Raw genomic sequence first — 72,089 nt, forward strand, 5'->3', positions numbered from 1 at the left:
AGTTGAGGGGAAATATTCCTTTTATGCTCCTCTATCTTTTCCCCCAAGAATCGGACTTTATCCTGAAGAAATCAACACGGAATCGAGCTTGATTCGTGTTTATCTCTCCACCAAACCCTAGGTTTTCCTGGCGCGATTCCTTGCGTTCCAAGCCCGATCTCTCTCTCCCATGGCTATAAATAGAGTCCCCTCCCTCTCCTCTTTCGGCCGCCACCTCTCCCTCTCTCCGCCGTCGCTTGTAGCGCCGTCGCCGTGTTCGTCTTCTCTCTCCGCCGTCCGCAGCTGCTCCAGCCGCCGTTTGCCGCTGCCTCGGCCGTCGCCCTCCTGTGCCGCCACCTCTCTCGGCTCCACAAGGTCAAGAGCAAGCCCGGCAGCCGGTTCCCTTGCGCCGAAGACCCCGGGAAGCCCATCGTCGCCATCAACCCGATGCTCGCCGTCGTGTTTTGATCTCCGGTGAGGCTCTGCTGCTCCTCCCGTCATCGCCAAGCTTCGCCGCCGCCTCCATTGGATTCGCAGCTGCGAAGTGAAGCCCGGCCACCCCTCCATTGTCGCCGAAGGTCGCCGAAACACCGTCGCCGCCGTGGACAGTACCTCGCTGCCATCTCGATCTCGTCGCCGGCCATCTTCCGTCGCTGTCTGTCATCACGTAAGTGTTGGTAAGAATCACCGTCGCCTTCTCTACCTCTCGGTGCCCTCCGTTTGCATTGTTGTGTCGTGGTTCGCCGGCAACCGCCGCTCCTATGTCGTTCACCGGTGTAGTTTATCCCTAGGGTCTTAATTCAATATAATCTAATCCGTGATTGGTCTAGCGTTGTCATCTCCGTGTGTTGCTGTCGGAACGTTGTCATCATCCCTTCCTCTCCGATCGCTTTGGTTCGGTGAGACTTCTAACCGTTCTCTCTTTTCAATGGCATATTATTTCTTTTTAATATATGTCATCTACCAAATATAATCTAATCTTTTTCGAAGGTTGTTTTAATCTTTTCTCTCAGTTATAAATCATTTGTAAATGGTTTAATTAATTTGGAATAGTCTTTTCTTTAATATGTTTAATTCGAATTAAATCTTGTAAAATTCATATCTAATTCATATGAAATCGGAATGAGGCCGTTCAAGTCTCTAAATTCATCTAAAATCATGATCTACATGTTTGTTTACATTTTATGTACTGTTTATTTGGTTTTTATTAGTCTTTTTCTCCGTTTTGCGTGTTAGCTTGTCGTTTCCGTTGTTGCGAAGGTTCGCGAGTGCGTTGGAAGTGGTTCTGAAGACTAATTGAAGACTGATTATTGCAAGGCAAGTCACACAGATCCCAAACACGATTCCTTTGAGCATGTTGATCCTATATTTAAATTCTCTATTTATTTCAACTGTGCATTTATTTTCGAATGTCACCGGGTGGTGTGAACCTATTCCTTTGTTATGGCCAATTTGCATTGAATGCCCTATTCCTTGATACCTTGGGTAATAAATGGATTAGCTTGAACATTATGTATTGGTTTGGTTCAGCTAAATGCTATATATATAATTGCTTAGCCATGCCTAGAAACATTAGTTCATTAATAGGATGAATCCTACTACATTATTATTTATGGTTATATTTAATGGTAGCTCATGATGGTTAATCATGTTATGATAATTAATTGATAATTAAAACTTGATAATGGTGGGTTGTGAGCACATGGTTTTGAAGGTCGTGCTCATGACAATTAAGGACCGGTTCGCGAGCTACTGTTGTGAGACATTAACCGTGCCAACCACAAGCCAGCGTGGGCAACGGCTTTACCTTTTGTATTGCATGGTTCATTGCGGGGCACCAGACTGTGAAGCGGCGAGAAGTCCGTGGGGGTCGCTGGGGAGTCCATGCCTTTGGTTATTGAGGGGGTGATTATGATCCAAGAACGGTGCGCTGTGGTGGATTGTGTTGTGCAAGGGGTACTGTCACAGTTCCTATCCGAGATATCGTGGTGGTATTGAAGCGCATGGTAACATGTCGTGGAGCTGTGTCTTGTGGGTACAGTGGTACATCTCTGGTCAGAGTAAAACTATTCGAATAGCCGTGCCCGTGGTTATGTGCGAGTTGAGCAATGTTTTTCGTGATTAGTCTCATACCTCTCACAATAATTATTGATGCTATAATTGGTAATAATTTGCTTAGCTCCTGGTTTGGAGTTAGATCTGTACAACCGGGTATGGTTGTTCAGAATGGTTGGGCCTGAGCAGTATGGGCGTGTTGTTCAGAGTTGATTAAAATTAATGATTAAATTACTCTACTGTTTCACTACTCTTAAATCTTTGCTAAATGCTGCTTTTGCAAATGAGCCTATATTATGCCATCCTTTGGTATCCTTGTGCACTTGCATATTTGCTGTATGGCTTGTTGAGTATGTCATATGCTCATTCCTGCAATAATCAATCAACCTCAGTTGAAGAAAAAGGATCCAGAAGGAGAAGACGCTTATACCCCAGTTGAGTTGTCTGTGTGGGTGGAGCCGGAGCTTCGCTAGATTTTATTTTTCTGCTGCAGTTTTCTTTGTTGTGAGGACTAAGTGCCTCTTCAGTAAGTATTAATTGCTTTAGTTATTTTGATGGATTTGTATATTAAATTATCAGTTTGTGTACCTCGGCTGATTCCTGGACGGGGATTTTATGCACAAATAAATTCGGAAATTTCCTGTGAATTTCCGGGCGTGACAGCATGTATGCAACACGTTGCTTCATCCATGTGACTTTGAGAAACGCGGCATAACTAGTGTTTCCTAGCTTTGCCATTTCTTGGTTGCATGTGATCGAGCTGTAATCTAAATTCGTAATCTTTTGAGCGCCGCACTATAATCAGGATGATGATGTTGCCCTCGATCAGGTCACTGGGCCCACCATCTTGCTCAGACCGCTAGCGGCGCACACAGTCTTTGCCTTGAGATGATAACCCCTCAGGCGGAGATCTCTGTGAAGAGCATGAGGCAACCAATACCAGCGGGCTTCTCGTTAGAATTATCAGATGTTTTGCTTTTACCCTGGGATAGCGTCAATCCCCCGGGCTGTGTTCTACCCCGGGGCATGTACTGTGCCTGGGCCCATTGGACGGACCCGAGCCCCAGGCACAGTCCCGTGCTTTGTAATAGAAGTCTTCATTATGTTGGACGAATTTGTAGAAGATGTCGATGATGAAGGAGTTCATGATGGACACAACTCTACAAGTTTATTCCAATACACAATCGTATCTATGCCTTGAAGATGCAAATCTTGATGGAAGCCAGGGCTTAAGGGAAGCAAGGGACCCAGTTCTTTCTGTGCCAGATGTCAGTCCCCACATATGCATGCCAGATGTCAGTCCCCACATATGCAGGTTGTCACCTGGCAAATGAATTCTAAATATGACAGAAAGTAATAATGTGACCCATGGTACTTTAGGATCCCGGAGAAAGGGGGACCCCGGTTCCCATTTCTCCAACACATAGGATTCTTCAAAATAATAAATTTCAAAAATAAAAACTCATGTGTTGCAATAGTTCCCTTTGTTCCACCGGTCATATGTCATAAATCATACTGGATAAATTGTCTACTTTGCAAAACAAATAACTTACTCTTATTTCATCATTATTATCTAGCTATTATTATCTAGTTGCTTGTTGTATACCTGGTTTGAGCATAGAATTTGATATTCCTCTTGACTCCCAGATTTGGCACCTAGCTAGAGTAAGAATAGGAAAACATGGCCAGATTTAAAAAGAACCCAGAACTTGCTATGCGAGGCCAGTCTAACCGCCACTATAGGGTAAACTTGAATGCGTAATATTATTACTAAAAGTTTTTTGGTGAGCTGAGGTAGATAGTGCAATGAAGGCGTGCGGTTTTATGGTAGTGAGTACAACATATCACTTATTTAGATGTGGCAAGACTTAAGTATATCACAATGAGTACAAGTTTACTTGCGATTATACGTTTCAATAGCCAAGGCTTTGAGTGGTGTCTCTTTGTGAAGCACCATCCCATACTTCTCTCTCATATCCACACCATCTTTCTCGGCTCCTTCTGGAAGCTTCCAGTCGAAGTGAAACAACAGTGACGCAAGAACCATATGAACCATCCTGTACGCCAGTGGCAAACCAAGGCAGATCCGCCGTCCGCCACCAAACGGGATGAACTCGGGATGCTTGCCGAAGAAATTGGTGTCCGTCTCCATGAATCTCTCCGGCATAAACCTATCAGGATCAGCCCACACGTCAGGCTTGCGATGGATCGCCCAAATACAGTATGATGTTGGTGCCTTTGGGAATAATATAGCCTTGCACTTCCACTGTAGCCTCTGCTTTGTAGTACGTCAATGGGACACTTGGGTGGAGCCGGAGCGTTTCTTTTAGTACAGCTTGGAGGTAAGGAAGCTGGCTAATGTCAGACTCCTCTATCTCTGTTCTAGTACCCAAAACTCTCCTAAACTCGTCCTTCACCTTCTGCATTGATTGTGGATTTTGCAGTAATTCAACAATTGCCCACTCTATTGCAGTTGAGCCCGAGTCAGTTCCAGCGACAAATAAATCCTGGGATGTGTGTTGATCAAAGCCAACTCATCAATATTATGCAGATTGTGATGAACGATTGAAATGATAACTAATTACTACCGTCTTCTGTCAAACGAAAATGAAACACTAATTGGATGTCATTATCATACATTCTCGTCTCGTCTCGCTTTCCATTGAATTGAGAAATAATTTAAGATTCAAGAATTAATCATACCGCGATGAGTCCCTTGATGTTATTACGGTCAATCACAGGATTGTTGTTCTTCCATTCGTCTTCGTTATCGAGCGCCACGTCCAGCATGTCATCCTTCCGCGGCTCGCCGGCTTCACGGCCACCCTTCCGCCGAGCAAGAAGCTCGTCGATGATCCCATAGGCACGCGCTACTAGCTTCCCCATCCTGCGCCGCAAGCCCTGCAGGCAATGTTTTAAATAACGGGGTTAAGGCATTTATCGGTTAGCTTCTCAAACAGTTATAGCTTCCGCTACAGTGGACTAAATGGAGTTAAAACGACTAAATTGTACATGAGAGCAAATAGCTAGAACCCTTCTCAAACAGCTATAGCGGGAGATTTAAAACCCTGCCTGCAGGTCGGCGGCCGTCATCGCCAGGAAGAAGTCGGAGGCGTTGGGCGTCGCGGCTAGCTTGGTGGCCTCCTGGACGGCGTCCCTCAGGTCGGGGTCGACGAGGTCGGCGGAGAACGCGGTGCACGACAGGATGCCCAGGAATGCCTCGAACGCCTCGAGCCCGACCTCGACGGGCTCGCCGCGCGCCGCTCGCCCGGCGACGCAGCGCACCAGCTCCCGCACCTTCTCCCGCCGCGTCGGCGCCAGCGCGTCGAGCCTCCTGGGCGACATGACCTCCTCCGTAGCGAGCCTCCGCTGCGCGCGCCACACGCCGTGCAGCGGGAGGACGATGACGGAGTTGCGGTGGTGCTCCGCGCCCCGCCACACGTCGAACAGCGGGCGGGACGCAAGGTGAGCGTTGTGGCTGTGGTGGTGGATATCGCCCGCGACGGCCGGCGACGAGGCAACGACGTAGTCGACGACGCCGAGCCGGACGCGCATGAGCGGGCAGTAGCGCTCGGCGAGGCGCGCGAGCGAGCGGTGGGGGCCGCTCCGCGATACGGACAGGAGGTTGCCGACGAGCGGAAGAGGCGTTGGTCCCAGAGGAAGGCCACGGCGGCGCGCGGCGGCTACTCGGTGGTGCATGGCGAGGTAGAGAGAGGCGAGGACGATAGCAACAAGCAACCAAGCCAGGGATGCCGCCATGGCTAGCGTACGTTCAAGGGGTATGTACGTGCTGATCGACCTTGATATGATGCAGTAGCTTGCACCATATGCCTCAATTTATAGTGAATGCTCTGGCCATTAGAATGCTATTACTCCTTCCATGTCATATTACTACGTGAATACCCCGCCGCATTGCTGCGGGAAATTAAGTTATATCATATGTATAAATAACATACAATACAATTATTAAAACTAAAACAAATTGATACTTATGAATTTTAAGCCTAAAATAATTGAGATTGCATAGTGTTACGAGAGAAGAAAGAAGAGACAATTTGAACCACAGCTCTATCATCCAAATGCTAGAAATAATTGAGGTCATGTGGCATAATGAGAGAAGAGAGAAATAGCATTAACTATGTAGGATCTGTTAACAACTAAATTTGGTAATTCAGGCATCGAAGGTAAAGATAAAATCGAAGCGGAATCCAAGATATGGATCTTCCGGAAACAGAGCAAGAATCGGCTGAAATCCGAATCGGCTGCGACCAGGATTGGCAGAGTTCGAGTCGGACAAGGTAGCCGATTGAGCCAATTCCGTCAAAGTGTCCCGATAAACGTCATCGGGTTGAGTTAATGTGCTTCACATGGATTGCCACACACGGATTGAGTTCTGAAAAGGCAATTGTATCTATTAATTAGGATATTTTATGTAAATAACTTAGAGATAAGCTTGGGCAAAAATCTGCCGCAAAGACTTATGGTATCTTAGAGTTTGTTAGTGATAAGAGTCGTGTTTGACAAGGACATATTTTGTATCTCGGGTATAAATATGACCTGAAGCCATGTAATCAAACAACACACGTTCAATAACAATCTCGGCACATCGCCACCCTTTTTACTTTCGTTTCATCTCGACGAGTTCTTGCTTTCGGGTTGAGCTGCATCAGTTTCGATCAACTAGAGGTAAACTTGTCATGGCAGCTTGCGTTCTCGGGATTAGTGCTTCCATCATTATAATACTCTAATCTTGTTCATGTAAGTTGTCAAGTTATCATATATTCTATATAATCTCTGGCAATATTGTTATTTAACCCTCAATCGGCTAACATCTGTTAATGGGAGGCGGCCAATTAGGTTAAATACCAACGTTGACTTAGATTATATAGGGTGTCTACCACTCTATGAAGTTTCCAAAAGCTTGATTGTTTAGATATTGTTATTGTTTTCATACTTATAGCTGCATCAGTTGAGTTTGACCTTATAAGTCGTGATTAGAATCTCATTCTTTAACCTGCTTTTGGTCGCCGATTAAAGTAGTGTCGGGGTTTCAGCCGATCTTACCTGATTTAGCTTTATATCTTATATGCTTGATTGACATGCTAGATCAGCCCTTTATGTTAAGATGCTGTGGCTTTCAGGTATATTAAGCTTTCTGTTTGGTATATTTTGCTTGCTTTAATATCTTTATATAGAGTTTTATTGGAGTATTAGCTGATACATGCTGGGTCTATTTGATCGGCTATGCTATCAACTCTTATAATCTTTTTGTCAATATATATTTCAATCTAAGTGATTTATACTGTCTCGGCATGGCGACCGATCTATCCCAATCATTTGGTTTAAATATATATCGACAAAGGGATTATATACTAATGATATCTACAGCCGATCGAGTAGATTTAGTTCTATTTTGCTTATTTACAACTGCCGATCGATTCAAATATGACATCGGCTCAAAGGTAAATGATATGTCATTGGCGGCTGGCCGATCGGCTATCATTTATGGGTTTAACTGCTATTTTCCTATTTTATTTCTTGTTGATTGCAGGTTCAAATCAACTGGCACGCTCACGAACCTAAAAGGCAAGATTTTTGGACCGGCACTAAAGTTAAGCAGATCTTCCAGGCCACTGTCTGTTTTCCGCATCAACACGCTTTTGGCACGCCTAGTGAGACCGAGTTTCAATAACTTTTCTCATGGCTGAGAAACCACCGCAGTCGCCAGCGACGGTGGGCAAGGCCAAGCCACCTCTCAGCAAGCCACCACCTGGGCAACCGTCTGAGGTCAATAAGGGAAACATCATCCCAATCACATTAGATAAGTTGTCAGCTGAGCAAAGGCAGGAGCTCGAGCAGATGATGAGCACCGTGAAGGACAAATTCATGAACTCATTCCAGGAGACCCACAAGGGAACGGTCGTCCAAAAATATAAGCTCAAAGTGGTCACTGCCGATGAAGCTAGGACAAGTTCATCTCAAGGTGTTAAGGGTACTGCAGATGGCTCAGGTGATAAAGGTGATGGGCTTCAAGATGGCTTGGTCGAGGATCTTGGTGAAGATGGTACCGAAGAGCAACAACCTCTAAAATTCAACAGTTTCCAAGATCAAGTCGATTATGTTGTGCAGCATGCGTTGATGAACCAATTAGGAGTTATTGTCAATACTTTATCGAATATGATCAAGTCAATGGTTGATGGCACGATAGCTGAGCATCAAAATACGGGACCAGTTTATCTTCTAGGAGGTGTCTTCCCAAATTACAGAGAGTTGGTAACTGGTAACCAACAACCTGCTATCAGTGCACCACCAGCCCAGCCGATGGCACCAGCTTCGGCTCCTGCGCCAGTTGCACCGTCATCGGCACAGAGGCAAATGACCAATCCCAGATTGCTGACCAGAGAACAACCATAGCATGCTGGGCAAAATATCAATCGGCTGACTCAGGAACAGGTTGCCACGATGTTTCTACCAACTCCACCAACTGCTGATCCAGTACAGTCAATGCCGGTTCAACAAACACCACCAAGGCAGCAAGTAGTACAGCCGATTCAACAACAGGTGGTTCAGCCGATTCAGCAGCAGATGGTGCGACAAGTGCCAACTGGGTTGAGGACACCTGACAATCGGCAAAGACAACAGAATGTAGCTCAAGTTATCCCTAAGCATCTGGTGCATAATGTACAACCAAATCAATCAACTGTGGCTCAAGTCGTTCCTAAACATTTGGTACACAATATACGGCCGAATTTCCAGAATTATCAAGGGGGTAATTTGAACTACCAGTATCAGCCTCCTTCACCTCATGTCCAGTATCAACAAGGTGGATCACCTCAATTGCAGACGTTGCCTCAGTTCAGCCAGTTTGATCCGATGCAGCAACAGATGCAAGGAGTACCTCAACAGAATCCTTGGGCAGATATGATTGCAAATGTGATGAGGGAGCAATTTGGCCTTAAGCCGAAGGACTCTGGAAATTTGTATCGGCACTTGTATCCTGAATGGTTTGAGAAGGTTTCTTGCCTAACTGATACAAAGTCCCAGATTTTTCAAAATTTTCAGGGCAAGACAATGTGTTGACTTATGAACATATCAGCCGATTCTTGGCTCAGTGTGGTGAGGCATCGGCTGTTGACGCTTTGAGGGTTAGATTGTTCCCATTGTCCTTGTACGGATCGGTGTTCACTTGGTTTTCTTCTTTGCCTTACAACTCTGTCAATAGTTAGGCCGATTTGGAGAAACAATTACACAGCTATTTTTACAGTGGAGTTCATGAGATGAAGCTATCTGCTTTAACAGCAGTTAGGCAGAGGCATGATGAAACTGTACAAGACTATATTCAGAGGTTCAGAGAGATGAGGAATATGTGCTACAGTCTGGCTTTGACTGATTCTCAGTTAGCCGATTTAGCTTTTCAAGATTTGATAGCTCGAATCAAGGAGAAATTAGTTGTTGACCATTGATTAGCCATTTTTTCAAGCCTATCCCTACATGTCAATCAATTGTTGTATCATAACTTTAATCTATATGTTGATGCTTCCGCGATGTTTTCTTGTCTGAGGTAGTTGTTGCCGAAATTTGCTTGTTTTGGCACTTATGTGTGGTTGTTTAGTGGCATCCCAGGCTTATGTGGTTTTCTGGGGTGTTACAGTTGGTATCAGAACCTAGGCTTTAGACCCTAGGGAAAAATGAAGATTAATTTGGCACACGCACATGTAGGAAGGGTTTTGGCTTGCATATCCTACATTCTGCTTGACATTGTTGTGTATGTGGTTATAATTATCTTGTTGTTGCTATGTTGGATGCATTATGTTGTATTTCTTATTGTATTGAAACCTTGATGTCATATGATATTGATGTAGTTGTGATGTAGTTGAAATTGCTATTCGTGTTATAGTTATTTTATGATATGCATGTTAATGTCATTGTGGTATATAATTGAAGCTCTATTTCTTCATGCTATATTCATGAATGCCTTGTTTGATGTTGTTATTATTGTTTAAATTTTTTCTATCCTAGTGGTTTGATTATTATTATTTTTCATTATACACAATTGGTCATATGTGGTGTTCTGCTGTATGGTTTGATGTTTGATGCACCATCATGTTCTTTTTATCTGTATTGGAGTGAAACTTGGAGTGGCGTTGTTTCAGATCTATTTTAGATCCTAATGTGGTCCTTAGGATGAAAAAAGTTAGGAGCCTCTAGAGTGAGCACCGACTAGTGATGCAGATGGGCTAAATGAAGGGCTGTCACAATTTTTTTTTCTTCATTGCTGAGTGACGCTGCCCAAGTGTTAGGTTGATGACTCAAGTGTTCTTATTTGAAGCAAATAGTGTGTGATGGATCAATTGGCCACAATGTTGTGCATCTCTCGATGCAAAGAAAGGGTGGATTATTGTGTGTTCCTCCAGATAGGTTGGAGCGTTAACTTTCACCATGACCCTAGAAAATCTTAGTATAGAACAGGATTTTTTTTTCCAAAAGGATTGGGCCAATATTATCGCCACTAGTGAGTTATGATGGCATAGAACCTATGTAGAATTTTGTGAGGTCCCCATGGCTGGATGCATCTTTGCTATTGGAGACATTTTTGGCATGTTGCTTTGGGACCTAGTGTCTAAGTTGGATAGTTGCTTTTTCCACATTGTTTTTGGTTGCTGAAAGCTTTCCTTGGATGTTGAGACACTCTGTTACTTTTGTGAACATGTGGAATGTTTGTGTGGCCCAAAGGCATGTTTTTATCTACAATGGTTATTTGTTATCTTGGTTAAGTGTTTGATACGCTCTTGAAGTTGTGTTAAATCGACGTAGTCGGTGGGTTCATAGTAGGGTTTCTTGTGATTGCTTGGCTAGTCGTCCTCTCTAGCATGCCATCAAGTATTGAAAATAGTATTTTCTCGATCTAGCTCTCCATTGTGTTTGTTGATTATGCAGACCTCAAGTTGTGGCCCATGGTGTCTTGTTTGTGTGTGTGTGATTGTTTGTGTATTGGTTGTCGAGCCTATTGGTTTAGTCCTTTGAGTGAATCCTATGGTAGAAAAAACATCACGGTTATTCTACCTAGGTGGCTAATGGTGTTTCTCATATGAATGTTCACCTTTGAGTAAAATGTTAGCTTGTGATGTTGCAATATGTTGTGTGTTTGAGCATGTTTTGCCTTAGGTTATGTTGCATCAGCCAAACGAAATATTTTCGTGTAGTTTCAGTGTCGCAATAGGTGTTTATTCCAGCAGTACATGCATGCATGAGTGTACAAAGGGATAATGCCCCATGTTTGGCTATGTCTTATTTTAGAAGAGCCATATTGTTTTCTCTGGTCTTTGCCTCTTTTGGGAAGTGGGAAGGAGGTTGGATGGCCTAGCAATGTTCTTTTGGTAGTAAGAAAAATAGTTTTGACAAGGGACCCAAGAAGTTCAATTGTAATAGAAAGTGGAGTGTTTTGTGGGGCTTTGATGGTTATGGGTGTGGGTACGAGAAAAGTTTGACCTTTCTAAAATAGAATTAGTTGTCAAAGGGAGTGGGAGTTAGAGCTTCGTACAACCTTATTGAAGTTTAGGAGAACTAGAGTTTGGGATCGAGCATCAACCAAATGGGACAGAGCAGGACCTCGAAGTTGATTCTGCCTAAGGCATAACTTGGGTTTCTAAATGTGTCTCTGTCTAAAGTATTTCTCTAATGTATTTCTTTATATGTGAATCATTGGCGCAAGTAGCAAGTGTTTTTTTTCCTTGATGGGATTTTTTTTCCCTTTCATCACCTAGAGGTAAATGTGTGTGATGCTTAAGGTGTCTATCTCTCTGGACTGTTTTGTTTTGAAGGTAGAATTCGGGGACGAATTCCTTAAAGGAGGGGAGAATGTAATGCCCTAGAAAAAATAGAATACTGTAGAGGATATATTGGAAGTCCGTAAGGTTTTGGTGTTTGAAATTAGAAGAAAAACAATAAGTATATGCTAGCTGGGCTAGCTTATGGCCAGCCCAAGGCCCAGCTGCCCCCTCCACATCCCAAAACACTAGGAGGTCCCCCCAACCTCCCCCTAGCCGTCATTTGGTACCCATGGGGCGCCCACCTCCCCTCTGGTCGACCTTCCCCATGCCTGCCCTACTGCAGACCTGGGAAGAAGAAGGGAAGAAGAAGAAAGGGAAAGAAGGAAGCGGAGGGAATTGAAGTGAAGAAGGAAATGAGGGGTTTTGGTTGCCGCTGCCCATGGAGGCTTAGGTATCTAATACATGATCTTTTCCCCCTGTTTTGGTTTTCTATTAGGGTTTAAATCAAGTGTTGGAAGCGAGTAAGTTTGGGATCAACCGATTTATTCCTCAGCCAGGTTTTTGCTGATCTGTCCCCTGCACAGTTCTGGTTTGGATGCCTTTTCGGCCATCATAATGGGATTTCCTGCGAAAAGTGTCTATACAAAAGTTGTAGATAACGTGTAGATCTATCTTCTGACCAAATGTCATGAGTTTATATCAAGTGGTTTAGGAGATATCAATTTCTGAATTTGGCTGTCTGAATATCGATGCATTTTTCTGTAGTCGAGGTTCAGAGGGATTTTAGAGGATCTTAATGATGGAATCAAAGAATCTTGTTTTTACAGAAGTTGTAGCATATGTTGTGATCTACCTCCTACATAAAAATTGTTAGCTTTTATCTTGTAGTTTGTTGTCAGTGCTCTTCTGAATGGTTGTTGCACAGTTTTCTGGGCAGATGCACTTCTCTGTTTTGTGCCATGTTTTAGGCCAGCTAAATGGAAGAATTCAATTTTGTTATCTAAAAGAAAGTTGTAAATCTTGTTCTGTAGATGTCAGAAATGATATATTTTGCTGTGTTATGTGATGTAGAATTGGAGGTATCGAATTGTTAATCTATGCTGCTTTTATAAGAAGATTATCGGTTATTTGCTTTATGTTGTTTGGGGTGGGATCCCAGCGTAGGAAGCGTATGTGTGAGTCTTGAATGATTATGCATGTTGTTTGAGTCTGAGCCGGTGTTTATTCAGGTGATGCCACTTCGGAATGCAACTAGAGTTCATCTCATCATCGGTGAAGGCAAGTAAACATAGCGGTGGTTTGCTACAGCTTTGACTTATTATTTGATTCTACCTCCACGTTGAAATTATATATCATCAACCAAGATTATTATATATTACACCGAGGATTTACCTATCTGAATCATACTTATTGATTTTACACTGTTTATAGTTATACTTTATGCTCTTGGTTATAATAACCTTATACTGATCTCCATCGAAGGAATGTGGTTCCGATGTTATACTCTGGAATTCATACTGCATTTGCATCACTTACATTGCATTTGAAGTTATGTCGTCAACCTATGGTTGCGACCGTACTGGTACATCATCGTATATTGCCGTAATACGATGCAGCTTCACACCTTGTTGGTTGTGAAGGCAGGAGTACATATCATTGCATTGCATATGCACATATTGCGGGACGTTATGAAAATTATTGATCGAAGATGTCTTTGAGAAGTGTTTTCTTCTCTGGGATTTGTGAGTATATGGATTTGATTGGTGACGCTATGATGTTTTAGTTCCTTGGATTTTGAACTTGTCTTTATGTGAATCATAACTTGGTATTTAAATTAGTTATATAATAAGCATATGGTTTAAATAGCTTGTTAAAGCCGTTTACTTGCTGAGATTTATTCTCACCCCCTTATAGTCTTTTCAGGTACTTGCTGTGACATGTTTGCATGAAGGGATGGGATTAGCTACACAATCGCAGGACATGATCTCACTTAGTCATGATTATTGTAATATCTTGATAAGAATATTTGTGTTTAGACATAATGGGTTAATTAAATACTAGAGTTGTTGGCCATTGATTAGCCACTTTTTCAAGCCTATCCCTACATGTCAGTCAATTGTTGTATCATAACCTTAATCTATATGTTGATGCTTCCGCGATGTTTTCTCGTCTGAGGTAGTTGTTGCCGAAATTTGCTTGTTTTGGCACTTATGTGAGGTTGTTTAGTGGCATCCCAGGCTTAGGTGGTTTTCTGGGGTGTTACAGAAGTACTTCTGACACAGGGTGCCACGAAGTTGAAAACCAGATCCCCTGACAATACAAGGCTTATTTTTGTTGGGCTGCGCCTTCAAGAAGATGGATGAAATTGGCAATGTGGAGGATGGAGTTGGGGTTGAGGTGATATATGTTAATTGCATAAAATTCAAGGATCACCGTGAAGAATTTTGACGTTGGAAGAGAAAAACCGCCATAGAAAAATTAGAGAAGTGTTGATACGAAAAACACAAACTGTCCTGGAAGATCTGCTTAACTTCAGTGCAGGTCCAAAAATCTTGCCTTTAGGTTCGTGAGCGTTCCAGTTGATTTGATCCTGCAATCAATAAGAATAAACAACAAGAAAACGGGATTAAATATATAAACGATAGCCGATCAGCTAGGAGCCGATGACATATCATTTATCTTTGAGCCGATGTCATATTGAAATCGATCGGCAGTCATGAATGAATAATGTAAGACTAAATCTACTCGATCGGCTGTAGATATTAACAACATGTAATCTTTCCTTCGATGCATATTTAAACTAAGTGATTGGGATAGATTGGCCGCCATGCCGAGACATTATAAATCACTTAAGTTGAAATATGCATTAAAGCAATGATTATATAGATGTTTATAGCATAGCCGATCAAATAGATCTAGCATGTATCGGCTAATACTACGATACCACTCTATATTACAAGCAAGACACACAAAAAAGAAAGTCTAATATATCCTAATGCGATAAGATCTTAATATAAAGGGCAGATTTAGCATGACAATCAAGCATATGAGGTAAAGTAACTAAATCAGGTAAGATCGGCTGAAACTCCGATACTATATAAATATTACTTAATAGATCGAACCTAACCGATGCAGCATTAAGCATTAAAATAAGTATAAGATCTAGACAAGATGATGAAAACCTCTAAGAGATGGTGGATACACAATATAATCTAGATTAATGATAGGATCTAACTCTATTGGCTACTTTCTAACAGTAAAAACCAGCCGATTGTGAATTAGATCGTGAAACTAATAAAGATTATAAAGTATATATGATAACTCGATGAATTACGTAAAAAAGATTAGAGTGTCATAAATATGGAAGCACTAATCTCGATAACACAAACCGCCATAACAAGTTTTACCTCTAGTTGAAGATCGGAATCGATGCAGCTCAACCCAAAAGCAAGAACTCGTTTAAATAAAATGAAAGTAAAAAGGGTGGCGATGCGCCAAGAGTGTTATTGAATTGTTGTTGTTTGATTACATGGGTTCGGGTCATATTTATACCCAAAATACATAAGATGTCCTTGCCGGACACGACTCTTATCTCTAACAAACTCTAAGATACATAAGTCTTTACGGTAGACTTTTGCTCAAATATATCTCTAAGGAAATTACACAAAATATCCTAATTAATAGATACAATTGCCTATCCGAGAGCTTATCTCCATCGTGGCAATCATTGTGAAGCACGCTAATCGATTCTAGAAGCAGCTCCGTAACTGATCTCGCTAGAATCGGCTATATCGGTAGTATCAGTTATATCGGCTGCCCTCTGTCCTATCCATCTCAACCGATACAGACTCTAACCGATGCCTTCACAGCCGATTCAGACTCTGTTCTTCGAATCTAATTCTTTGCCGAATCCACTTTGACTCCAATGCCGGACCTGGTTTGTATCTTACCAAATTTGGTCATCAACACATGCCCCCAAGTCCGCTATATTATTAATGTTGCGGATTTGCTCAATCTCCTTTTCTAAGTAAAACTAGGATTTCCGACGCCGATTTCGTTTTGGCCGTTACCGCACGCTCTTTTAAATAGTAACCACTGCTTTGCCCGTTTCATGGTGTCAGCTCCATTTTAACCGCTCTAGCAAAAAACTTTCCCAAATCCTTTCCTCAAGCTCTCCGGCGACATCTTCGAGTTTTTCGGCGACCTAAAGGCGATCTCCTGCGATTCCTTCACATCGCCAATCCTTGCCGCAACAATGTCAACCTCTGCCAACCCATCGGACACACCTGCTACTGAGTACATCGAGGTAAGTCCCATCGGCTAAATCTCTTCTCTTACCACACAAGATTGGTTTTTCTTCTGCTCAATCTTCAATTTTCTTTCCTCTGTAGCATCTCTCTCACTAGGTTGCAATTCCTAATATAACTGATGAATACCAGTTTTTCCTTGGCCCAATCGGCAACTTAGACCCCATAGAGTTTATTAATGGTGAAACCAACCGAATCCCCTTTAGATTCACCAATCCCAACTTAGGTCTTTGGAAGAACACTTTCAAATCTTGGCTATCGCCTAAAAAGAGCTGGCCTGCTTGGTACATGAGGATGTCAGCCAGTAAATTGACCCATTAGGAAGAAATCGGCATATCCCAAGCCTTGGCCCTTACTGCAGCAGATATGGCCAAAGATGAACCCATGATGGTAGCTGCCTCCTATTTTTGGTCCACAACCATGAATGTTTTCCTCTTTTCTCAAGGACCAATGACCCCCACTCTCCTGGATGTTACCATAATAACTGATTTAGATATTACATCATCGGCTAACCCACTTAGTTTGAACACTAAACCCACCTTTGGGTTCAAAACCAGGAGCATAGGTGGCTGGACAGGCTATGTTGCAAAGAACATGGGTACTGGGCCGATTTATACAAGAGAACATGTAGCCTTCCTCATGATGTGGCTTGAAAAATTTCTGTTCTGTGGTCCAAGCTGTGATCCTACTGCAAATTGGCAACACATAGCCGAAATTTTGGTAGAGAAGAAACAATTCCCCCTTGGGAAATATCTACTTGGCTATATGTATCAGACTCTGAATACCACAATAACCAAGATGGCGTCTGGATTATCAATCGGTACAGGAGGTCCTTGGTGGCTACTTCAAATTTGGCTAAACTTGCACACCTGGATGATTGCCAATCGGCCACTACTAACAGATGTCAGCTTCCCAAGGTTTGAGCCGATTATCGGCGATGATGGAAAAGAAATCAATACATGCCGATGCATGTCTTTTGGAGAAGCAACTTCTACCTATGCTGGATCCAAGCTATCGGCTGAACTTTTTAGAGAATGGTTCAATAACTTCTATGATGGATTTCCAAGGAATACTAGGATCTAGTTTGCATATGAAGGATCTGGTTCCTTTGATCTGCCAGGTGATTTTCGGTTTGATGAAATAAATTCCGAAAAATATGACAAATCCAAAGAAGTGTTTTCAACAGCCATCAGCCCTTGCATACTTCCGGTCGGTATCCATCAAGGCAAAAACATCCAAGTAACTTATGAATTCTATCATCCGACAAGTGCTGCAAGACAATTGGGTATGGGCCAGCTGCCGATAAGCTTGTTCTTTGCTGATAAAATCTAATGCAGAGGAGAAATCACATTGGCACTCATGATGGATCGGCTGCTAAATATACCTGGACCACCTCTGGGCACTATTGATCAGATCAAGCTAAGGATGTTGAGGAGCACAACCTTTGACCGATGGTGGATTGAATGGAAGAAACACTTGTTTCACCAATCGGCTTCGATGTACCTTACAGATCTGTTCCCCAAAGCTGTCCCTCAAGTAAGTATCTTATTTTTGTCAATTTTATCAATTGCAAGTCGATGCATCAATTCTAATCTTGAGCTTTATATATTTTTCAGGCAACAGAATCTTCTCCTCCCCATCACAGCAAAAGTGGTGTAGAAATTAAATATGCACCAGGACTTCTTCCAAACGGCGGCGGCTTAAGTCCTCCAGTTATCGGCTACCATGCCCCCAAGACCTCTACTCTATTGCATGGTCTGCTGCGTCTGCCGATTGCACCTGATGCTGGCAAAAAGAGGAAGACTAAATCGGCTGCTGCACCATCGATTGTAAAGAAGAAACCCAAGAAACAAAAAGCTACAACCGATGATCTGCCAGCCATAGAACCTAGATGTGGAAGAATTCCTGGAGGGTGAAGAACTGGAAGAAGCTGTGAATGAAGCAGCTGAAAATCTGAGTGAAATAGGAGAGAAAACACCTCTAGCCGTTCCTCCTGCTCCTCAGATAACACCATCACCACCAGTACGCCATACTTACAAACCAAGGGTATGCATACATTCTTTGTTCATCTATTATTTTAATATGTAATGCTGATTCCTGATATATTATACCCTTGAAGAAGAAGTTAGCTTCTAAGAAACCACCAGCACCAGCTCCATCGGTAAGAATTCTTATACCTTCATGCTTTATCTAAACAACCGATGCTAACTTGCACTTAACCTTTCTCAGCCTCCTCGTCCTGCAACTCCTATTCCCGAATCGAGTGTACACACCCCATTGGCTGCAGGAAGCCATCATGTGGAGGAAGAAGAAGAAGTAGCACCGGCTCCAGCTATCCCTGTAAGTGCCTATCTTAAATCCTAAAGTCATATCGGCTGTTATGTTACCTTTGAATAATGTTTGATCCCTTTTCAGGTCTTAGCCGATATGTTCTCTTTTGACATTAGATAGTTTCTAGATGAGGAAGAAGACACCACGAGCAAAGCTTTGGCACCCTTAGCCGATGACGTCAAGTCCATCCTGCTGGACATCTCGACCATGCTTGAAGGTTCTCTAGAAACCCTAGTGGCCAGTTGTGGGTCTGTCAGAGACAGGTTTCTTGAGATCCATGACAGAATTCCACATGAGCTAGCCGATGCCATAACTCTAGCAGCATATCTTGAACAACATCGGCTCAAGCTTGAGAAGGGTAAACAAAGGATTGCTGATCGTCGTGAGAGAAAGGATCTTGAGGCCACAATTCGAGCCAGTAGAACTTCGATCAATGAAGAGAAAGCTAAACTTAATGGACTAGAAGGTGGTCCAAGTTCTATTCAGGCCAATATTGATCGGCTAAAGGCCAGAAAAATAGAACTCTTGGCTGAACTAGAACAATGTAATGCCCAGATTGCACTTGAGGAACAAAAAATTGTCGATCTGCCAAAAGCTACAGAAGATCAAAGATCCAAGTTGAAGGCATCCATCAAGCATTTAGCCAATCTGACAAAATCTCTGAAAATAATCCCTGGAAAAGATGCAGCCGACGCTCAAATCATTGACGAAGTAGATTGAATTAGGCAGAAGGCAATATCGGCTATCCAAAAGTATGTATCTGGATGAGCTGGACTTGTAAACTTTTTAAATTTATAAACTCTTGGGCTGTAATTAACTCTAAGTATGGAACCACTTAAATTTGCTTTTGAAATCCATACTTCTCATATATATTTCCCCCCCTAATTTTGCAATGCTTAATACATTGATAAAATTATATTTGGACTAAGGGCGATATTACCAAATATCGGCCATCATAAATCGGCAATCATAACCGATCATGATAAGAAAAAACTACTAAGAGCGATATAACTCTATCGGCAATCTAAAGGCGCTGTCAACACATCGGCTGACATGTATCGGCATCATTCAGCCGATCATGAATTAATCCAAACACTTGGGTAGTATTTCTTCAATATTTTCCATTAAGTGCTCGTCCATAAACTTCACCATCAAGTCCTTGCAACATATAAGTCCCTTTGGACACAACTTTGTAAATCTGAAACAGTCCTTCCCAATTCGGTGACCACTTGCCAAATTTATTGTCACGAGTTCCTATCGGCAAGATCAATTTCCAAACTAATTCTCCCTCGGAAAAGGACCTAGGAACCACTTTCTTGTTGTAATGGTGAGCAATTCGTTCCTTATCCTTAGTCATCTTTGCGAGAGCTCTTAATCTGGACCAAACTAGATCTTCTGTTTCATCTACCATAAGATTGTAATACTCGTCGGCTATCAAATTATCTTGTAACCCTATTCTCCTTGAGCCGATCGTAGTTTCCCATGGCAGAACTGCTTCGTGTCCATAAACAAGCTTACATGGAGGAACCTGAATCGATCCATGGCAAGCCATCCGATAAGACCACAATGCCTCAGCTAATCTCGTATGCCATTGCCGAGGAAAATCAGAAATATTTCGCTTAATCAACTTGAGCAAACTCTTGTTAGATGCCTCAGCTTGCCCATTGGCCTGTGCATAATATGGTGACGAATTCAACAACTTGATACCCATGCTATCGGCAAACTGAACAAATTCATCAGACATAAAGATTGACCCCTGATCAGTTGTTATAGTCTGAGGAATTCCAAATCGGTAGATAATATGTTCGTTTACAAACTGTATTGCATCCCCAGAATCAACTTTTTTCAAAGGAATTGCCTCTACCCACTTGGTGAAATAATCGGTTGCCACCAATATAAACTTATGTCCTTTGCTTGAAGGTGGATTAATCTGACCGATCATATCAATACCCCATCCTCTAAATGGCCATGGCTTGATGATAGGATTCATAGCCGATGCTGGTGCTCTCTGAATTGCTCCAAATTTCTGACAATCTTGACTTCCCTTGTAGTATCGGAAGCAATCTTCTTACATTGTCGGCGAAAAATACCCTGTGCACCGAAGCAACCACTTCATCTTGTGACCCGATTGATGAGTACCACAGATTCATTCATGTACCTCACCCATCACAACCTTGGCTTGATCGGTGCTCAAACATTTAAGCAATACCCCATCGATCGTCCGATAGTACAGCTCATCATCCAAGAAAGTATATTTCAAAGCCTTATAGCGTAATTTCCGTGAAGCCGATTGAGATGGATTCTGCAAATATTGATAAACATCGTACCTCCAATCATCGGCTATGATTGTAGGAATTTCTACCTCAATATCCTTCACCATCGGCTTATATACTGATGCCCCCTGAGCCAAATCATTAGCTTCAACATTCTGCCCTCGAGAGAAATGCTTCAAAGTCACCAGCCGAAAACTGTCCATTAATTCTCGGCACTTTTGAGTGTAGATCATTAATAAATCATTTTTGCATTCATATTCTCCTGCCAACTGACTGATCACTAGCAAAGAATCTCCCATTATCTCCACAACATCGGCTTCGACTTCTTTGAGCAACTACAACCCTTTGAGAACTGCCTCATATTCAACCTGACTGTTAGTTGCATAAGGTTTAATAGCATAAGCAAACTCAAAACTTGCCCCCCGAGGGGAAATTATTACCAAGCCGATACCACAACCTTGAGTACAAATTGATCCATCAAAGAATAAAGTCCAGGGCACAATTTCAACCGAGCCGATTGAATCATCACGATGTTCAACAATAAAATCGGCTATAGCCTGCCCCTTGACTACCTTGGGAGACTCATATCTAAGATCAAATTATGTCAAAGCATATACCCATTTTTCAACCCTTCCTTTCAAAACTGGAGCCGATAGCATGTATTTTATCACATCGGCTTTACATACTATGGTGCACTCGTTGGATAGCAAATAATGCCTTAACTTTGTGGAAGAGAAATGCAAGCATAGACACAACTTTTCCACTGGAGAATACCTTGTTTCTGCATGCAAAAGCCTACGACTTAAATAGAAAATAGCCCTCTCCTTGTCCTCTAACTCCTGGATCAAAACCGAGCCGATTGACTTCTCATCGGCTGATAAGTACAAACTGAAAGGCACTCCCTATTGTGGAGGAATCAAAACTGGAGGGGAACTAAAATATGCCTTAATATTGTCCAAAGCTTTCTGCTGCTCTGCCCCTCAAGTGAATTCTTGATCGGCTTTCAATCTTAGCAAAGGAGTAAAAGGTTCCAATCTCCCAGATAAATTAGAAATAAACCTTCTAACAAAATTAACCTTGCCGATCAATGACTATAACTACTTCTTGTCCTCCGGAGGTTGAATCTTCTTGATCGCATTAATGCTCATCTGAGTTACTTCGATTCCCCTTTCATGAACAAGAAAACCCAAGAACTGTCCAGCCGATACACCAAAAGCACACTTCGTGGGATTCATTTTCAAGCCATATTTTCTGGTCCTCTCAAAAACCTTCCTCAAATCGGCTATGTGATCTTCTACCTCTTTTGACTTGACAACCACATCATCAATACAAACCTCAACCAACAAACCGATCAGATCATGGAATATATAGTTCATGGCCCTCTGGTAAGTAGCTTCAGCGCTCTTCAAGCCGAAAGTCATCACAACCCACTCATACAAGCCGATTGCACCAGGACATCTGAAAGCATTCTTATGAATATCCTCTTCTGCCATAAAAATCTGATTGTAACCAGCATTGCCATCCATAAAACTTATAATCTTGTGTCTCAAAGCAGCATCAACCAATTGATTGGCAATCGGCATGGGGTACTCATCCTTTAGAGTAGCTTTGTTTAGATCCCTAAAATCAATAAAAACCCTGAGCTTGCCATTTTTCTTGATTATTGGAACTATGTTAGAAACCCACTCAGCATATCAGCATGGCTGAAAAAAACCAGCATCATATAATCGAGTAATCTCAGCCTTGATAGCATCATACATATCGGCTTTACATCTCATCAGCTTTGTATCCTGGTTTAATAGGAAGCAGATGTCCAACAATCGATCGGCTAAGTCCTGGCATCTCATAGTATTCCCAAGCAAAGCAATCTCTATGTTATTTCAAAAGCTCTATTAACTTGGTTTTGAATTCTAAAGATAAATTCTTACTGATAAATGTTGGCATAGGCCTATCTCCTGAACCCATATCAATTTCTTCCAAGTCATCAGCCGACTTGAAACCCTGTCCTAACTTGCCATTGAGATCATCTATTGTATCCTTAGTGTAGAAATTTGTACCCTCCACGACGCCCTCAAAGTAACAGCTTGGGCTCTCCGTCTTCAATTGGTTGTATATCACAATCGGACACTTTTAGATAACCTCCATCCCAAACTTTTCCAGACAGGCAATCAATCCCATCCATCTCCCAAAAAGCTAAATCGGTACTAGCAATATTGATTGACCTGTCGGCTGGCACGATCTCAATCTTGTCACCTTGCCATTGAATCAAACACTGATGCATAGTAGAAGGAATACAACAATTTGCATGAATCCAATCCCTTCCAAGCAACAGGCTATAGGAACCCTTCCCATCGATGACAAAAAACGTAGTAGGAACAGTCTTGCTGCCGATTGTCAACTCCATATTTAAAACTCCTTTGGTCTCCGAAGGATTACCACCAAAGTTTTTGAGAATCATATTTGTCTTGATGAGATCATCTGCATTCCTGCCCAACTTTCTGAATGTAGTATATGGCATTAAATTCACAGCAGCCCCACCATCGACCATCATCTTGAACATCAACTTCGCATTGACGAACCCATTAACATACAATGGCTTGAGATGCCGATTTTCTGTCCCCTCTGGCTTCTCAAAAATTGCTTGTTCTAGAGACAAAATCAACCTAGTAGAGGCTTCTTCCACATCATCAACATCGGCTTGTTTAGCCTCATATTCGACTGGCAGCATGAAGACCATGTTTACCGACGACGACGCAACAGCCTTTCCCTTGAGCAATCTCTTCGCTTTGTCAACCTCAACTTCATCGGCTGTTGTGACCTTGCTCTTAACACGCCACTCCTATTTGGTCTTTGTCTTTTTCAGCCGATGATTGATCTCTTGCTGGACCTCCTGAAAATCCTCTGGACTCTTCTCTTCTGATTCTTTGTGAAAATACCAGAAGGGCACCATTGTGATTTCCTGGCCTCATCACCATCACCTTCATATTGGAAGTAATCTTGGTGAATTGGTCCCAACCTCTGGTGAACAGGTAGCCTTTTCTGACTCAGCCGATTTCCTCTGTTGTAAGATCGGCTCAAACTCCCTACAGTATCACCGCATCTTGGGCAATCTTGAATAGATGGCAATCTTGTCCCTTCATTTTAGCAAAATCTGAAAAACTCACAGTCCCAATGAGGATCAAAATCATCATCATCTTCGTCATAATATCTTTCCTGCTGCTTATCATATTTTCTCTGGTATTTTTTAATGATTCTTGTCGAATTTAACTGTAAATTCCGATGGTTTCCCCCATCGGCTGCCCTCCCAGACATGTAGACCATGTTGATAGGAAAAGGATGTCCATCCACCTTCATCGGCTTCTTCGACTAGTCGATTTTGATCTTTCCTCCCTCAATAGCCGCTTGAATCTGTTGCCTGAAAACCTTGCAATCATTAGTAGCATGAGACCCAGAATTATGCCACTTGCAATATTTTCTTTTTCCTAGCTCTTCAGCCGATGGAATCACATGACCAGCAGGAAGTTGGATCTGTTTCTCCCGAAGTAGTAGATCGAAAATCTTGTCAGCCTTGGTGATATCAAAGTCATACCTTTCTTCTTTCCCAGAACTCCTTACCCATTGACATGGCACAACCTTTTTACTCCTTACCCATTCGGCTGCTGCTACTTCGGAATCATCCTCCTCTTCAGAGTCATACATATAAGGATACACATGATTGATCTTCTTGAAACTCTTCTTAGCTTCTGTAAACCTTTGCTCATGTATAGTTTCCTTCTGTGCAAGATGAGACAGGCTTTCAAAGTCTTGTGACGAAAATTTCTCCTTGATCGGAGCTATCAGTCCCTGAAAAGCAAGATCGGCTAACTGAGAATCGGTCAGGGCCAAGCTGTAGCACCTGTTTCTCATATCTCTGAACTTCTGAATATAGTCATGTACGTTTTCATCATGCCTCTGATTAACTGCAATCAAATCAGATAGTTTCATCTCATGGGTTCCGATGTAGAAATAACTATGAAACTGCTTTTCCAAATCAGCCCAACTTTGAACAGAATTATAAGGCAGTGCAGAAAACCATGTGAATGCCGATCCATACAAAAACAAGGGGAATGATCTAACCCTTAATGCATCAACAGCCAATGCCTCACCACATTGAGCCAAGAATCGGTTGACATGCTCATAAGTTGAAACATTATTACATTATCTTGCCCTGAAAATTTTGAAAAGTCTGGGACTTTATATCGGTTAGGCAGTGGAATTCTTTCAAACCACTCAGAATAAGGGTGCTGATACAAGTTTCCAGTATCCTTCGGCTTAAGCCCGAACTGCTCCTTCATGACATCTGCAATCAAGTCAGCCCAAGGTTTTTGCTGAGGCACTCCTTGCATCTGCTGCTGGATCGGATCATACTGATTAAATTGGGGCAGAAACTGAGGTTGAGGTGACCCTCCCATTTGATAATGAAGATGAGGTGAATTTGGCTGATACTGATAATTTAAATTTCCACCAAGATGATTCTGAGGAGGCTGTGGCATATTATGCATCTGCCAAATTCCTAGCAGGTAAAATGGTCCCTTGTCCTGATGCTCAGCAATTGTACCATCAACCATAGATTTGATCATATTTGTTAAGGTGTTAACAAGCACTCCTGATTGATTGATCAAAGCATGTTGCACGGCATAATTAACTTGATCTTGGAAATTACTGCATGGTGGGGGTTCTTCTTGCTCCTCAGCGTCCTCTTCTTCAACAACGTCCTCAACCTCACCATCCTTAGGTTCTCCACCTTTACCACCTGAACTATCTGCAGCAGCTTTGGTTCCTCTGGCCTCGCTACCTTTAGATGAGGTTGTTTCAGGTTCATCGGCAGCAACTACCTTAAGCTTGTACTTCTGAACGATTGTTCCTGAGTGGGTCTCCTTGAACAAATTCATAAATTTATCTTGCACACTTTTCATCGTCCGTTCAAGCTCTTGCCTTTGCTTTGGTGATAGTTTATCTATGGTGACTAGGACGATGTTCTCAGCCCCAATCTCAGCCGATGGATGCTTGGACCCTAGAGGATTTGGAGGCTTGGCCGCTGATGACAGTGACTATTTTTCAGCCACGACGAGAAGTTGTTGAAACTCGGTCCCACTAGGCGTGCCAAAAGCGTGTTGATGCGAAAAACACACACTGGCCTGCAAGATCTGCTTAACTTCAATACAGGTCCAAAAATCTTGCCTTTAGGTTCGTGAGCGTGCCAGTTGATTTGATCCTGCAATCAACAAGAATAAACAACAAGAAAACGGGATTAAATCCATAAACGATAGCTAATCGGCTAGGAGCCGATGACATATCATTTATCTTTGAGCCGATGTCATATTGAAATCAATCGGCAGTCATGAATGAATAATGTAAGACTAAATCTACTCGATTGGCTATAGATATATATTAACAACATGTAATCTTTCCTTCGATGCATATTTAAACTAAGTGATTGGGATAGATCGGCCGCCATGCCGAGACAGTATAAATCACTTAAGTTGAAATATGCATTAAAGCAATGATTATATAGATGTTTATATCATAGCCGATCAAATAGATCTAGCATGTATCGGCTAATACTCCGATACCACTCTATATTACAAGCAAGACACACCAAACAGAAAGTCATATATATCCTAATGCGATAAGATCTTAATATAAAGGGCAGATTTAACATGACAATCAAGCATATGAGGTAAAGTAACTAAATCAGGTTAGATTGGCTGAAACTCCGATACTATCTCCTTCAATGATCACGAAACGAGCTAGATATTATAATTATAAATATTACTTAATAGATCGAACCTAACCGATGCAGCATTAAGCATAAAAATAAGTATAAGATCTAGACAAGATGATGAAAACCTCTAAGAGATTGTGGATGCTGACGGTCGTTATCGATCAGTTTTGACCGTCAATATTACCAAAATAGAGGAGAACTAATGATGCTTGCAATGCATAAATATGTTAGAGTAATAATATTCCACTAGTATTAGGTTTACTAACCTTTTGTAGAGAATAACCATAAAGTGGAGGAGAATCGACATCAACTCAAACGATAAATCAGTCGGACGATGTCGAGAATCAGACTTATGTATGAATGGGCCAGGAACTCAGAAATGACACGATCAACTGGGCCAAAATTCACAAGTCTGCAAAGAAGAATAACAGAGAAGGCCGCCAGCCAAACCATGGGCTGGTTGGGCCGGCCCCAGGTTTGGCCTCCCTCATCGCCGTTGGATGCAGGGCTTCTTCTGGACGATGTGCTTCTTCTGGACGGTGTGGATTAGCTCCAATGACGGTTGAAGGGTATTTCTGACCATTCCAACCATCACAACCGTCATTGGGAGGCTATATAAACCCTTCACCTTCTCACTTCACTCACACACCTCAAGCAAGAGCTCTCTCGTTTCTCTCAAGTTTAGTTTAGTAGTATCTAGCTGGTGGAATAGGAACAAAGTAGAAATCAGGAGTCCGGAAGTCCTCGGAAGAGTTCGGGTATGGCTCTAGTAGCTTTCCTTTCCTCTTTTGTAAGCTTTGTACTTTTATTAGAACACTCTTCTATGTACATTTATGGTATTGAAATACTTTCCGAGTATATGAATGCCTACTTTACATTATGTTCATGTTATACTGAATATACGGCAAGCTTATCTGGGAGATGCTTTGGTGCGGGTATAATGTTTGCTTATGCAATTACTCTATGTCATGACGATGATATTAGAGTAGTATTTGGTAGTTTAGACGTGGTGTCTAGATTACGGGATATCATTATTTGGGGTTATATGCTGCGGATGAGAGGTGGGCCGCTGATGGTGACAGCTCAGTACGGGTATTCCTCCGTGCCTGTATATAGTCCTAAGTTAATTCCCTAGGGAGGGTATTCCTTCGTATTTAGCCCCGGTTGTATGGTCATGACGGGCTGTCGTAAGGAACTTAGCAGTCAGAGGTGGTTTCTCGAAGTACCACGAGGGCATCGGATAGAGGGTATTAGCTAGTGTATCAGTTAACTAGAATGTATTTATATTATGTATACTAGAAGTATAGGAATAGATTATCTTTCTCTTTTCTTTCCATTTAGCTGAGATAATATATTATGAGAATGAGTAGCTAATGCTTGTGTGTCACTCTACCCTTGGATTATCTGAACCCCTTCTTATAATATGATTATTACAAGTAATATATAAATTATTAGTCAAGTTCTCTCTACATGATCTTCCCATGGGATAAAATAAATACGATACCCTTGGAATACTCTCGGGTGAAATGCCACAATGGTATATCCGTACGTTTGCGGATAAACTCTGTAACCGTAATATACCAGGAGTATTTCTACGCCATTGCTGAGAATTATATTTCTAGTAATGTCATTAAGAAATACCAACAGTGGATATACAATATAATCTAACAGTAAAAACCAGCCGATTGTGAATTAGATCGTGAAACTAATAAATATTATAAAGTATATATGATAACTCGAAGAATTACGTAAACAAGATTAGAGTGTCATAAAGATGGAAGCACTAATCCTGATAACGCAAACCACCATAACAAGTTTTGCCTCTAGTTGAAGATCAGAATCGATGTAGCTCAACCCAAAAGCAAGAACTCGTCGAAATAAAACGAAAGTAAAAAGGTTGGTGATGCGCCGAGAGTATTATTGAACTGTTGTTGTTTGATTACATGGGTTCGGGTTATATTTATACCCAACATACATAAGATGTCCTTGCCGGACACAACTCTTATCTCTAACAAACTCTAAGATACATAAGTCTTTACAGCAGACTTTTGCCCAAACATATCTCTAAGGAAATTACACAAAATGTACTAATTAATAGATACAGTTGCCTATCCGAGAGCTTATCTCCATTGTGGCAATCCCTGTGAAGCACGCTGATCGATTCTAGAAGCAGTTCCATAGCTGATCTCGCTATAGTCGGCTATATCGGTAGTATCAGTTATATCGGCTGCCCTCTGTCCGATCCATCTCAGCCGATACAGACTCCAGCTGATGCCTTCGCAGCCAATTTAGACTTTGTTCTTCGAATCTAATTCTTTGCCGAATCCACTTTGACTCCTATGCTGGACCTGGTTTGTATCTTACCAAATTTGGTCGTCAACAAGAAGACGACGACCTCATGAGTGTCAGGAGGTGGGAAAGCCTTGCCGCACGCCGGACGCCATCCGATGATCTCCTTTGTCGGAAAAACTCCTTGCGCCACCATCTCCTTGAGATTTTCCTCCGTAACGTTGGAGGGTGCCCATTGACTCTCGAAGCTTTCTCTCTCTTCCGCCATGGATGCAAAAGGGATGGAGAGATCTGGAGCGAGGGCTGCGACGATTGGTGGGGAGATTGATGTGGTGGTTGCGCGGAGGAATTTCGCGGAAGGAAAATGGTTCGGAGGAGGCGGATTGAGATGTGATTGCAAACCCTAGTTTTCACCGGCGTGGGTCTGTTACATCAGCGCGAAATGGGGAAAGAAGCAGCAGTTGTGGTGAGGAAGACGAAGGGGTTTCCTTTGGTGTGATTTTTATCGCTGGGTATCGGAAAGCGCTGATGGGCCTGGGCCTAAAAAGTGTTTTCAGCCCAAATATATTTCCGGTGTGGCTAATTGTGGTCTTTTAGGACTTAGGCATATTTTTGCTTAGGCTAAATTGCCCACAATAATAGAGCCCAATACCGTTAAATTCCTTTCTATGCAGTTCGATAATTCTTTGAAATTTCTACGATGCATATACGGAGGTGCCCAACAGTAAAAACGTCATGTTATTTTTGTTGACCTTTTTATAAGGCCACAAAACTGTTAGGGTTTAATCAGGACAACCAGTTTCCAAAGCTGTTATTCCTTTGCGCATTTATATGCTTAATTTCTCTGAATACAGGCTTAAGTTACAGCTTAGGCTGGATAAACTTAATAGTCGGTATTAATTAAGCGGTTGATAAATCCTTTAAGAGTTTTATCACGAAAGCTATTTTAAGCTCCAAAATAGATCATAGATCGTTTTTCCATTCTGATCTTTATATATCTTTATGGTGAGCTTATTAGGTTAAAGCAGTCGGCTGAATCTTTGGATAAAAGTCGCATATGTTTTGCTATTTGATTACTTCGGTAATATTATCTATAAAACCACTCGGCTGGCTATTGAACTATACCTTGACTATATGTTTAGTTTTGTTTAACTAATCACATAGTTGGGGGCTACACCTAATTAGTTGTATCTAGTCGATGCACCTGATTTTTTATTTTTTAGCCCTCCATAGCCTTCAGTTCAAGCACTCGGAAGAACAAGACAGAGATAGACGAAGTACTCAGATTTTCGTTCAATGGTTTCAGAGGAGATTATTTCATCGACTGTGAAGGTCTCAGGGACTACTGTGAAGATTATAGATACCCCATACCCACATGGCATGTATATCCGACTAGGTATAGGGGTACCATATACAGATAGAATGTCTTTAGTAAAGGACTCGGTTGTTTTATTAACTTGTGTCTCAAGCAAACGCCCGAGGATCCTAGTCAGTTAAGATTGTAATTTATCTTTACTTGCATATTTCGTTAGGAATATGGGCTGTATCTTGTAACACCGACTCCTCCCCTTATATAAGGAGGGGTTCGGGTGCCTCTAGAGGTATAACTTTTCTCCCAGATCTTATGATCAATAATAGTCAGCAGATTAATCCTCGGACAGGAGTAGGGTATTACTTCTCATTAAGAAGGCCTGAACCTGTATAAACTCTGTGTCTTCTAACCCATCCGTTTTTCCATCTTGATAGCCACACCCTTTTAGTATTGCTGAAATATTGTTTCGACATCATGGGCATACAATATATTACTCGATCTCTTCTAAGATACCTTAAGCATCCTGTTAATTTTCATCCTAGATTGACCTCTTAAAAGGTTTTTGGCCTTCATAGAAGATGCAAGTCGTAACACTCGAGGATACTCTCACATGAATCAACATTAAAAAAAAGGCGAATCAGCAATTGAATTTGTATATATGTAAAACACATCAGAAAATAGATTATTTGCACTGTGTAAATTATGGGACAAAAGAACTTTGTAATAAACTTCAAATTTTACGCACACACACTAAATAGACCTATTGGAACTATATATCAAGAGCAGAATTAAGAGTGGTAACTGATACTAACACTTTAATCTACCGCCAGATGAGAGCAATTGAACTTCTAGCATTATAAGGCAATTTTTTTAGCTTTTGCACAGTACCATTTCAAACACAAAATAAACATATTATTAATATAAATTCAAATGTTAGATTTGATGAAACTTTAATTTACTGTTGTTGATATTGCAAATTTTTCGATAAATTTGATCAAACTAAAAGATGATTAGAAAAAAAAATCGAAGTGACTTATCCTATATACTGATATAGTTCATCCCCACTAAGTGTAGTTTGTGGAATCATTGTCATGATTAATATTTGTGATGAATAATTGGCTTTGCAAAATAATTTATTCGATAAAATGGTTTGAAAAGATGTGTGGATGTTGGTGTGAGTTCGTGTGACTAATGTGGGTCATGTTGTGATATATGTGCCCAGGAACGGTTGTTTTGTCTGATTGTGTGCAGGTGACTTGAGGTCAGCCTTGGTCAATGGTGAGGACCGGGACTATACTCGTGGAGGAGCAGAGGTCTAGTACGATCGGGATACCATTTAAAAAGGTGACTAGAGTCAAGAATACTTGGAGGTCAACTTCGGTCAACGGTGGGGATCGGGACTAGACTCAGGGAGGAGTTGAGGTCTAGACGGTAAAGGATACCGGATGAAAAAGTTAGATATGAGATGGCGCACGGTGGATGGATACCGTGAGGGAGAGATTTTCGCAATGGGCTTCACGAGGTGTGTGTGCAAGCGTCGGTGTTCGCGAAGGAGATTGGATTAAATTGGAGGAGAAAAAGGGCGGCTACAGTACATGAGGCACTGTAGCAGAGATGCATGTACGTGTGCTGTACGTGTATGTGTGATCGATACATGCTTGGTGAAGAATGTATGTGTGCATGTGGCTGTACATGAGCAGCTAGTCTGGTTGGCGTGTGTGTTGATACATGCTTGGGGAAGCATGTATGTGTGCATGTGGCTGTACATGAGCAGCTAGTTGGTTGGCGTGTGTGTTGCTTGCTTGGAGTTATCATGCAGCAGCTTGCTGGTTTTGCTTGCGTGTGTGCAGGAGCAGCAGAGGCTGTCGGCCTGGAGGCGCAAGGCAGAGATCTTCCCATTTTGTTCTAGGATTCTTTTTTTTTTAAGGTCATTTGTGGCATCTTTGTTTCATGTGTTGCATCCAAAAAATGGTTAATTAAGTAATAGCATTTATATTACCAATTTGCTTTCAACTCTTAATGAAAAAAGCTCCGACCTTGGCTGTTTAGCAGTACATCCATAACTCTGAGCTAGGCCGAGTTGGTGTCGGCCTGCTCGAGGAGACCGAGTGCGTTCGGGATTTGATGCTGGATTTTTTGTGACCGGTGTGGTTACAGGTTTTGGAAATTGAAGGATTGAGTCCGACTAGGAATAGGAGTTCTATATCTACTTTGAATAGAGAATTTTTGTGGTATAACTAGATGAGCGGTTGAGGCTAGAAGATAACGACTTTTAGGAAAGAAAAGTTAGGGTTTACTTCGTGGTTTTAATCCTATTTCGTGAGTTGAGAGATGAGTGCTTTAGGTGCACTTTGTAAACACATATTGATGCAAAAATGTTGATATACTTTCAAGTGTTTTATCGATAAGTGTTTTTCTGGATCCCACCGGTTTGACCGGAGGCGAGTCATCGGTCTAACCGGGGGGCGGTCACACCGGCGGTAGGGAGACGGTTTGACCGACAGCAAGGCGGCAGTCTGACCGGTGGGAGTACGGCAGTCTAACCGAAGGCGGCGCGATGGTCTAACCGGGCAAACTACGGCGGTCGGACCGGCAGCTTAGAAGCGGTGTGATCGGCGGTGACATGACTGTGTCGTGATTTCCATCGATTTGAGGGTAACTTTTATTTCCGCTAAAAGTTTTTGGGTTTTTGGTTTTCCCTACCATTCACCCCCCTCTGGTAGGCTTGGTTTCTTGTGTTCGATCTCATTGATGCGAAAAACACACAGTGGCCTGTAAGATCTGCTTAACTTCAGTGCAGGTCCAAAAATCTTACCTTTTAGGTTCGTGAGCGTCCCACTTGATTTGATCCTGCAATCAACAAGAAATTAAATAGGAAAATAGCAGTTAAACCCATAAATGATAGTCGATCGGCCAACCGCCGATGACATATCTTTAACCTTTGAGCCGATGTCATATTTGAATCGATCGGCAGTTATAAATAAGCAAAATAGAACTAAATCTACTCGATCGGCTGTAGATTTCATCAGTATATAATCCCTTTGACGATATATATTTAAACCAAGTGATTGGGATAGATCGGTTGCCATGCCGAGACAGTATAAATTATTTCAATTGAAATATATATAAAACGAAAAGATTATAAGAGTTGATAGTGTAGCCGATCAAATAGACCCAGCATGTATCAGCTAATACTCCAATACAACTCTATATTAAGATATTAAAGCAAGCAAAATATACCAAACAGAAAGCTTAATATACCTAAAGCATCAGCATCTTAACATAAAGGGCAGATCTAGCATGTTAATCAAGCATATAAGATATAAAACTAAATCAGGTAAGATCGGCTGAAACCCCGACACTACTCTAATCGGCGACCAAAAGCAGTTTAAAGATTGAGATTCTAATCACGACTTATAAGGTCAAACTCAACTGATGCAGCTATCAGTATGAAAAGAATAACAATATCTAAACAATCAAGCTTTTGGAAACTTCATAAAGTGGTAGACAACCTATATAATCTAAGTCAACGTTGGTATTTAACCTAATTGGCCGCCTCCCATTAACAGATGTTAGCCGATTGAGGGTTAAATAACAATATTGCCAAATATTATATAGAATATATGATAACTCGACAACTTACATGAACAAGATTAGAGTATCATAATGATGGAAGCACTAATCCCGAGAACGCAAGCCGCCATGACAAGTTTACCTCTAGTTGAAGATCGAAACTGTTGCAGCTCAACCCGAAAGTAGGAACTCGTCGAGATGAAACAAAAGTAAAAAGGGTGGCGATGCGCCGAGATTGTTACTGAACGTGTGTTGTTTGATTACATGGCTTCGGGTCATATTTATTCTCGAGATACAAAATATGTCCTTGTCGGATACGACTCTTATCTCTAACAAACTCTAAGATACCATAAGCCTTTGCGGCAGACTTTTGCCCAAGATTATCTCTAAGGTATTTACATAAAATATCCTAATTAATAGATACAATTGCCTTTTCAGGACTCAATCCATGTGTGGCAATCCATATGAAGCACATTAACTCAACCCGATGACGTGTATCGGGTCACTTTGACGGAATCGGCTCAATCGGCTACCTTGTCCGACTCGAACTCTGCCAATCCTGGACGCAGCCGATTCGGACTTCAACCGATTCGGACTCTGTTTCCGGAACGATCCATATCTTGGATTCCGCTTTGATTTTATCTTTATCTTCGATGCCTGAATTACCAAATTTGGTTGTTAACACATTGCCGTTTGTCCGACCGTTATCGCAGCGCTTTAAATACTAACCGTCACCCCGAGAAACTTCACACCGTTACTTCCGTTTTCACCGCTTAAGCAAACTTTGTCTCATTTCTCTCCGGTGATCCCCTCAGTGCAAAAAGGCGATCCCAAGGCGATTCAAGCTCCGAGAAGCTTCCACCCGTGACGATGTCGACTTCCGCCAGCCCGTCTGCGCGCCATCAGCCGAATACGCAAAAGTAAGTACCCATCGACTAGATCCTCTCCTTTGTGCAGTAGATCGGTTTTTCCTTATCTCATATTGTTTTCTTCTGCTCTATTCTTTTTTGCATCTATAACATCTTTCCAATCTGGTTGCGATTCCCAGTTTGTCACATGAGCATCAGTACTTTCTTGGCCCCATCGGCAATCCCGATCCCACTGAGTTCATCATCGCCGAAACCAATAGGATAACCCTTTAGATTGGCCAACCCAAATCTAGGTCATTCGAAAAACACTTTCAAGTCTTGGCCTTCCCTTGAGAAAACTTCTCCCGAGAAAAGTTGGTCTGTATGGTACAAGCGTGTATCGGCCAGCAAACAAGTTCACTGGGATGAACTAGGAATTGGCCAAGCCCTTGCTCTTACTTTAGCAAATTCGGCTAAGGGCGAACCCTTGATGGCTTCTGCAACCTATTTCTAGTCCAACGCCCTTAATGCCTTCCTTTTTAATCAAGGGCCGATGACCCCCACTCTGCTTGATATCACCATGCTCATCGGTTTGGATGTGACTTCATTGGCTAACCCCATGAGTTTGAACACCAAGAACCAATTTGACTTCAAGACCAAGAGCATAGGTGGCTGGTCTGGCTATGTTGCTACATACATGGGCAAAGGATCTGTTACCCCCCGAGAGCACTCAGCCTTCCTGTTAATGTGGCTCGAGAAGTTTCTGTTCTATGGATTAAGCTGTGGCCCTACTACCAGTTGGCAATTCTTAGCCGAAGCCCTTGAAACAAAGAAGCAAATTCCTTTAGGCAAAATCCTCCTCGGCTACCTATACCAAATGTTGAGCAATGCATCGGCTAAAATAGCCATAGGTTTAGTAGTCGGTGCAGGTGGACCATGGTGGTTGCTACAAACCTGGCTCAACCTGGTTGCCATGAAGGCTGTAAATCGGCCACCTTTGACAGATGCTGAATTTCCAAGGCTAGAACCACCATCAATGACAATGGAGAAGAAGTTGCCCACCGCCGATGCATGTCATATGGAGAAGCTGCATCAACACCAGCCGATTCCGGAGCAAAGCTATCGGCTGAATTGCTCAAAGACTGTTCTGCAGTTTCTGTGAAGGCTTTCAGAAAGATGCCCGAGTTTGGATTGCATATGAGGATTCAATGGACTTTGAGCTGCCATCGGACTTCAGATTTGAAGAAATCAACTCTGAGAAATTTGATAAGTCCAGAAAAGTTTTTTCAGCTGCTATCAGCCCATGCATTCTTCCTGTTGGCATCCATATGGGAGAAATATACAAGTATCTTATGAATTCTACCATCCAATGAGCTCGGCTAGGTAGTTTGGGATGGGACAATTGCCAATCGGCTTATAATTTGCCAATAAAATCCAATGCAGAGGAGAGATTTCGTCAGTATTGATGATGGATTGGCTGCTCAATATCTCAGAACCTCCCTTGGGCAGCATTGAAAACATAGAACTGACAAGGTTCAGGAGTAGGGACTTCGATTGATGGTGGGGTGAATGGAAGCAACACTTGTTCCGCCAATCGGCTTCCATGTATATGACAGACTTATTCCCGGATGTTATCCCTCGGGTAAACCTTCATGTTGTCAATTCTGTATAATAGCTGTCAACTGATTTGCATCTTGACTAACTTCTTCTGTTTTGCAGACAACAGAATCTTCTCCTCCTCGCAAGAGCATAGCGGCAAGGACATAGAATATGCCCTAGGCCTCATACCAAAAGGAGGTGGACTAGCTCCCCCTGTCATTGGCTACCATGCCCCCAAGACCTCAAGTCTACTCCAAGGGCAACTGAGAGAACCAGCCAATATCGGCAGGAAAAGGAAAGCTAAGGCATCGGCCTTTGATCTATCAGCTCTGGCTCCGAAGAAGAAAGCCATGAAGAAGAAGTCCAAGCCAACCGATGACTTGCCTGCCTTAGATCCATCCATAGAAAAAGTCCTAGATGAAGAGGAGATTGAAGAAGATGTTGACCAGGCAGTAGCTAGACTAAGCGACTCGGGAGATAAGACACCATCGGCTTCTCCTAAAAGAACACCTCCTACTCCTGCTGCTCCAGCTCACTTTTCAAGGGTAAATAGCTCATCTTTATTATCTCTTGAAAAGAAATTTGTATAGCCGATTGCTCATTAGTCTCGTATTTGCAGAAAAAGAAAACTACTGTGAAGAAGAAATCGGCACCAGCACCATCTAGACAAGTTCCATCGGTAAGGTTCCTTCTATAAAAGTCTTTTAACTTTGATCATAGCCAATGTTAATTAACACTTGTCCTTTTCAGGCTCCTCCTCCTTCTCCTCCTGCTCAGCCGATATCAAGTGATCGTACTCCATCGGCTGCAGGTAGCCATAATGTTGAGGAAGAAGAACAACCAGCCGCTCCTGCTATCCCAGTAATCCTTTCATTGTCATAATTCTTAGATCGGTTATATAGCTTTAAATTTAACTGTCTTCAATTTTCTCTCTTGCAGGTCTTAGCCGATCTGTTTTCCTTTGACATCAAGGATTACTTTGACGAAGAGGCAGAAGAAGAAACAACAAGCAAGACCCTAGCTCCTCCGGATGAAGATGTCAAAAGAACTCTTGAAGATATCTCTCATCGGCTAGAGTCATCATTGGACAACTTGGTGGCTGACTGTGGTTCAATTCGAGCAAGATTTGCAGAGATTCAAGCCTTAGTCCCGGATGACCTGGCGAATATCATCTCTCCAGCTGTGTATCTCGAGCAACATCAATTCAAGCTGGAAAAGGCCAAGCAAAGGATAGCCGATCGACGAGAGAGAAAGGATATTGAAGCCACCATTCAGGCCAATCGGCAACTTGTGCATGAAGAGAAAGCTAAGCTTGATCACCTCTCTGTTGGGCCAATTCAGTCTAACATAGATCAGTTTGAAGCCCGCAAAATTGATCTCATAGCACAACTTGAAGAATGCAACACCGAACTGGATCTGGAGAAACAAAAATTAGCCAATCTCCCCAACGCTGTTGAAGAACAGACGTCCAGACTAAGATCGGCCATCAAGAATGTAGCCAACATGACCAAATCCCTCAAGGTCATTCCTGGAACCGATGCTCAAGACATCCAGCCCATTGAAGAAGTAGAGCAAATTAGGCAACAAGCTCTGTCGGCTATCCAACGTTACTTGTCTGGGTGATTATCTTTATAATAGGACTTATAAAACTTTTGTAATCGGCTAAGAAACTTTAATACTCCTTTTGATTGTCCTACTGATCCTTTCTGTCGATTAACATAACTTTTCAATTTGCTCGAAAATTCTCAAATTTACTCAAAAATTCTCAATTTTTTTATACATGTGCCTCCCTAATTTTGCAATGATGAAAGCATTGATAAAATTATAATTTGAGACTAAGGGTGATATATTAACTATCGGCCATCATACATCGGCAAGATACAACCGATTATGATAAGATTACATAAATGACTAAGGGCGATATATCCATATCGGCCATCATATATCGGCAAAACTCAGCCGAATATGATAAACAAAAACTGCTAAGGGCGATATAACTATATCGGCCATCTGAAGGCGTTGTTAACCACATTGGATGTACATGCATTAGCAAAGCGCAACTGATCATGAATTAATCCACACGCTGGGATAATATTTCTTCAAATACTTGCCATTAAGTGCTCGTCCATAAACTTTTCCATCAAACCCTTGCAATATGTAAGCTCCCTTGGAAACAACTTTATGAATTTGGAATGTTCCCTCCCAATTTGGTGACCACTTACCGAATTTATTATCTCGAGTTCCGATCGGCAAAATCAATTTCCAAACAAGCTCTCCTTCAGAAAAAGATTTAGACACCACTTTCTTGTTATAATGCCTAGCAACCCTCTCTTTGTCCTTAGTAACTCTAGCAAGAGCTCTTAATCTTGATTGAACAAAGTTTTCCTTTTCATCGGCCATGAGATTGTAATACTCATCGGCTGTCAATTCATCTTGTAAATCTATCCTTCTCGAGCCAATTCTAATTTCCCAAGGTAAAACTGCCTCATGTTCATAAACAAGCTTATAAGGAGGAACTTGAATTGAGCCATGATAAGCCATCCGATACGACCACAATGCTTCTACCAACCTTGTATGCCATTGCCGAGGATAATCAGAAATCTTTCTCTTAATTAGCTTGATTAAACTCTTGTTAGATGCCTCGACTTGTCCATTAGCTTGTGCATAATAAGGCAAAGATTTCAACAATTTGATACCCATGCTATCGGCAAACTGAACAAACTCATCGGACACAAAGATTGAACCTTGATCGGTTGTAATGGTTTGAGGAATCCTAAATCGGTAAATAATATGTTCTTGAACGAATTGTATAGCATCTCTCGAATCTAGTTTCTTCAAAGGAATAGCCTCCACCCACTTGGTAAAGTAATCGGTTGCCACCAATATAAACTTGTGTCCTTTGCTCGAGGGTGGATTAACCATACCAATCATATCAATCCCCCAACCCCTAAACGGCCATGGTTTGATTATAGAGTTCATAGCCGATGCTGGTGCCCTCTGAACTTCTCTAAACTTCTGACAATCTTGACATCCTTTGTAATATCTGAAGCAATCCTCTAACATCGTCGGCCAAAAATATCCCGCACGCCGAAGCAACCACTTCATCTTATGAGCCGATTGATGAGTACCACATATACCCTCATGTACCTCGCCCATTATGACCTTGGCTTGATCGGCACTTAAGCATTTAAGTAATACCCCATCAATCGTCCGATAATACAGCTCATCATCCAACAAGGTGTATTTCAAGGCCTTATAGCGCAATTTCCGCGAAGCCGATTGACATGGATTCTGCAAATAATTAAATACATCATACCTCCAATCATCGGCTGTGATCATAGCAACTTCCACTTCGATATCTCTTATCATCGGCTTGTATCCCGATGCCCCTTGGGCCAAATCATTAGCTTCAACATTTTGCTCTCGAGACACATGCCTCAAAGTTACCAGCCGAAAACTATCCATTAATTCCCGGCACTTCTCATTGTAGATAATCAATGTATCATTTTTGCATTCATATTCTTCTGCCAATTGGCTGATCACCAATAATGAATCACCCATAATCTCAACAGCATCGGCTTCAACTTCCTTTAACAACTGCAAACCCTTGAGCGTTGCTTCATATTCAGCTTGATTGTTAGTTGCATAAGGTTTAATCGTGTAGGCAAACTCGAAACTTGCCCCCCGAGGAGAAATTATGACTAAGCCGAAACCACAACCATGAGTGCACACTGATCCATCGAAAAACAAAGTCCAAGGTGATGAGGGATGTTAGGTCCCGATCTTCCGATAGGTATTGATAAACAGTCGATTTGGGCGGAGTCGCGACACAACTCGATCCAGCTTCTGAATATACACGCTATTGAGCCCGCAATCGCAGCACCACGTCTCCTCTGGTTATCAACCATGCCAAAACCCGGTTGACCTCGCCGAGAAGGCTAATCCCTGCATGCGAATCAAAGAACACAAGCAAGAACAAGATAGATTGCAACCAAATTGCATATGAATGATTAAGCACACGAATTTGGGGTTCCACAAACCGATCTAGCGGCAAAACTGTTCTTGACAGATTAATCTAAGCAAAACCCAACTCTAAACGTTGACGGCTACTGAAAAAATGTGATTAGGGACGTCCTAGGATTGCCCTAGGGTGCACACCCCCTTGGGCTAAGCCCACGACACAATTATAAGACCCAAAACCCAAATCAGATTCGGACTGGATGAGATACGTGCCTTGTTTTGCAGATTCCCGGCAGCTCAATAAGAGTTTTAACATGGGACCAAAACCATCTGAAAGTAGACTCCATAAGCTTTCCAACAAGTATTCATGGGCCCCGAAATTCCTTCTAGATCAGTGGCTAGGTCCGTTTGAAGTTGATCATGTTAGGAGGCCCGAATCCGATTCCAAAACGTGCACAACTTAATCTCTTGTCTTCTATGGGCCAAAAGTGACGTGGTTAGATGAAAGAAGACTTGGAGAAGGTCTTGGTTTGATCCCCAATCAACTTCTTCAATCATCCATGCATTTCTTATGCTCGGTCTCTTTTCTTTCGCCCAAGCAAGTACCTCTGCAAACGAAAACACACAAAACTCATCGTTTTGCAATGTTTGTTCAAATATATAACAAGTAAATCCAATATAGAACATATGCACCTTTGGTTGAGTAATACATAAAGTAGCCATGGTTATATCCGAGCTAGTTGTGTTCTCATCACAAGGCATAATCTCGACCGAGCCGATTGAGTCATCACGATGATCCACAATAAAATCGGCTACAGCTTGCCCTTTCACTGCCTTTAGCGATTCATACCGAAGATCAAATTCCGTTAAAGCAAATATCCACTTTCCAACTCTTCCTTTCAAAATCGGAGCCGATAGCATGTATTTAACCACATCGGCCTTACATATCACAGTGCATTCGTTGGACAATAAATAATGCCTTAACTTTGTGCAAGAAAAATATAAACACAAACACAACTTTTCCACAAAAGAATACCTCGTCTCAACATCCAAAAGCCTGCGACTCAGATAAAATATAACCCTTCCCTTGCCTTCAAGCTCCTGAATCAAAATCGAGCCGATTGACTTCTCACCGGCTAATAGATATAACCTGAAAGGCACTCCCTTCTGTGGAGGAATCAAAACTGAAGGAGAACTAAGATATTCTTTAATGTTATCCAAAGCCTTCCATTCCTCTGCCCCCCAGGTGAACTCTTGACCGGCTTTCAATCTCAATAAAGGTGTAAAAGGTTCCAATCTGCTAGACAAGAAAGAAATAAACCTTCTAATAAAATTTATCTTGCCGATCAATTTCTGTAACTTTTTCTTGTCCTCCGGAGGTTGAATCTTTTTTATCGCGTAAATACTCCTTTGAGGCACCTCCATCCCCCTCTCATGAACAAAAAAAATCCCAAAAACTGGCTAGCCGATACACCGAAAGCACACTTCGTTGGATTCATCTTCAAGCCATATTTCCGAGTTCTTTCAAAAACCTTTCTCAAATCGGCTATGTGGTCTGCTATTTCTTTTGACTTAATGACCACGTCATCGATATAGACTTCAACCAACCAGCCAATCAAGTCATGGAATATATAATTCATGGCTCTTTGATATGTAGCTCCAGCACTTTTCAAGCTGAAAGTCATCACAACCCATTCAAACAAGCCGATTGCACCAGGGCACCTGAAAGCTGTCTTATGAATGTCTTCTTCTGCCATAAAGATTTGATTGTATCCTGCATTACCATCCATAAAACTAAGTATCTTATGTCCTGAAGCAGCATCAACCAATTGATCGGCAATCGGCATTGGGTACTCGTCCTTAGGGGTAGCTTTGTTTAAATCGCGAAAATAAAGACACCCTAACTTTGTCATTTTTCTTGATGACTGAAACTATATTTGAAATCCACTCAGCATATCGGCATGGACGAATGAAACTAGCATCATATAGACGTGCAACCTCAGCTTTAACAGCATCAAGCATATCGGCTTTGCATCTTCTTAGCGGCTGCTGATGTGGTCTAACCCCCGATTTAATAGGAAGCCGATGTTCAACAATCGATCGGCTAAGTCCTGGCATCTCATAATACTCCCAAGCAAAACAATCTCTATATTCCTTTAAAAGCTCTATCAACTTGGTTCTGAATTCTGAAGATAAGTTCTTACTGATGAATGTCGGCCTTGGTCTATCTCCTGGACCAATGTCAATTTCCTCCAAATCATCAGCCGACATGAAACCTTGTCCTTGCTTGTCATCGAGATCATCTACTGTGTCCTTGGTGTAGACATTTGAACCCTCCGCAATGCCCTCAAAGTAATAGCTTGGGCTCTCCATCTTCAATTGGCTGTATGTCACAATCGGACACTTTTAGAAAATCTCCATCCCAAACTTTTCCAAACAAGCAATCAATACCATCCATTTCCCAAAGAGCTAAATCGGCACTAGCAACGTTAACTGACCTGTCGGCTCGCACAATCTCAATTTTTTCACCTTGCCATTGAATCAAGCACTGGTGCATAGTTGAAGGAATACAACAATTAGCATAAATCCAATCCCTTTCCAAGCAACAGGCTATAGGAACCCTTCCCATCAATCACAACAAAATGTTGTAGGAACGGTTTTACTGCCGACTGTCAGCTCCACATTCAAAACTCCTTTAGTCTCCGATGGATTGCCACCAAAATCCTTGAGAACCATGTTAGTTTTGATGAGATCGTTTGAATTTCTGCCCATCTTTCTGAATGTAGCACATGGCATCAAATTCACAGTTGCTCCTCCATCAACCATCATCTTGGACATCGGCTTCCCGTTGACAAATCCATTGACATACAACGGTTTTAAATGCCGATTTTCTGTCCCCTCTGGTTTCTCAAAAATCGTTTGTTTAGGTGACAAAACCAATCTAGCAGAAGCTTCTTCAACATCATCAACATTGGCTTCCTTAGCTTCGAATTCTGCAGGCAGCATAAAAACCATGTTCACCGATGCAGATGCAATAGCCTTACCCTTGAGCAATCTTTTGGTCTTGTCGGCTTCAACTTCATCGGCTGTTGTGACCGTGCTCTTAACACGCCACTCTTGCTTGGTCTTTGTCTTCTTCAGCCGATGGTTAATTTCTTGTTGTACCTCCTAAAAACGCTCCCTGTTCCTCATCCGTTGAACTCTTCTCTTCCGATTCTTTGTGAAAATACCAAAAGAACACCACTGTGTCTTTCTATCCTCATCTTCATCCTGGTGACGGTCTTGATTGATCAGGCCCAACCTCTGATGAACATGCAACCTTGCTCTTTCGATTCTATGGAGAATATTCCAAGCATCTCCACTCTCCCAAGCAAGCTCCACACTATAAATACCCCTCTCCTCTCCCTTATTCACACACACCAAAGCATGAGCTGAATTACAAGAGGCTCTATTGTACTTTATTGTATATTAGAATAGGGAGAGAGTAAGGTAGAAGAAGTCGGAGGAATCCCGGAGTTGTTGGTAATCCTCTCTTATCTCTTGTACTTTGTTTATTACTCTGCTTTAATAGAAATATCATTCTGAGTAATTGAGATTTGCGTAGTGATAATTACTTCTTGGTTAGTTCCTAATTAGCATACAGGATCATTGTTCACTATAGTCCATTTATTTATAGTGATTGCTTTAGTGTTTGATCGGAACTAGAGTAGTTATTAATTGCGTAGACGCCGTGTCTGGGTAATTAATCTCCAGTGGTTGCTGCGTATCGCACAGTACGTTTGAGGTGGGTGTAGAGGTGGTGACAGCCCTCAAGAGCACTTAAGTCCTCTATGTCCGGGTACGTAGTAGAGCGACATCTGGAAACAGCGGGTTGACAGTGCCTGGTGTATTACGTTAGGATTAAAGTTAAGCTTTCCCTAGACACTGTTTCTCATTAGGAAATCCTCTCTGCCCTCTGCCCACATTAGCTTTGTGTCCTTGGATGAACGTGACGAGGATATAGTTATACACGTTCCCTTGGATTCGATACCCTTGGAATACTCTGTAGGGGAAGTGATACATCGGTATATCCGTGCGCTTGCGGATCTTATCTGTGATCATAAGAAATACCAACAAGTAGTTGAGATGGTAACGTGCGTGAGAGTTGAGGTGAGAGATCTTTAGTTTGAATCCCACATCGCTGACATTTTTTCGACATCTTAAGGATTGGGGTACCCATCCTTAAAAGAAAACAACTGAAGCCCTAGCCTACTCTAGGCTCCTATGGATTGCTTGTGAATTGTATGATTAAATAAACATGTCCATTTAGAATAGCAGAACTCGATGATACCGACGAGACCGTAGTCGAGTTGGTTCGACTAGATCTCCCGGTGACTTGGCTCCTGCGTGCTCTAGCTCCGTAGGCTGTGGTGGATGTGTTGGCTTGTATGTTGATCTATTGTTCCGTCTTGTGTCCCCTCTCCTCCTAGGGGGCCTTGTATTTATACACATAGGTGTCCCCTTGTCCAAGTAGAACTAGGGAAACCTATATGGATACAATCCGAGTAGTCCTTGTTATTTCCATGTAGAACTCTGTTCATCCTTCCTTATGCGGAACTCCTCCTATATCCAAAGGTTGTTTCTGTATAAGACATGGTACGTGGTGGGTCCTGCCGAGATTTAGTCAACTACTATCAGGTATGTGGTATCCATAACCCTGACAGTAGCCCCCGACTTCAATACAAATGAACAAATTTATATTCTCAACCGCAGACCTTGGAGTAACTGTTATCGAGCTCACGTGAGCGTTCTCGGTGAGTTCAGAGATAACGTTAGACTTCCCTTATCAGCCTCGTGCGGGCACCCATAGGGTTTGTCTGAGTCAAACTCCGACGTCAACCAAGAAAGTACAAAGCATACGATTAAGTCTGTCGTCTTGCTGTAATCGAGAATTTGGATTGAAGTCAAGAAATTTTATCTCAGCGGGTACACCATCTCTTCATTCCGTATTCCTTGTCGAGATCCACCAACCGTTCTCGAATGATCGAGAAGGCGCAGAGTCTGCGACGGAGCCTTGTCAACATTTGCCGTACTCGCCTTAGTCGATCTTGGTATAGAACCATAGAGACATGGAGTCTTCGACAATGTCGAATAGAATTTTCCTGAAATCAACACTCAGAAAAGAATATTAGATAGAAATAGCCCCCGAGCGAACGCTCAAAGGGTGACATGTTATAATATGTATGGAAAACTGGAAATGAATTAAATTTACAGACCAATGTTTTGTGTACAAGCGTCTTCTCTTTTACCTACTTCGATCAGTCAGTTTGTTGAGTCATACACTCTCCCTAGCCCCCAACCTTGTCGTCGGAGAATCGTTCTCGGAGGATAAGGCTCTTGGACCCTTGACCTGTCTTGGTTGAAAAAGCACTGATCCTAGCCCCCAGCCGTGAAGTTGGAAAACTCAATTTTTGATTACACGGCTTGGTTAATACGCACGGCGAGAACTCTTACATGATCAGATCTTACATGGTCGTTTGTCTCTACATGATCCGACAAGGCCTTATCCGCTCTAGGTATCCCCAGCCGAAGTTCCCTTAGGTTCCTCAGAGACCTTGTCGGAACGGCGTAAAGGGACATGAGGATAGGTTTCAACTCTAGGTGTCATCATGGTAAGGGATCTCTGGGTAAAACGCTTGGCGATACTGTGTACCTGATATCAACTTTGTTGGAGTAAAGGTAGCAGGAGAATCGCTACACCGCTGGTCGAGGACCAGGAGTAGTCATAACTCGACCACTTGAAGTGGATGCAGTGGGAGAAACGCTACGCCGCTGGTCGAGAACCAGGGGTAGTCATAACTCGACCACTAGAAGTAAAGGTAGTGGGAGAATCGCTACACCGCTGGTCGAAAACCAGGTGTAGCCTTAACTCGACCACTAGAAGTAGAGGTGGGAGAGATCGCTACAGCTTACTGGTCCGAGAACCAGGAGTAGCCTCAACTCTCTGCCGATTGATGTCGAGGTACGAGAGATCGCTACGGCCTACTTCTCCGAGAACCAGGAGTAGCCTTATCTCTCGACCGGTTGAAGTCGTGGTGTGAGGACCACTACGCTGCTGGTCGAAGACAAGTCGCAGTCGTACCTCGACCATCTGAAGTCGTGGTGCGAGAGATTGCTACGATTTATTGGTTCAGGAACCAGTGAGTAGAATTATCTCTCGAGCACCAATGGAAGTTGCGGTATGAGAGATTTCTATGATTTACTGGTTCGGGAACCAGCGAGTAGAATCATCTCTTGAGCACCAATGGAAGTTGCGGTGCGAGAAATTGCTACAATTTACTCTGGGGGCGCTAAAGTTGGTATATTACATGTGCATCTTATGTGGCCAGCATGACTCACATACTCAACTTATAGCATATCCGGATGTCTGTTCGCAATCATGTCGGGTGATCAAGCCGACAATGTTCACGAGGAATTATCCATTAACAACCTTTTCTCGAATAGCCCAGCTATGGCCGGTGCTATGAGATAGGTCGTCGGTCTTCGTTGGTAGGTTGGGTGCGACAACTCTGCATTTGTCGAGAACGTTCTCGATAATGGAGTGTGCTCGACCACAACCTACTCGAGTGCTCAATTGTTTCTGAAAAATATTTTCTAGAAGGCAAGACATGTAGCAGATAATATCGAGTATGTACTCAAAAAACTGCATGGATCTTCTAATATTATCAGGATATAACGAGCAGATTAAATATCCAGGATTATGTAAACCGTAAACAAGCATGATTTATACAGAAGAAAATAGAGCGAGCCCCCAGCGTTAGACTGTAGTTGGCCTAACATCGGTAATACTCGCACAATAGATATTGTATAAAAAACATGCTCTAGGTAAAAATAAATTATTGATCTGACAATGTTGTATGATCTGAATAGATATAAAATGCGTACCTTTGTAGATATATACCGGATGTATCTACAAAATTACTAGATCAATTTGAAAAACCAATCTACCACTTACCTTATTGCGTACTCGTTCGACATCATATGATCTGACATCTTTTGGTACGCCGCGTATCTTGAGGCTTGGATGATCTCGATAGACCGAGTTGTCGATGACGATGATGGTTCCGATCTTGTCGGGGCACGTACTCTGGTTTGGTTTGACTTCCCAGATCTAAAGTAGTTGAAGTATCCCTCGTCAAAAAATCCATAGTGACGATGTCTTGGCGAAGCTTTACGAATATCCCGATCCTCCTGAGAACGTACTTTGTTCGGGTCATATCACCCAGCATAAGAAGTCGTTGAGTAGTTTGTTGAAGAATCCATCTCTTGAACCTATCTCGTTGAAGCATAAGAACCTGTTGAAGCACCAAAATCCCCCTACCTGGCGCGCCACTGTCGACGTTTGATGTCACGATTCCGGTATTTGCATAGTATGGGGATCGTTGGTACTAGGATATACGCGAGATTGTAGTAAAAGAGATGGGGACGAGGATTTTTATACAGGTTCGGGCCCCTGAATTGTCAGGTAATAACCCTACATCCTGTTGGTATGGGATTATATGATGGAAACCACAGATTACAAAGGGAATAGCAGAACTCGATGATACCGACGAGACCGTAGTCGAGTTGGTTTGACCAGATCTCCCGGCGACTTGGCCCCTGCGTGCTCCGGCTCCATAGGCTGTGGTGGATGTGTTGGCTTGTATGTTGATCTATTGTTCTGTCTCGTGTCCCCTCTCCTCCTAGGGGGCCTTGTATTTATATCCATAGGTGTCCTCTTATCCAAGTAGAACTAGGGAAACCTATATGGATACAATCCGAGTAGTCCTTGTCGTTTCCATGTAGAACTCTATTCATCCTTCCTTATGCGGAACTCCTCCTATATCCGAAGGTTGTTTCCGTATAAGACATGGTATGTGGTGGGTCCTGAGATTTAATCAACTACTATTAGGTATGTGGTATCCATAACCCTGACAACATCCAACGACCAGATCGACCCCACGATCCCCACGCCCCATTTCCTGCCGTATCCACCCTCACGATCCCGGCCCTACGCCCTCACCACTTCCCGCATTGCCCCCACCAATGCGCTCCTTCCCTCCCCCGCGATCCCGGCCGGCTCCTCCAACACGCGGCCGCTGCCACTAGATCAGCGGAAATCCGCCCGCGCCCCCACCCTCAGCACCCATTCCTCCCGCTGTGCCGTCCGTTGTCGCCGTCGTCCTGCGCCACGGCCGCCGGACCGGCAGGAATCCACGCACGCCCTCACCCCCAGCGCCCCATCCCTCCCGCCATGCATAGGGCCTTCATCCTGCGTCGCCGCCGCTGCCGGATCAACGGGAATCCGCCGTGCCCCCACCACCAGCACCCCATCCCTCTCGCCGTTGCTCCGTATCGCCTCACCGTGCCCTTCGTCGTCGTCCAGGACCGTCACCCACGACACCGGCGACGAATCACCGCCATCTTACACTTCCATTGCACCGCCGCCGTCGTCGTCGTCCAACACAGCGATTCGCCCTCCGTCCTCCACGCCCACTGCGCCCTTGCGGCCATTCACGATGGTCCTGGAAGAATGCCATTGCAGCGCCCAAGCTTAGCCTCCGTCATCGATGATGCAGGTCTGCAGCACTACGTCAATATACCTACGTCCATGTCCCGCGCGGCTCATCGCTGCCAACCCCGCCGACGAGGTAACTAGATTTAAAGCTCATTGCTTTGGTTCGATGGATTGACGGCCGGGCAACATGGATCTTAGTTCTTCGTACCGAAGGTTCCAGCAGAATGTTGTTGATCGTGATCTTTGTTAACACAGAACCCCAGTTACTACTACTTTCGTTACAGAGATATACCTTTTGCTTTGGCTCCAGCATACAAAAAAAAAAAAGGGAAATTAACATTTGCTATGAAGTATATAAATTGAACTTGTAGGAACCAGTCCTGAGGGTCAACAATTATGACAGCATTAATAGAGGATGCTGCTGCAATGTCATTTGTAATTGCCCATGGACTTTTGGTAGGTCAGCCTAGCCAGCCATTCGGGTCCCTACAAAGAGAGTTAAGGTTTGGTATTCAATCAAGCTGTGAATATGGTGGTGTTTGGATCCAGGATTAAGCTTTAGTCCATGTCATATCGGATATTTGGACACTAATTTGGAGTATTAAACATAGACTACTTACAAGACTAATTGTATAAATGAGAGCTAATTCGTGAGACAAATTTTTTAACCCTAATTAATCCATAATGAGCACATGTTTACTGTAGTATCACATAGGATGATGATGGATTAATTAGGCTCAATAGATTCGTCTTGCAAATTAGTCCAGGGTTATCAAATAGGTTTTGCCATTAGTCTATATTTAATACTTCTAATTAGTGTCCTAGTGTCCCAATATCCGATGTGACAGGTACTAAAAAAAATCCCTGGATCTAAAGAGGGTCTATGTTTTTTTTCTACTAGAAAAAAAATACCCTTTCGTTGCAACAGGTGAATGCTATTTTAATTTTATTATTGTTATATGGTTTATTTAAGATAAAATTCACTGTTAAATTCGCTTGGATATATAGTTTGTTAGAAAATCATGAGCTACAATTAGGAATCCGATCGTCTCAGAGTTAGCATGCGAGTTTTTAAAGAGATTTCCTATACAATTTCTTTTCTATTTCCAAAAGGGAACAAACTTAAAAACCAACTCAAATACATTATAGTTCCAAAAGCGAACGAATTTAAAAACCGACTCATACACGGATGACGTATCAAAGTACCAGTAAAAACATCTTCAATTTTTTATAATAGTAGAGATCATGGTCCAGCCTGAGTTAGAGTTCTTGACTTGAGACAAGGGTACAGCAATAACTGACCAACTGAATATCCTAACTGACAGTCCGATAGTAATTCTTCCAGTACCACTATTGCCCTGTTTAGGATGCCAAAATTCAGAATTAGAAAGAATTATACTACTTCAAGCAGCTTCAAAGTAAATTCCATACTATTATTACTACCACTGTAATTATTCCATACTGTCATCACTACCACTATAATTAGTGCAATTATACGAATAATTGTCTCATAATGAACTATTTGGTTTTGTCGCAGTGCACTTTAATTTGTGCTGTTCAATGCTCGATTTGGGTTGCTGTTAATTGCTGTGGAGTGGAGCTGTATGGGAATTGCTCAATTCTAAACACACTTAGTTATAGGGCTAAAAAAACAAGAATTTCAGGGGAAATCATCCATATTGAAGTTTAGTTAGATTTGCCAACTTATTAACACTCAATCCCTAGGGGGATCAAAGGAAATGTTGTGACTGACTAAAATGTTGGTCGGCCATCAAGAGACACAAACTATTTGGTTTTACTTTGTTAGGATGATTTCCTATTTGCAAGAACCATGCGAGTACTTTTCTTTGTTTTTCCTGTACGGAATTAAGGATTTCTACGAACATGATAAAATATCATCTCTTTTGGATTGTGATTTATTTTAATTGTGAGAATTAACAAATAGTGTATGTCTTAGTATAGTTCTGAATTTATACCTGAGACTGTCAAAAACAGTTGCAAGGGTATGCCATATGTAGTTGTTAATATCTATGGATCAATCCATGTGGGTAGCCAATTGTACGACATATAGCCATGTACAGGTAAGCCTGGTACATTTGTCAATTGATAAATATATGAATATGTATCAGATACAAATTATTGTTATTTTTTCCTCCAATCCATTCTTAACTATCTAAACCACTAATTTACATATAAGCACGAAACAGAAAGTAAGCAAGTATCTTAACACATTTTCAGCATATTTGAAATTGATAATATGCTAGACTGATTACTATCTGTAAATAATGCTATACTTTCTAATAAAAAGGTTTAATAACCATGCCGCTTCTTCATTTCTGTAGCTACTATATCATGATGAAGCAAGTTGGGTATGTCAATGAAAGCCAATTAGACCAAGAGCAGCAGATCTCTGCTTTATAAGGGAGATGACTAATCAGGTTACCCTTAATTCCAAAGTAGTTTTTGCAATGAGGATAGTATTGGATTTTTTAAAATGGTACCGCTGAGTGTGAGATGATCAGTACAGTTGTCAAGAATACACCGCTATCATTTAGCCTTCAGCTTATCAGCATAAGCGATAATTTGAATTTTAAAACTTAATTTAGAGTTGATTTTTAATCGCTAACAAGTTGTTTCACATATAATAAGTTTGAGCAAAACGATGAATCCTATAAATGTCATTTTCAAAAATGAGATGTGTTGTTTGAGGGGCAGCTTACCAATGTTCTAGCGGAACCAGTTGAAGGTATTTTAGATTCACCCAATGAAGAAACATGCAAAGGTTCTTTAATGTCGTACAAAACCAGCTATTCAGATCTTTAGTGTAATATCTCATCTTTTGAGCTCAATGGACAAACTCAATAATAACTTCTTTTGTAAGCTAGAGCATCATGGTTGAAGTGTTGTTGAATCGAAGGTAAAAGAGGAAGCTCCAAGTTTCTTGATTTATATGGACAAGTGAGGTGCACATTAAATCCAACTTCCAACTTGATGAACAATACAGGTCCTCGATACTATTCTACTTGATGCCAAGAGTGTGGACATGAAAGGACATATAAAGTCATTGCTAAAGCTACTTTTTTTAGAGTCTTGGCAGTTAGTTTTAATGAAAATAGGTGGGTTTTTAAATAAATACAATATAAATTTGCATTTTTGTGTTTCATGTGTCCTTAAAACGGTCTTTGTGAAGTTTGTTATCATTTGGACTCATTTGGAGAGAACTATCCACAATGGAGAAAATCATAAGCAGATTGTTTCTTGCTATTATTCTGAGTTTTTGAGGTGTCGAATGACATTTTGACCCATCATTTTATACTAGCAGATGAATAATTGAATTGTTTCAATTCTGTTTTGTTTGCCAAGTTTGATTTTATATGTCAACGATCCAGTAAGAAATCTAGCAGCCTAAACATCCCTATATGTTCTCTACTTGCTAATTTGGGGTGAGACCAATAATTTTGGTTACATGATAGTGATTTTAAAGTTGTCCTTAAAGTAGATGACAACTTTATTTCTTCTCTCTGTGTTTACAAAGTGCACCAACAGTACTCCTTACAAAAATCTTGACTAAACTCGAAACCCTAACTAAACTATCAACTCAATTGCTCTCAAAGCGATACCGGGAAGCCTCACGCTCCCTCTCTATTTATACATGAGGTAGGCAACCTAAAGCCACGAACCAAACTCATACTAGAAGTCCTAATCCCCATAGGAAACCTCCTAGTACAAGAAACAAACTTTAAATAACCAATCATACCAAATTTGGACTCCTTCCAAATTCGACTCCGCATCCCATACGCACACAATACCTCCATCGTATGCCATATGGAATCTTCACCAACCACGTGCATCAACTCTAACCTAAGTATCCCGCATGATATCTGACCACCACGGACATCGTCTTTCCACCAAGCTGACTCCCGATCCATCACCGCAAATACTCTCCCGAGGCATCGAGTCACCTACACATGCAATAAACAAAGAAACCATATTCCGAGACCAAGCTATCCCCAACTTGACTCATTGTTAGCAAACATAAGTATCATATACGTATAGTATCCATCTAGAAGCCATAAACATGAAACAATCACGGATATCCAAAGAAACAACCCGAAACCAAAACCGATACAGCGTCGGCCGGTCAGACCGCGGGCAGGCCGGTCTGACCATTCACATAGCGCCGGTCTGACCGGCAGCACCTGCCCGGTTTGACCGGACCCGACAAAACAGCAACCCTGTTCATTACGTGAAAATCAATCATCTCCAAAACCACTTCGACAATAATCTCCAAATATCAAAACCAATAATCACAGATGCCAATTGTTCATCACAGAATAAGAATCAAAACACACGTTCATCTTACAATCTCCCCCTTGATGAACACATTCGCAAACCCATCAAAAACATTTTGTTGTTTGGAAAAATAAAAACAAAAGTGGTAAAAAGCTGGTAAAAAGCACACTTTGTACAAATGTACACATCGTGCTCAAAAATCCAAAAGAAAACTTCTCTCACTTTCCCGTGAATCAAAAAACATGCTCTTCTCAAAAACTCTTCTCTTCTCCCCCTTTTAACAATGATTTCATCAAGCATAGGAATTATGTTTATTAATCTTTAAGAGCTTAGCATACATATAGCATATCAAGTCATGTGTTAAAATAAAAAAAAAGATGAATCCATCTATAATATAACAAGCATGCATTAAAGTATAATCATGAATCGAAGATTTTACAATTAAGTTTGAATCAACAATCAAAATTCATGATTTCATACGATTTATAATGCAACATCTTTACAAGCACATAGGTTGAAGAATAAACACTAAACATATATACCTATTGCATTTATCACTCTTTCTCAAATTAGCTTTAGCACAAAACAACCAAGAGAATTTTTTAACTTTTTATTTTCTTGAGCCTTTTTGCTTATTTTTTTCTCAATTATTCCGGGTACGTCCCTGTCGTCAAGACTGTTTCCAGGGATTCAGCACCTATTATTTTTGCTCACATCGAATACGTCCTTGTCGTGAAGACTGTTTCCAAGGATTCGGTATTCATTTTTTTCATTTTTATTCTCTTTGCACAATGAGCAATTACAAAGCTATTTGAGGAATAATAATTCAATAAAGCATTTATAGATCAAACCATATGTTAGCATCAATATTGCATATTTGCTTAATTCAAGTAGAATGTAAGTGTCATGCATCATCTCCCTTAAAAGCAATATCTAAACCTCATAAAAAGACTAGAATACATACAAGCTATGCTAGAGACAAATAAACCTTCATAGTATTGCTAGCATGCACAAGAAAATACCATATGTATGGAACAAAGCTCTTTTTTTTTCAATTTTTCTCATTGTCATATTTTTGCTTGATAAAACCATGAGGTACGAAAAACTCCCCCTCAAACAATGCCAAAAGGATTCACGAAAAAAAACACAAACTCCCCCTCAAATTAACCTCTAATTCTCCCCGAAGAAAAATCAGGAAGAAATCAAAGATTTTGAAAAAGACATCCAATTGCCAATGAAACCACCAAGATTCTTATGAATTGATATTCAACCACTCGTATAAACCAAAACCACTACCTCAAACACTAGCACTTGAAAAGCTAATAAACGAGGAAGTAAAACCAAAGTTATATCAATCAAAAGTAAATTGATGTTACCTTGAAAGCAATCATCATCTCAACATTGAACGCTCATGGGGAGTATGCCATCAAAATACCTATGAACAAAAAGATGTCGAGGCCTCCGTGTTGGGGTTAGAAATGTAACACCCCAGGTAACCACGTACCTAGAATGCCACACCAAAATACACTCAAAAACTAATACACTCAAAAACTAAGTCCTAAAATTATTAGAAATTTCGGCAGAGTCTCCCCTAAAAATACGGACATCACGACAGGCAGTTATAAGAAAGGTCAATACTGATATAAACCACACAATCCAAACCATCCTAGCTCCACAAATTCCTAGTGAAAAATAAGGATCAGAACCTTAAATGACCTTTACAAGTTCTATGCAAAACTTTTGCTGAGCAAAAAATATAGTCTAAATCTAATTTCAATTGTGTGCAATAATAATGTGTAGTCCAAGGGTGCTACTCCCGCCCCATGCCGATCGATGTCATTAGGTACCTAAAAACCAAATTAAACACAAGAGTGAGTAAAGAATATTCAGCAAATACAATCTTGAACTAATAAAACATACGCATGATTTATGTATTAAGAAACCAATATGAAGGGTTGGATTTACTTTATTTTTAAACCAAAGAAGTCAAAAGATAGTAGTTCCCTCCCGGGCAGGTGTGAATATCCTCTTAGCATTACCGGTAAGCCGAGCAAGCGTGATCAGCGCTTCTCAAGGATCATGAATAAAGACCCAAATTGCACTCCCATGGCTACGCATGGTTCTTGAATAATGTAAACAGAACATCCGGAATAATGAAACATGAATAACGTCATGAATTTGAATATGGGTCGAAACACGAATAAGTAGCATAACGTCAGAGCCATACAATCATTAATATCAAGCAATTGAATAATAATTATGCAAGTAAAGCCAAACAAAACAACTCAGTTTGTCCATCACATAAGTCCGTCTTGTACTTGCCTTAACTCCTTCGATACTCCGACTCAACTCCTTCAACGTTGGAACCCTCCACACCTGTGGAGCAAAACTACGCATAAACCACTATATTCAACTAACGATGGTTACAAGGGATATTTACTAAAATCGAAACCTAGAACATATAAACCTTTTACCGATTTGTATTAAATAACCTATAGCTGTTCCATTACTGTTTTATGCGTAACTCACAAACCGTCTAACGGAAACTAGCAAATAATACAACTTCGGACATCTAGAAAAAATTGTCTACAACTTTCATGTTGAGCACAAAATCAGATTATGTCTCTGAAAATCCCAGATTAAGGAAAACGAACTACTGTCCTGATTTCCGGACCCGGTCAGCGGTACTGTTTTTGCTGTTTCTCCTAAACCGTTTATCGGAATTGAGTGAAACTAGAACCGTTGGAAAGATATCGACAATGACTACAAACTTTATTTAGGACAACTAACCTGATTCCTGATGGTTTAATACCTGATTTGAAAATACGGTTTCAGCCTAGCGTTCGATATAAAATAAATTCAAAAAAACCGGAAACAGATCGTCTTAAATATAAATTAGAAACAACTATAGACTAAAACGGATTACCTAGCAGTACTAATGTATAAGAAAAACGAAGAATTTGGAAATATTCACCAAATTCCCCAAATTTCCCTTCGTCTATCAAATTTCCCCTTCTTTCCTTCCTTCCTGTTCTTCTCTGCCTTCTCTCCCTCCTTCCTGTTCGTTGCAGGCCAGCAGCAGCAGCAGCAGAAACGAATATTGGCAGCAACAGCAAGCCGTGCATCACCAGCAAGGAAGAGATCAGATCGGCAACAGCAGGGATCGGCAGCAGCAGGGAAATTAACAGAAACAACAGTAGCTCACCAACGACCAGCTGTGGACGACGACGGCTGTGGCGACCGGCGACGGCTGCACCAGCGGCGGCGCCGGCGAAGACAGGAACAGCAGCGGCGGCGGCAGAGCGCAGGAGGTGCGGCGGCTAGGGCTACAGGAGCGATTCTCCTGTTTCTTTTTTTTTCGTTTTTTTGGTTGGTTATATAAAGAGACTAAATAAGATCTAACGGCTCACATCTATTCAATCCTCGGGACTTCGTTCGGACTCCGATTACTATAAATTTATAGTCTATTTTGCACTACTCAGCGAGCTCTACGCATCCACGGTTCCCGATCGCCTATACGAACAATGGTTTAAAAGTTGAACTTTTGCGCGTTTGCTCTAATACTCCGCGAAATATATTAATTTAAAACTCGGGGCATTATAAGAAATAAGAAATTTTGGAATCCAACACTGAGTCACATGACCAGTAGAACCAGTAGGCACATATGCACTAACAAAATCAGAATCAGATTTACCTGAAAACTTACCTTCATGCTTCACAATAGTCTAACTTGGATTATGCACAAACTTGCCCCGATGCCGGTCTGACCGCCACTGTACCTGCGGTCTCACCGGGCCTGGCAGCCGGTCTGACTGCCAGTTCAACTGCGGTCTGATCGCGGGCCGGTCTGATCGACTGGTCAGTGTCGGTCTAGCTATTCTCCTCGAACCAAAACCCGTTTTTTGCCAACGTCATTTCGCAAAAGCAATTTCTCTTTCCTTTTTCTTTTTATGGGCAAATCTAAATTAAAAACCAACCAAATGTCCATCTTTTTCACAAAAAGAGCAAGTGTACTTCTCACGATAAGTTTGTGAAGTAGATGATTTTGAAATCAATGGTTTTGCAATACATGTAGCAACAAAAGGTTTTGCATGCACAACATTTGATTTTCAAGAAGATGCACTCAAAGTAGACATGATGCCAGCAAATTTAAACATAGCGTTCTTAGGCTCAGTTTCAATCGAAATTTCACCTTTCCCAGCAGTACCCAAAACAGCAGGAGGGTGTCTAGTATGATAAGCATAAGAATCAAAACCTAAACCACGATTGTGTGTGCTAACTTTGGATTGATCAAGAATCATGTTGAGGTTCTTTTTACCATCAGAAAATCTTTGCAAAGAACTTTTCAAGTAAGAAACCTCTTGTTTAAGAACAGCACAATTTTTGCAAGCATCCAAAAGACCTTTTTGTTTTCTACAAGTTGAGCAAGAAAACACCTCATCTTGTTTAACAATTTCTTCCATGTGTTTAACACACCCTAAAGCATCTTTCAACTTCATCTCATTCAAAATACACTTAGAACAATTTTGAGAAATCAAAACATCTTTGTTTTGTAAAGCCCTATTTGCACATGAAGCATTAAACAAGGAACTTGCACAAAAAACAACTTTGTATTTTCTCAAAACATTCTTTGTCAAAATCAACTCATCAACAACACGAGCATGCAAAGCAAATCCAAGAGCAAAAGAAGACTCCAATTTTTTAGACTTTTCAATCTCAGATTTCAATTTAAACCAATTAACAGAATTGACATCTCGTAAAGCATTAATTTCAGAAAATAAAACTTCACAAGATTTACATTCATCATCATTAGGAACCAAAGATTTTAATCTATCAATTTCAGCATTTAAAATCTCAATAGTGTGATCCTTCTCATCAAGCATAGTAGAACATGTTTGAAGTTTCTTAGCAAATTTGTAAGCAGCATATTCCAATTGATCATAACTAAGCTTTTCTTCACTATCACTATCAGATTCATCAACACCAGAACTTGCATTACGAGCAATAAAAGCTAGATCAACAACTTGCTTACCTTTGCTCTCATCTTCATCTTCTGATTCATCAAAAGCTGCTATGAGTTCTTGGATTAACCACTGCATGCAATTCTTCTTCTTCTCCTTCGTGTTCTTCTTCTTGTCCACTTCAACCTCTTTTACTCTACTATTTTCTTCCTTCTTGCCTCTCCCAAGCTTAGGACAATGTGAACGAAGATGATCAAGTGCACCACACTCAAAACAACGATTAGGACCTCCTCTTTTCCTGTTCCTGACATTGTTCATAGCTCGAGAAACTTTGTTAATAGCTCAAGAAACTTTGTTAGATAACAAAGCCAAGTCCTCCTCCTCAAACTGTTCGAGTTGCTCATCGGACATGGCATTAAATAAAGCTAGTACAGAAGAAGATGATGAAGAAGCACCAACATTCAAAGAAGTCGAAGAAGAAACCAAAGCACTAGACCTAGAATCAACTTTACGAGCAAGAATATTCATCTCATGAGTTTTGAGTTTTGAGTTTTGTGTAAAGCGAATCCAAAGTCAAAGTAGACATATCAACAGACTCCTGAATTGATGTAACTTTCATCTACCAAATAGACATATCAAGACCATTCAAAAAGTGATGAGAAACCTCAGATTGTGAATAATTTGCATCATAAGAAGAATCAACAGATCTAAGATCACTCAAAATTTTGTTAAACCTAGAAAGATAGTCATCCAAAGCTTCTCCAGGTTTCATCTCAAATTTAATGTACTCCTTTTTGAAAAGATCACGACGAAGTTCTTTAATATTATTTGTTCCTTGATGAAAGTTTTTCAAAGCTTTCCAAATCTCATGAGCAGTTTCAAGATGAGAGACACGATCAAAATCCGAATGAGAAATCCCACTCAAAAGAATATTGCGAGCTTTGCAATTTTGTTCAAATTCAAGTTTTAAAATAGCAGTATTAATTTGTTTAGGAATCACATAAGGATTAGAAACTTTTCTCCAAATATCAAGATACTCAGCTTGAATATAAGATTGCATCTTACTACACCAATAAGGAAAATCTGTTCCATCAAAAACATGAGGCTTCATTGCAAACTTAAGAGCCATGGCAAAAACTCAAGATCGGTAAAGATCAAGAAGAGCAAACGTGGCTCTGATACCACTTGTAGGATCGAAACACAAGAACTAAACCAACCTGAGGGGCGGTAAATGGTTGGTGTACTCAGAAACCAAAACTTTTAGCGGAAATAAAAGTTCCCCTCAATTTCGATGTAGATCAGTCTGACCGAAGTAGTCCCGTCGGTCTAACCGTGCTTGTGCCGCCGGTTTTACTGATGTAGATTGCCCGGTCCGACCGCCCCAAAGTCGCCACAGCCTCCTGATGCCGCTGCGGTCTGACCGCCGTATGCCCGCCGTCTGACCGGACCGATGCCGTCGGTCTGACTGGTGGTAACTCGCCGGTTGGACCGCTGCACCCGAGAAAACACAAATCGAAGAACTCTCAAAGTAGATGACAACTTTATTGCTTTTCTCTGTGTTTACAAAGTGCACCAATAGCACTCCTTACAAAAATCTTGACTAAACTCGAAACCCTAACTAAACTATCAACTCAATTGCTCTTAAAGCGATACCGGGAAGCCTCACGCTCCCTCTCTATTTATACATGAGATAGGTAGCCTAAAGCCACGAACCAAACTCATACTAGAAGTCCTAATCCCCATAGGAAACCTCCTAGTGCAAGAAACAAATTTTACATAACCAATCATACCAAATTTGGACTCCTTCCAAATTCGACTCCGCATCCCATACGCACACAATACCTCCATCGTATGCCATATGGAATCTTCACCAACCACGTGCATCAACTCTAACCTAAGTATCCCGCATGATATCTGACCACCACGGACATCGTCTTACCACCAAACCGACTCCCGATCCATCACCGCAAATACTCTCCCGAGGCATCGAGTCAACTACACATCTAATAAACAAAGAAACCATATTCCGAAACCAAGCTATCCCCAACTTGACTCATTGTTAGCAAACAACAGTATCATATACGTATAGTATCCATCTAGAAGCCATAAACATGAAACAATCACGGATATCCAAAGAAACAACCCGAAACCAAAACCGACACAGCGTCAGCCGGTCAGAACGCGGGCTGGCCGGTCAGACCGCTCACATAGCGCCGGTCTGACCGGCAGCACCTGCCCGGTCTAACCGGACCCGACAAAACAACAACCCTGTTCATTACCTGAAAATCAATCATCTCCAAAACCACTTCGACAATAATCTCCAAATATCAAAACCAAAAATCACAGATGCCAATTATTCATCACAAAATAAGAATCAAAACACACGTTGATCTTACATAAACTAGTACATCAAGAATATGCAAGATCGTACTACCTCCATCAATAAACAACGGTATGGGCTTTTGAAAGTAACATTCGATTATTCATCTTAATCAAAAATATAAATTATGTAAGTATTATTTATTTTTTGACCTTTCTTTATTATTAATAATATTTTAATCATTGCTAATGTTTTTTCATATTTACACTTTTTTTGAAAAAAGAAAAATGATCAAATGTCGTATTCAAAAGTTTTTTCATATTTACACTTTTTCTGAAAAAAAAAAGAGAGTATATCATTTAAACTATAAAGGAGGCGACCACCAAAGCAATTCTCATACAAGTAACACTAATGTAAAATTCATCGCCATGCCACAACAGAACCTAAATAATCCACATCTTTAACTCGCCATGACACCATTTTTATCAATTTTGGATGGAAGTTCCAGTATGATTTACTTGCGTACAAATCTCGGTTCTTCTTTACTTGCATGAAAATTTCTTTCCGATTTATTTGTTGGGTCCCTACAAATCTGCATTTAGCAGTTACTCTCCTTCCTCAGCCCGCAAGCACATGCCACCAGGTCTCTTTCGTTGTTTATGTCATGCCTATGCGGATACACATTTAAGTTGACACATGCTGGTATACAGTTATGTGACGGCACAAGCAACTAGTACATTGGAATTTGATTCTAATTAAGGATATTTTTCAATTTGTTCATAATTAATTTGGACACAAGCATGCATCAAGCGTGTGCAATATAACAATATATCCGCCTTTAAATTGAGCTACTGACTTTTGAATATAACATTTGATAGTTTGTCTTATTAAAAAAATAGAAGTATCATTTATTTTGGTGCGACTCGTAACACATCTCTAAAGGTATTTTAATGATGACTTACATTTTGCATATTTACATTAACGTTTTGAAAAAAAAAATACAAAGGGTCCAACACCATATTCAAAAGTTAATAGCCTTGTACTCTAGTTTATATTGGTTGAACTAAAGAGGCCCCACCGAAGTTATTTTCCAATACATGTAATACTAATGCAGAATTCATCACCATGGCACAACAGAATCTAAATGATCCGCGTGGTTAACTCATGACGATGCCATCGGTCTTATTTTTACGCTTATGATTATACTTATCAGCCAAAATTTATGTTTTCAGCATTAAATTTGGAGTTGATTTTTGTTTTTTTTCATCGAAGTTTATTTATCAGCCTTTGTTTTTAGATCGCTAAGAACACATATATAAAAGTTTTATCACAAATTATTTTTCATTTGCAAATATGGGCCGCATTTTTACGAATTTTGGGTGTAAACCAAGGTTTGAAAGGCCTGTACTTATTTAGTTGACTGATTGACAAAACAACAAAAAAATATCTTAGGAAGAAGTCTATATTTGTTCTATCAACTCTGCAAGTTGTTTAATTTTTTGTCTCCAATTCCAGTAACGCACAGAATTCGTCCCTGAAGTATCAACACCATACAAAGGAAAAAGTACGAATTTCCTCCGAACTATCGCAGTCGTCTGAATTACCCCCCTAAACCACAAAACCAGATATTCTTCACCTCCAACTATGCAAACCGGACGAATTACCCCCCTCGACCTAATCCGCGGTGATTTTGGTCTACGTGGCGTACGCGTTGCAGTCCAGTCAGCATTTTATTTTTTTAAATGGTGGGACCCACATATCATACCCCCTCTATCTCTCTTCCTCTATCTCTCTTCCTAATCTCTCTCAGTCTCTCTCGTGGCGGAGGATGCACGATGGCGCGCGGCGTGAGACGAGGAGGGGGAATCGGACGCGGCGTCCAGGGCGGCCGGGGGAAGCGGCGGCGGCATCCAGGGCAGGTGGGGGAAGCGGCGGCGTCAGGGCGGGCTGGGGCGGCGGCGGCGGCGACGACGGTGGCGTCCAGGGCGGGCTGGGGAAGTGGTGGCGTCCAGGGCGGGCGGGGAAGCGGCGGCGATGACAGTGCCCTCCAGGTTGAACGGGGGCAGCGGCACCCTCCAGGGCGGGTGGGGGAAGTGACGGCGGTGACGGCGCCCTCTAGGGCAGGCAGGGGAACCGACGGCGGCGGGAGCGGCGACGGGAGCGGCGGGCCTCGCCTTGCCTCGCCGCCCCCGCCACTCGCCTCCTACGCCGCCTCGCCGCCGCCGCCTCGCCTCGCTCGAGCAGCGCGAGCCCTCGCATCGCCTCTGTCGCCGCCACCGCCTCATCCCCCGCCGCTCGCCTCCTCCGCCGCCACCGCCTCGCCTCGCCGCCGCTCGCCGCCCCCCCGCCTGCCGTTGTGCGCGTGATTCGTGAGGCAAAGTGAGAGAAGAGAGAGAGAGGAAGAGTGAGAGAAGAGAAGAGAGAGGAAAAGTGCAATAGGAGTACGACAGGTGGGGCCCACCTATTTTTTAATAAATAAATTGCTGACTGGACTGCCACGCGTACGCCACGTAGACCAAAACCACTATAGATTGGGTCGAGGGGGGTAATTCGTCCAGTTTGCATAGTTGGGGGTGAAGAATGTCCGGTTTTTTTGGTTCAAGGGTGTAATTCGGACGACCGCGATAGTTCGGGAGGGTAATTCGTACTTTTTCCCCATGCAAATAATGTCCCTGGCTAAGTACGTACATCAAGGTTTTGTCCTGAATGGCATCCTATTGTGCTGAATACATAGGAAACAAGTCACAAAAATAAGAAAGTAATTGGACCTGTTAGATAACAGATTATCCATCTAGGTAAATTTATTATTTTTCATCCCCTTCCTCGCCATTCGTTTTGTATTAAAAAGAAAGAGGAAAAAAACTAATAGAAAATATTGCCATTTCTCTTAAGAAATTACTACGGAATGGGAATCCAAATATCCTTTGGTTTCTGTCCAAGCATCAGACAGAGGTCTATTAGACCACACACCATTGCTACTAGACACTGGATCAGCAGCTTTTTCGGGGAACCGTGCACAGTTCAAACTTGAACTTGGCTGGTTCCTTCGGGATGATTTTCGTGACCGTGTTGTGGAAATCTGGAATAAGCCAGTTAAGGGCCGCAACCCTATTCAAAGATGGAACAATAAGATGAGTGCTTTGAGAAGACATCTTCAAGGTTGGGCGGCTCACACCAGTGGTTCTTACAAACAAGAAAAAAATACCGTACAAAATATCATTGATGAGTTAGACATCACAGCCGAGGTACGGGAATTAACTGATAGTGAGAGAGAGCATCTTGCTCAATCTAGAGATCAGTTATCCAGACTTCTTCGAGAAAAAGAAATCAAATGGTACCAAAGGGCAAAAGTTACTGACGTCCTACTAGGGGACAACAACACCAAGTATTACCATATGGTTGCCAATGGTAAGAAAAGGAAAAAACATATTTTTTGCCTCGATCAGGACGAAGGGAAAATAGAAGGTAATATAGCATTGAAGTCCTATATTACTAAATTCTATTAAAATCTTTTTGGGCCACCTGAGGATACTTCCATCACACTAGATGAATATAGAATTGAGGATATTCCGCAGGTAACGAATGAGGAAAATGAATTCCTAACGGCACCTTTCTCGGAGGATGAGATCCGGGGAGCTGTGTTTGAAATGGAACACAACAAAGCCCCTGGTCCAGATGGTTTCCCGGCGGAGTTCTACCAGAATTTTTGGGAGGTCATCAAAGATGATTTGATGAATCTATTCCGGGATTTCCATGTGGGTGATTTACCATTGTTTAGTCTCAATTTTGGGATAATTACACTTCTTCCAAAAGTTCATGAGGCAAACCGTATACAACAGTACAGGCCAATATGTCTTTTGAATGTCAGTTTCAAAATTTTCACCAAGGTCGCAACAAATAGAATTAATTTCATGGCAGACCATGTGGTGAGCTCTTCTCAAACAACCTTTACGAGAGGACGGAATATCCTAGAGGGAGTTGTCATCCTTCATGAAACTGTACACAAATTACATCGTAAAAAACTAAATGGGGTAATTATTAAAGTAGATTTCGAAAAAGCCTATGACAAAGTCAAATGGCCTTTCCTCTTACAAACTCTACGTATGAAAGGTTTCTCGCCTAAGTGGATCTCTTGGGTTGAGTCTTTCATTTCTGGAGGAAGCATAGCGGTAAAGGTTAATGACGAAGTTGGACATTTTTTTCAGACAAAGAAGGGGGTACGTCAAGGTGATCCCTTATCACCTATATTATTTAATATTATAGCTGACGTGTTGACTGTACTGATTAATAGAGCCAAAGAGGATGGTCAAATTGCAGGAGTAGTACCACATCTAATTAATGATGGTCTCTCTACCTTGCAATATGCCGATGATACGGTTCTCTTTATGGATCATGACCTAGAAAAAGCTCGTAACATGAAGTTGTTGCTTTTTGTCTTTGAGCAATTATCGGGTCTTAAGATAAATTTCCATAAAAGTGAATTATATTGCTTTGGTGAAGCGAAAGATTTTGAAAACGAATACATGGAACTCTTTGGTTGTTCCACTGGTCAATTTCCATTTTGGTATCTGGGTATCCCTATTCATTATAGGAGATTAAGAAATGCCGATTGGAAGGAGGTTGTAGAACGCTTTGAAAAGCGTCTAAGCAGTTGGAAAGGAAAACTCAGACGCAGTTGGAAAGGAAAACTCCTATCTACCGGAGGACGGCTAACATTGATTAATTCGGTGCTAAGTAGCCTCCCGTTGTATATGATGTCCTTCTTTGCCATACCAAGAGGGATACTTACAAAGCTTGACTACTTTTGCTCCAGGTTTTACTGGCAAAGTGATGGTCAAAAAAAAAAGTATCGTCTTGCTAAATGGAACATACTGTGCCGCCCCAAGGAACAAGGGGGATTAGGAATTCATGATTTGGAAATTAAGAATATGGCTCTACTTAGTAAGTGGTTATTCAAGTTGCTCTCCATGGAAGGGGTTTGGCAACAGTTGATGCGTAATAAGTATCTTGGTGATAAACCTCTTTCTCAAGCTCAATGGAAGGCAGGGGACTCACACTTTTGGTCTAGCCTCATGAAGGTGAAACGGGACTTTCACCGTTTTGGATCCTTTATAATTAAAGATGGCTCCCAAATTAGGTTTTGGGAAGACAAATGGTTGGGCAATTCAACCTTGAAAGAACAGTATCCTTGCCTTTACAACATAGTTAGGCATAAGCACGCTACAGTTGCACAAGTCTTCGAAAACAATCCTCCATCTTTTTCATGGCGAAGAGACCTTATAGGATCAAAACTAGCGGCGTGGAATAATTTATTACCGCGCATCACTGGTTTTCATTTAACTCAGGAGCAAGATGAGTTTCATTGGAACTTAACCTCAAATGGGGAGTTCTCGGTGAAGTCTCATTATCTAGCTCTAATTCACAGCAATGTTCCCAACATTAATAACCGTCTTTGAAAATTAAAGATACCCCTAAAAGTTAAGATTTTTCTTTGGTACTTGCACCGTGGAGTGGTGTTAACGAAGGACAATTTGATAAAAAGGAAATGGCAAGGCAATAAGAACTGTTGTTTTTGTTGCAATGACGAGAGAATTAGACATTTTTCTTCGAATGCCGTTTTGCCCTTTCTATTTGGTCCATCATCCAAGCAGCATCTGGACTTCCTCCACCACATTATGTAGCGCATATGTTTGGGAGCTGGCTTGATGGAATTCATAATAATTTGAAATCACATGTTCTGTTAGGAGCAACTGCTACTTGTTGGTCGCTTTGGCTATGCAGGAATAATGTGGTTTTTGATAAAAAAAAAGTCATATCTTCACCTTTGCAGGTTATATATTCTCTTATCCATTGGCTTCGTACATGGGCTATCCTACAGAAGCCTGGTTCGCGGGATATGGTAGTTGCGGCATGTCAACATTGGAGAATATGGTCAAGGAGTTATTTACCCAAGGATATAGGTGGCGATCTAGTCTTAGAATTGGTGGTCCTTAAAACTCTGTGCTTTTGGAGGAGATGGCCAAGGAATTGTTCATGAGTGGCAATTTAGTCGTTAGATTGATGGTCCTCAATACTCCATGTCATTTTTTTTTCCTTTCAAGTGTGGTTTTGTTTGTTCGGCTATGTGCATATTAGTTATGCAGAGGCCGAAAGTGTTCTCAGGATAATTGTATCACCTTGATGTAATTGACTGAGTTCAATAAAAGCTTCCATTATCTAAAAAGAAAATATTGCCATGTCTTTTACCACATCATGCATGCAAACCCACATATTAGTTTTTTTTTAGACGTTTAGACGTTTTGATAGTTGACTGATGAGTTCTGGCAAATATTGGAGCTGAGGGACGAAAATTTAAACTATTTGAGGACTGGAGGGACCAAATATAGACATTTCAGATCTTACATGGTAGTCAGTCATTGAGATACTGTCATGACTTTGATCTAAATTTGCACTGATACTGGTGCAAAGATAAGCAGCTACTTCTGCAGAATACTTCCTCCATTCCTAATTGATCTTCATATATGATTTGTGCATCAATACCAAGACAAACTTGCGGAGCACTTAATCAGCATCGGAAACATGCATTAGCGTTTCGTATCCATGAATGTAGCGCCATCAGTTTTGCATGCCGCATAACCTGACCAATCAGATGCATGCAGTGTTCGGTAGGAAGTGTGATTAACGTCCTTCCCGGGATTTTCACTGCCTCCTCACCGTAATGCGACGATCAAAATGGAATTATCTTTTTTTTTTTTTGCAATACGACGATCAAAAGGTAACGGAGGTCTGCTTTAAGCGTTCACAGGTCTTCAGCAGTAAACTCTCGCATGCTGCACTTGAGAGATGAGAGCATATCATTGCCTTGCCCACTGCTTTTCACTGTCAACATAATAGACAGGGGTTAGCGACTGGATGACAAAAGAAATTAACTGAGAAACATAGTTAGCACTTAGCACATTCCAGTGCATATACCTGTGGTGGATGTTCTACTTGTGCAGTTGTTACTGCACCGGTCAAAGCAGCAGCCTGCTTTCTTCTTCATCATCCTGAAGCTCCTGCCCTATTCTTCATCATCCTGATCTGCGCCTCGATGTACCATTGTACCCTCTGCTCCTACCCACACCACAAGTCACAGCTCCAACCAATTGGCAACAATAAAACATACTCGTAGAACACAACACTGAACGAAATCATGTCTTGCGGACACTCACAATCTGCTCATTTGCCCTTTTCCTCCTTCGTCTTGACACTGCATAACTCGCCATTTTGCAGTAAGGGCACCTTACAAGTCAAGGAATAACCAAACAAGATCACACATAGTACATGGCACGCACGCAGGATTTCTAACATCAGCAATGAAGAATAGCTCTGAAGAAGAATATATAAGGTAAACCCAAAAAAAAAATTATTCTATAAAAACTCGGCTAATGATACTGCGTCGGCCGGCACGAGCTTAGGCAACATTACCAACCCAATCCTCCGCAGCCGACGAAGAAGAAGCATGTGTAGTAAGTGATTAGTTATTTTTGTTTTTGACTTATCTAGAAGGCATTCTACTCCCGCCGTTTCTAAATATTTGATATCGTTGACTTTTTAGCACATGTTTGACTGTTCGTCTTATTAAAAAAACTTCTGTGAAATATGTAAAACTAAGTATATTTAACAATGAATCAAATGATAGAAAAATAATTAATAATTATTTAAATTTTCTGAATAAGATGAACGGTTAAACACATTTAAAAAAGTCAGCGTCAAATATTTAGAAACGGAGGGAGTACTATCTAAGAAGTATAACAGGCAAACATGTATAATCTGAAAGCTTATGGCCTCTGCAAAGTTCAGAACGTTAATTTGTTTGTAGGTGATTTTGATACTGAAATGAGTATTTGTTCTGAAAATTTCTTTTCCACAGTTTACATCTGTTCGATGATATTCTGCTATCCACTTCTTCTTCCTTAATTAATGTGTTCCTTTTCTTTCAAAAATCACATGCATGTAAATATTTTGTTTGTTGCTTTCTCCTTCTCTCTAATATAATGGCAGAAAAACCTACCTTTGGTTAAAAAAAGGAGTCCTCAATGAGGAAACAATTAATAGCCAGGGAATTGGATGAACTCAAAAGCAGACAAAACCTTTCTTTTAATAAAGAAATTTATTTCGGCATTTTCTTTGAAGAAATTAACTATAGTCAACTATTACCATTACGAAGTTTGTAGTTCAAACTACTGAATATTAAAAAACGCAGTTTGATAGAAAACAAGACAACTATATAGAACACCTGCCTAAAAACAGATGTGTTAGTCTATTGTTAAAACTTCATTTGTAGTTAGCGAAAATCTACATAATCGACAAAGTCAAAACCAGTAGAGAGGATACATAGTCACCCATGTTCTGAATTCAAATTCAAAGTCACAAATAGACTCATCAAATTCCATGACCAATCATCCATCCGATTACATCTCGCTCACATCACAGCTGACGATTACAATCTAACCAAAGCGAAAGATAAGTTTAGAACCAAATGAACTACAATCAGAGCCTACGTTTTCATTAGGGATGGAGAACTGGACACTGTCGCCAACGGAGAAGAACAAAACCTTATAAGTAGAAGGAACAAATTCATTATCAACATTCTTTAGAAAACTTTTTAAATTATCTTTTCAACTTTCCAAATACTTAATTTATTTGTTCGTGCCTCCAAATAATTATCACAAACTTTAGTTTTATGAACCATCCATCATTCATTGATTGAACGCACCGGGACTTGAGATTAGGATTAAACTAGTCAAAAGCTCCCGCGTTGCAGCGAAAATTTATAAAAGTGAAGTTGTGATGAAATTTTAGGGGACGAAAAAATTGATAGAGCGGTATAACATATTTATAAGACATGTGTGTGAATTGAAGCAAAATTTGCAATAATGATGATCAACTATGAGAAAGTTGTTGAGGCATACTTAGTGAGAGCATTAGAAAGATAAAAATTGTCATCGATAGAGCTTACCTCAATCTCGAAAGTACTCTTAAATTATGCCTCAACAAATATCATTTTAAATATAAAAAACTTACCATGTGTCACTAATTATGTTTAAAGTACAGCCTGGTAGCAGGAGCCATGAAGGTAGATTTCGTGCTTAAATTGTTGAGATTATTGAAGAGAAAGAGCGAGTGATTACTTGACGGTTTATTTGAGCATTAAGATAAGTACCACTATTTAATCATGCAATGAGCAACAATCAACATCATGAATAGAGGAGGGATTCATTTGCAGTTAATGTGAGGAATGGAGCACATGTTATTAGCTTCTCTATTGTATCGGATGGTTAATATCTGAGATGCACAATATGATCTAACGGCTATAACATTCTTGATGATGTGGTTTTACGAATTCACAACTAATTGGAGTGGTTATATAGAAATAGTAGATAGTTGGGATGTCCTCCTTCCGAAAAAAAAAATCCACTCATAGCATGTCAAGGTGGAATTAGTGGAGATGAAGAGTGACTAAAATACCCTTAATCATTTCCAGTAAGGATGGTGGATAGGTAAAGAATAGTAAAGGGATAAAACTTCTCTTTTTACGTGCTGAGAGTAGGTAGTATGGAATAAAACTTAAACTCTTAAAGTTGAATTTTTTTTTTGACGGAGGCAGTACTGATTAGGATGACATGACTCCTTTCTAGTAGGGAACTATATTATATTTATATTTATATGGTATACATAGTATGGGTTGCGCAAGCGTGTGCTCTAAGTTAAGTGAAGTGATCTTTATTAGGAGATCGAGGACCCATTCCCCTGCCACATTCTCCTCTTAATGACTTGCATACTCAATTAGTGGATTAGTCGTCGTACTACTACTAATTAATTTGGTTTGGCTGCTCACATGACCCAATATATATGCATATATATGCATCATGGTCCCATGTGGACAGAGAGTGCCATGCCACGCTACCTCACAACTACCCATCATCATCATCATCGATCATCGTCACCATCTCACCATTGCATCCATGCAAAGCATGGTCCCAAACCAACCAACGGTAGATAGATAGCGATGCTGCGCTGCTACTGTCCAATACTGTACAGCTACGCCTAGCTGTACTATATATGAATTTTCTCAGTGCTTTTTGCGAGTGAAAGAGAGAGAGAGATAGATATGAGAAATTGAGAAGGAATTAGCATAAACTAGTACGTACTATAGGAGTATTATAGCATACATATACCAACTTCGGTACTTTTTGTACTTGATTTCTGATCAATGTAATTAGAAAGTCTTCGGTCATACTCTTTTGGGAGTTCGGCAATGGGCAAGCTCAATCCCTATGAAATGAAATGCAAATTCAATCTGCAGCTAATAGTGAATTATTTTTAGCCGTCATGCCCTTCCAGTGAGTATGCTTCGTTATTACATTTTTAACAATCACTGCTATGAAAACCATTTTTCGTGACGGCCATTTTGGATTTTTGCTGGCAAAATTTACAGCCGCCACAAAGCAAAGGCCAGTGAAGATCAAGATCTTCGCTAGCGGTTATTGACCACCAGCAAAAATCCATTTTCCCTGGCGGTCGTCTTAAGCCAGCCGCCAGAAAAATTCATTTTCGATGGCGGCTGTGTTATATTGGCCGCCAGCGAAAATCTATTTGGGGAACAAAAAAAACACGCATGCAACTGCCCAGCCGCCAGCGAAGATTTGGAGAAAAGACAATAGATTCATTTTCAAAATTCAAATCCAATTGATATACATATGGCTGCTCATTTCCAAATTCAAACACAATATAAAATCATCATTAGCACATATGTACACATATCAAACATCACAACATGCACAAAACATCTACATCATCAGAAAACATGCAAAAAAAATTCGTGCCGCCGCCGGTCTCTTGTCGTCGCCACCTCATCGCCGCCAGTGGGGAGGGAGGAGGCACCGGATCTGCTCCCCGCCGCCCCCTCCCCCGCACTGCTGCCACCGCCGCCCCCTCCCCCGCGCCGCTGCCGCCGCGGATCTGGCCTCCTCCGTCGTGGCAGCGGCGGATCCGGCCTCCCTCAGCTGCCGCTGCCGGGCCCCTTCGTCGTCGTCGCCGGCCTCCCTCATCGTCGAGGAGGCGGATCCGGCCTCCCCCGTCGACACTGCGGCCAGATCCGGTCTCCCCTAGCCACCGCTGTCGGGCCCCATCGTTGTCGTCGCCAGCCTCCCTCATCGTCGAGGAGGCGGATCCGGCCTCCCCATCGTCACGGCGGCCGGATCCGGTCTCCCCCAGCCACCGCCGCCGGGCCCCTTCGTCGTCGTCGCCCGCCGGCCTTCCCCGTCGTCGAGGAGGCGGATCCGGCCTCCCCCGTCGTCGCGGCGGCCGGATCCGGCTTCCCCCAGCCGTTGCTGCGCCGCCCCTTCGTCGTCGTTGCCCGCCGGCCTCCCCCGTCATCGAGGAAGCAGATTCGGCCTCCCCCGTTGTCGCGACGGCCCACGGCAGTGGATCAAGAGTTCGCGGATCGAGAGACAGAGAAGGGAGAGAGGCGGATCGAGAGCTCGCGGCGGCATGTGGCGGAGAGGTAGAGGCTGCGCCCCGCCGCTGCTCCCGAGGCGGTGGAGCTGCGGCAACGGGAGCCGGCGGTGGTGGGGAGAGGGAGAAGGGGGAGGAGAAGGGAGAAGGGAGGGAGGAGAAGGTGGAGGAGAAGGATAAGGACGGAGAAGAATAAGGATAAGGGCGGACGGTGGATTTATTGGCCTCAATTTTTTTCAGCGGTCTTCACTACCTGCCGCCAGCGAAAATCACGTTTTCACTGACGGACAGCTAAGAGGCCCACCTCAAAAAATAGAGTTTTTTTTTATGGCGGATCTCTTAGCGTGGCCGCCAGCGAAAATCGGTTTTCGCTGGCGGTCCATAGCCCCCCACCCCTTGAAATATTTTTACTGGTGGTTT

General features: G+C 41.7%; 2 protein-coding genes and 1 long non-coding RNA gene across 4 annotated transcripts; 1 reads left to right on the top strand and 2 right to left on the bottom strand.

The window, feature by feature from the left end:
- Positions 1 to 3,928: 3,928 nt before the first annotated feature.
- On the bottom strand, positions 3,929 to 5,793 carry LOC127762555 (ferruginol synthase-like). Its single transcript, XM_052287055.1, has 4 exons — positions 5,107 to 5,793; positions 4,738 to 4,935; positions 4,368 to 4,454; positions 3,929 to 4,270 (listed from the first exon to the last, which is right to left on the bottom strand). Exons 1-4 carry the CDS (start codon positions 5,791 to 5,793, stop codon positions 3,929 to 3,931), a joined length of 1,314 nt encoding a protein of 437 aa, XP_052143015.1.
- Positions 5,794 to 35,437: 29,644 nt separating this feature from the next.
- Positions 35,438 to 37,723, top strand: LOC127762556 (uncharacterized). The gene is made up of 5 exons (XM_052287056.1): positions 35,438 to 35,483; positions 36,221 to 36,645; positions 36,720 to 36,779; positions 36,851 to 36,961; positions 37,040 to 37,723. The coding sequence occupies exons 1-5, from the start codon at positions 35,438 to 35,440 to the stop codon at positions 37,721 to 37,723; spliced, it is 1,326 nt and encodes a 441-aa protein (XP_052143016.1).
- Positions 37,724 to 52,074: 14,351 nt separating this feature from the next.
- LOC127761552 (uncharacterized) lies at positions 52,075 to 56,240 on the bottom strand. Of its 2 annotated transcripts, XR_008015263.1 has the most exons (4): positions 56,095 to 56,240; positions 55,816 to 55,947; positions 54,266 to 54,736; positions 52,075 to 52,831 (listed from the first exon to the last, which is right to left on the bottom strand). It is a non-coding gene; the product is annotated as an uncharacterized LOC127761552 (long non-coding RNA). The 2 variants fall into 2 exon arrangements; XR_008015262.1 differs by lacking the exons at positions 52,075 to 52,831; positions 54,266 to 54,736 and adding an exon at positions 55,207 to 55,265.
- Positions 56,241 to 72,089: the final 15,849 nt, after the last annotated feature.

This window comes from Oryza glaberrima, chromosome 2 (genome assembly GCF_000147395.1).
Source record: "Oryza glaberrima chromosome 2, OglaRS2, whole genome shotgun sequence".
In the NCBI taxonomy this organism is placed as follows: Eukaryota; Viridiplantae; Streptophyta; class Magnoliopsida; order Poales; family Poaceae; genus Oryza; species Oryza glaberrima.

Coding starts and splice junctions, on each gene's coding strand:
- LOC127762555 (XM_052287055.1), bottom strand. CDS start 5,793: ATGGCGGCATCCCTGGCTTGGTTGCTTGTTGCTATCGTCCTCGCCTCT. Junction 4,455..4,737: donor ACATCAAGGGACTCATCGCG/GTATGATTAATT, acceptor CAATCAATGCAG/AAGGTGAAGGACGAGTTTAG. Junction 4,271..4,367: donor AGCTTCCTTACCTCCAAGCT/GTACTAAAAGAA, acceptor TTATTCCCAAAG/GCACCAACATCATACTGTAT.
- LOC127762556 (XM_052287056.1), top strand. CDS start 35,438: ATGGTGGTTGCTACAAACCTGGCTCAACCTGGTTGCCATGAAGGCT. Junction 36,646..36,719: donor CTCCAGCTCACTTTTCAAGG/GTAAATAGCTCA, acceptor TCGTATTTGCAG/AAAAAGAAAACTACTGTGAA. Junction 36,962..37,039: donor CAGCCGCTCCTGCTATCCCA/GTAATCCTTTCA, acceptor TCTCTCTTGCAG/GTCTTAGCCGATCTGTTTTC.